The sequence below is a fragment of the Lolium rigidum genome, chromosome 3, assembly GCF_022539505.1.
Source record: "Lolium rigidum isolate FL_2022 chromosome 3, APGP_CSIRO_Lrig_0.1, whole genome shotgun sequence".
Classification (NCBI taxonomy): Eukaryota; Viridiplantae; Streptophyta; class Magnoliopsida; order Poales; family Poaceae; genus Lolium; species Lolium rigidum.
Genome location: NC_061510.1, coordinates 383,839,140 through 383,911,228, shown reverse-complemented (window position 1 = coordinate 383,911,228; position 72,089 = coordinate 383,839,140). Strand labels below are relative to the sequence as shown.

The 72,089-nt window shown below is 45.3% G+C and overlaps 3 protein-coding genes, 1 long non-coding RNA gene and 3 pseudogenes across 5 annotated transcripts in view; 5 read left to right on the top strand and 2 right to left on the bottom strand.

The window, feature by feature from the left end:
• The window catches only part of LOC124697549 (polygalacturonase-like), an 8,875-nt gene extending 6,037 nt beyond the window's left edge, over window positions 1–2,838 (top strand). The window contains exon 2 of the mRNA XM_047230123.1: window positions 2,729–2,838. Within this exon, the coding sequence (XP_047086079.1) occupies window positions 2,729–2,838 (110 nt within the window). The remainder of the gene's footprint in view (window positions 1–2,728) is intronic.
• A 14,481-nt stretch (window positions 2,839–17,319) lies between these two features.
• LOC124700710 lies at window positions 17,320–18,566 on the top strand (annotated as a pseudogene).
• A 3,476-nt stretch (window positions 18,567–22,042) lies between these two features.
• On the top strand, window positions 22,043–23,257 carry LOC124697548 (annotated as a pseudogene).
• A 10,711-nt stretch (window positions 23,258–33,968) lies between these two features.
• LOC124704433 lies at window positions 33,969–39,978 on the top strand (annotated as a pseudogene).
• Window positions 34,743–38,409, bottom strand: LOC124704434. Of its 2 annotated transcripts, none has more exons than XR_007003562.1 (4): window positions 38,251–38,409; window positions 37,822–37,877; window positions 36,393–36,609; window positions 34,743–35,014 (listed from the first exon to the last, which is right to left on the bottom strand). It is a non-coding gene; the product is annotated as an uncharacterized LOC124704434 (long non-coding RNA). The 2 variants fall into 2 exon arrangements; XR_007003561.1 differs by having other exon boundaries at window positions 36,411–36,609.
• Window positions 39,979–41,483: 1,505 nt separating the features above from the next.
• LOC124700709 (polygalacturonase-like) lies at window positions 41,484–42,725 on the top strand. The gene has a single exon (XM_047232799.1). The coding sequence runs from the start codon at window positions 41,484–41,486 to the stop codon at window positions 42,723–42,725; it is 1,242 nt and encodes a 413-aa protein (XP_047088755.1).
• Window positions 42,726–43,766: 1,041 nt separating this feature from the next.
• Window positions 43,767–49,275, bottom strand: LOC124704432 (probable cellulose synthase A catalytic subunit 2 [UDP-forming]). The gene is made up of 14 exons (XM_047236688.1): window positions 49,237–49,275; window positions 48,921–49,119; window positions 48,481–48,719; window positions 48,259–48,358; window positions 47,980–48,157; window positions 47,406–47,672; window positions 46,913–47,258; window positions 46,695–46,832; window positions 46,468–46,593; window positions 46,173–46,385; window positions 45,586–45,835; window positions 45,246–45,448; window positions 44,595–44,945; window positions 43,767–44,512 (listed from the first exon to the last, which is right to left on the bottom strand). Exons 1-14 carry the CDS (start codon window positions 49,258–49,260, stop codon window positions 43,928–43,930), a joined length of 3,219 nt encoding a protein of 1,072 aa, XP_047092644.1. The 5' UTR covers window positions 49,261–49,275; the 3' UTR covers window positions 43,767–43,927.
• Window positions 49,276–72,089: the final 22,814 nt, after the last annotated feature.

The following is a 72,089-nucleotide window of genomic DNA, read 5'->3' as shown; positions in this document are numbered from 1 at the left end:
TTCCCCGTCTGGTGTCGGAACGAGGGTGAGCTTTCGGACCAGACCGCCATCATGGGACATGTGTATGACTACTACCGCCAGCTGATGGGCTCAGCGGGCGAGGCTAGGGCCTTCACCCTGGCTCATGACCTTTGGCCATCCTCTAAACGTGTATCCGACGCAGAAAACTTGGAGCTGGAAAGATCCTTCACCTTAGAGGAGCTAGATGCCGTTCTACATGATATGAAAGTGGATTCGGCCCCCGGCCCGGATGGCATGCCGGTGGCCTTTTTCTTGAGGTTACGGGGAACTTTGAGACCCCTTGTCTTCCAGATTACGAATGATTTTGCCCTAGGGAGGGTGGATATCTCCCGGCTGAACTTTGGGATCCTTTCCTTGATTCCTAAAGTAAAAGGGGCAGATTCTATTAGCAGTTCCGCCCTATAGCGCTTATCAATGTTATTTTTAAGTTTGTGTCTAAGGCTTATGCGTCTCGCCTCGCTCCGTTAGCTCATAGGACGATAGACCGCTCACGGATTGCTTTTATTAAGGGCAGGGCCCTTCACGAGGGAGTGTTGGCCTTGCACGAGATCGCTCATGAGTTGCGGGTTAAAAGGCTAGGGGGCCTTTTCCTCAAGTTAGACTTTGAGAAGGCCTATGACCGGGTTGATTGGGATTTCTGCGCGAAGTTCTTCGCCGGAAGGGTTTCTACGCCACGATGGTTCATCGCCTAATGCAATTGGTCTCGGGCGGCCAAACGGCGGTGAATGTGAATGGGGAAATCGGCCCCTTCTTCCGCAATGCCGGAGGGGTCGGGCGGGGTGACCCGCTGTCCCCTATTCTCTTTGACTTCATGGTTGACGCTTTGGCAGCCATGCTTGTCGAAAGCCGGGGAGGCTGGACACATTTTGGGTCTGGTTCGGCACTTGATTCCGGGGGGAATCACCCACCCGCAATATGCGGATGACACGATGGTGATGATTGAGCCGACGGACGAGGGTATTGCCAATCTCAAGCTTGTCTCGATTAGTTTCGAGCCGATGTCCGGCCTAAAGATCAACCTTGCCAAAAGTGAGGTGGTTGTGGTAGGGACCACGCCTTTGGAGCGAGGAGCGGGTAGCTCGGCTCCTCAATTGTCGCTTGGGGACATTCCCCATTAAATACACGGGATTGCCCCTTAGCAACAAGTCGCTACGCGCCTCGGACCAGGAGTTCCTTACGGCCAAGGTAGCAAAACGGGTCGACCCGTGGCGGGGAAGTTTTTGGCTTCGCTGGCCGCTCGGAGGCTGACGAACTCCACACTGTCGAGCCTTCCTCTGTTTGCGATGAGTCTGTTCATGCTATTTGACTCAACGCACGCGGCCTTTGACAAGGTCCGCTCCCGCTTCTTTTGGGAAGGAGTGGGGGATAAGCGCAAATACCACATGGTTGATTGGGCAACGGTGTGCCGGCCTAAGGAGGCGGGGGGTTTGGGTATCCTCAACACTAGGCATATGAACATCGCGCTTATGCTTAAGTGGGTTTGGAAGCTCTACCACAATGCTGATGGGCTTTGGGCTGAGCTGATTAGAGCTAAGTACCTTGGGGAGAATGACCTTTTCTCTCCCCTGGTGCCTACCAAGGGTTCGCAATTTTGGAATTCTATCCAGAAGGTCAAGTGGTATTTCAAACTTGGCGCGAAACATAGCGTCCGCAATGGGAAGCGGACGTTTTTCTGGCTTGATTGGTGGCTAGGTACCTCTCCGCTCGGGGACGGGTATCCGGTGCTTTTTAGCTGCTGCACTTCACCTTTCATTACGGTGTTGGGGGCTAGGGATGGCCCGGGTTGGCGTCTGCAGTTTAGACGTCCTTTCTCCCCGGCTGAGACGGTTGAATGGGACAACCTTACCGGGGAGCTTGACTTCACTCGGGCTAGCGCCGAGGATGACTTGGTTTCTTGGCGCTTGGAGGCTTCGGTGACTTCACCGCTAAGTCTCTCTACTGCCGGCTATCGCGGGGGCGGCGGTCACACACTTTAGGGAGGTTTGGCGGACTCGGGTGCCACCTAGGATAAGGGTTTTCTTGTGGCAACTCCTTTGGGGCAAACTGCCTTGCTCCTTGCAGGTGGCCAAACGGAAAGGTCCGTCTAATGGGTTGTGCGCACTCTGTGGGGAACCGGAAGACTGCGATCATATCTTCTTCAAGTGCGCTTTGGCCCGCTTCTTATGGGCGGGAGTTAGGGAGCTCCTACATTGTTCTTGGAACCCTGCGGGGCAGGTGATTTCCTGGCTATCTCACACGGCTTGGCTGGGGCGTATAGACGAGTAGTTTGGTACTCCTTCGCGGCGTTAGCTTGGGCCTTATGGAATATTCGCAATAAGCTAACTATGGAAGGGGTTCTTATTGGCAAACCGGCTGACGCCTTATTCAAAATGATCGTTTACATGCAGCAATGGAGGATGCTGGTGAAGTGGAAGGATTGAGGCCTCGTGGACGCGGCGATGGACTCTCTACGGCGGATGCATACGGACCTGGCGGTGTCGATGGGCTCCTGATGTCGCCATGTCTTCATCTCCGCCATGTACACGGGGGATGGTGTCTGATGCTATGTTTGAACCTGTTATCAGTCTGCTATTTGCATCTTGAGCTTTAGACTTTGTTAGGTCTGGGGACCTTGTACGCTGATTATGTGCTATGTGGGAGCGATGGCTCGTTATGTATCCCAACTATGTATGATTATGTTGCTTTATTAATTTAAAGCAGGGCTAAGGCCTTCAGTTTAAAAAAAAGGGTGACACTGAAAGCACATGTCAAAATGCAAAATGGAGAAAATCAGGAAACGTTGTTCCACTACCCTGTAAAAGTAACGAATCCGAGTAGAAGTGGAAAATTAATATTTTAATTGGCATCTATGGAACTTGTATAAAAATTCAGAAAGATTTAGTCCTACTTGTTCATACAACTAAGCTACCAATAATGGGCAATGTGCAGCCACTATCGTAATAATATATCAAATTGTTTCAAGTCATATTCTTGTAAGGTTCTTCAGAAATGTACAATATTTAGCACTTTAAGTTTTGGGGTGTGATTAATTCTCACTTGAATGATAATTAACTTAGTTCTCAATCAGGTGATGGCATTTAATCTCAATTACAACTCACGATTAGCAAGAATTGCAAGCAAATCCAAAAGTTCGAGCTATTTTTTCTAGTTGCGACCTCATTTGCAATTAAAATAATTTCAGTTGCAACTGACTTGCAACTCATAAATAGATAAATCACAATGGCAATCTAGTGGTGCAGGACTCGACTGAGAGCTGAGAATTAGCAAAGCTGTTAAGTTTATGATGTCTATTAATTAATCTTCTGGCCAGGGAATACAAATATCTTCTTATAAATTTGTATTTTTTTATATTTACATCTTGGGAGAGTGAAGATTTTTGTATGGCATCAATTAGACAGTTAACTGAGTTTGAAGGCCTTGATGTTTTGCTCGTTTTCTTTTAGAGTTCTTAGTCCGATGGCAAAGCAACCCTAAACAAGACAATTCATATTTTTTACGTTTTGTGAACCGCTGAAGAGAGCTCATGTAAGATATGATTTACTATCTGGGTTAAGAAATATCGCTGAGACAACTCATATAAAGGTCAAAGATATATTCATGCCTTGTTCTGTCTTGTTTTACCTTCAGTCTAAGAAATGATGCAATAGCTTTGAAACACAAGATTTTGCTTGTACAAGAAGTGGTAGTTAAGTGAAAAAGGGTCAAACGTATAGTGGTGTCTATAACCTTTGTCTAGGTTCTGTTGTTCATTGATTAATTTTACTCATGTGAATAAAAACATGTCGTTAATGATTTTACATGGTATTTGAAAAAAACATACCAATGCAATTTCGAAACCTTTGGAGTAACATCTAAGAGCATCTCTAGCCGTGCCCCCAAAGGTTTTTGGGGCGCGTCGGATATTTTTTCGTCCTCAGTCGCGCACCCCAAAGGCTCTTTCCGTCCGGCACGGTCCAATACGTTATCCGGCGTCCCGAGGTTGTCCATGCTCCACAGAGTATGCTCCGGGGATACCGGACAAAGCGATAAACAAGACGGGGAGTGGCGGACCTGACGCGTCATTGACACACGAACAAGTTTGGGGGCGCGTTTGGGAAACGCGGCTGGGGAGTGACGTCCCCCAAACGCTGCATGAAGAAAATGCGTCCCCAAACGCTAAATCCTGAGCGCTTTGGGGTGACGCGGCTGGAGATCTCTAACTATCTTTGTGTCCAAAACTGAAAATCACTTCGTTTGCAATTTAGAAACTGATAATCTTTACAATTAAATGGGAGTTGGTCGTTTGAAACTCAACGCACTTTGGTGGTAGTCACTGAAAAGATCCTGGCCATCAAATCTATTCTCCCTACTCCGCTTCGTCCGATCACACGTACATGAAAATTATGGTATATAAAGATCACACGATATCACACGTACATGAAAATATGGTAACATCTCAATCACACGTATCACATGTACATCAAATTAGGCAATCACATATCACGTACATCAAATTAGGCAATCACATGTTGTCGCGAATCAAATCAATCACAGTAGGAAAGTCGCCATGTTGACGCGAATCAAATCAATCACGATACACTCCAGGAAGACACTTTCCTTCATTGCACGATCCTCATCCTTGTACCAAACGTCTAATCAATCACCGAAGCAAAAAAAAACATGAACTATGTCTCAGCTTTTTCTCGCCGGCGTGCGACGAGATCCTACAGATAGCAGAGACTGATGTACACTACATGGATCTACGCTTTTGTGTAAGTTACTACAATCTGGTATTTTCATTGTTATCACTATGTTTCTAAACAGTTTTTTTTCTCAGACGGTGATGGTGGATTCCACACGAGGTAAAAAATACCGAGTAAAGCCAAATATACAGTCCCTAGCAACATTGTTCAATAGTTGGCCTGGGATAGACTACAAAATCGCATCACACAACTTGGTAAAGATATTCACTTATCCAACAGTGTCACATTACATGTGTTTCTAATGGTTGTCCTTTTGAAGGTTTTTCTCCCTTATGCATCCACGGGTCAATTTAATTTGTTCTCCATCGATAAGCATGAATGTACTGTGTCTGTTATTGATCCTTGGTCCATGCCGCCATCGTCGGAGGGTAAAATGGTTCAGTCGCATAAGATAAAATTGATCTTACAAAGAATTGCAATCTACCTAACCGACGCACTTGCATTAGCACAACCTGGTTGGGATACCGATATATTTTTCTGGCCACGCACGTCGCCAACTAATATTCCGCAAAGTTCAAGCATGTGAGTATCTCTAAAATAAGGGTTAATTATTGGTTTGCCACTACACCCCGCGCAACACTCAGTTTTGCCACTAGAGCAGAATGGTGCTCAGTTTTGCCACTAGTCTGTGTGCAACGACTCGTTCCGTGAGTCTGCCGTTTCATTCAGGTCAACGTCCTTGACTCGGCTATTTCAGGTGGGACCAGGCGGAGACGCATTTGAAAAGAGGACCGGCTGGTTCGGGTGGGACCAGGCGGAGACGCATTTGAAAAGAGGACCGTTGCTGGCCGTTTCACGTGGGACCCACAAGGCAACCGTTGGAGCTCAACCCCATTTAAAATCCCTGATCGCGCGGCGGAGCTTGCAGCGGTGAGAAGAAATCGACGGGGTTGGAGACGGCCCCTCGCAGAGGTGCGGCGCGGGCGGCCGAGAGGGCCTTGTTGACGGGGAGCGCCGCCGACGGCGGGAGCTGCGGAGGGCGCAGCCGTACGCGAAGCACCTCACGGTTCAGATCCCGCGCCACCTCTATCCATGTCTTCTTCTAGCTCCCGTGCCACCTCTCGGTTCGAGCTTCCGGTGCGCATGGAGATGCCGATCCTCCTCTCGTCCGCGGTGCCGGGCGCCCGTTGATCGGAGGATTTCGCGCACACCGAAGAACACCAATCGTCCGTTCTACGTGTGCGGCAGCGAGAAAGGGGTAAGAATAGTGGAAATTTCAGTATTTTGTGCATAGTTTGTGCTCAATGTGGTTGATCTCTTTCGTGTGCTTGCGGATAAAATGCTTCTTCGTTTGGGTCGATGTTTTGCTCCGGACGCCGATGAATCAGCTTGCTAGATGAGCACGAAGAATGGTTGCCCATCCTGCCACAGACGACACGGGTCGCCGCGATAGCTAGTGCAGAAGAGACGCAGGGCGGATCACGCATTGACAGAGAGGTAGCTTTTGAGCTAAGGTGGATGAACCAGAAGATTAGAGAGCTCGAAGATCAATCAAAAATTTGGAATTACATTTGTGCATTTGTAGGTGGTATTGTTATCGCACTAGGTTTAATGTTGACATTGTATGGAAAGGCATGAATTTGTGATGAATTTGTAAGCTTCAAATTGTATGAACTTTTAAGCTTGAATTTGCAAGCTTGAAATAAATAAATCTGATCAAAATTCGATAGTGGCAAAGATTTGGCTTTGGGCAGATGAGAAGGGTGTTTAAAAAACGGTGAAAAATGAAATAACAAAAAAGGGTGCGGCTAGGACTCGAACCCAAGACCGCTTTGTTTGGTAGCGTGAAGGATTGCTCTGGTAACCAGTGGGGTGGATGGACAGATATTGAAAAGCAAAAGGAAGAAATCTAGCTATAGTTAGTTCTAGTTCGTGACTTGGTTTTTTTTGACAGAATTCGTGACTTGGTTTATGGTGTAAGGACGCATATGTTTGTTCTTTGTGTTTATGCACGCTGCTTAACCAAAAAAAGGGTGCGTCTTTGTTATTTCAAGCATTACTGTTTGTGGTTTAATTAGGTTGGAAAAATAATCAAATAAAAAAAGGTGCATCTATCTGATTTCAAGCATTGCGTGTTTGTGATTTTTTGTGAGTCTGCCGTTTCATTCAGGTCAACGTCCTTCTTTTTTTGCGAGGGAAAAAGGGTGCATTTATCTCATTTCAAGCATTGCGTGTTTGTGATTTTTTGTTTCATACTTATATGGGTACCCTACTTATATTACATCAAAGTTCATACTTGGATCCATGTTTGTGATTTCATAATTCATACACCCTTGATATATTACATCGAAATCATAGAAAACTAAGATATATGAGATGTAAATATTGGTAGCCAGATCATCACGTAAAATAACTTAGATAAATTCGATACATAAGATGCTTAGTTCCACCATTACACGGAAATAACTTAGATAGATAGATGGGTACCCTAGATATATAGATAGATGGGTACCCTAGATAGATAAGTTCAGTGACACACGACTTGACACGACTCGACACGGAACCACATAGAAAATGAAAACGTAAAGCTAAAAAAACATGACGAGCTTGACGAGAACACATCTTGGCCGCACCACCTGCGCCGCACCACCGTCTTCACCAGCGTCTTCACTTGTAGTACGGGAGGCAGTGCATAGGTTTCCCGGAGAAGAAGATGGCGTCGCAATCGGTGAAGACGTTGTAGGTGGTGAAGAAGATTGACTCGCAGCCGCACCAGAAGACCTCACCGAGGAGGGCGTACGCGTCAAATCGGTTGGCGAAGGTGACCGTGAGAAGCTTGAGGGCGACGCCTTCACGAGACTCATTGACGTAGTACATGACGGGCGAGCCCGGTGGGAGGTGGGAGAAGCCCTCGTCGAGGAACTGTCGAGTGAGCTCGATCTCGCTCCTCCACCTCGACTTTGCCCACACACGGAGCGTGTTGTCGACGAGGACGTCCGCCGGATAGAGTAGCTCCGGCCTGGTGCGCGGACGGCGGAAGGTCGGTCCCGTGTACTGCATCTTCGGAGAGGCGAGAGAGGCTCGCTTGAGTGCGTGGTGCTTTGGAGATGGAGAGGAAGAGAGGCTCGCTCGGTTGGTGTGTGGGAGAGGAAGAGAGGCCCCTTATAAAGAGGTTGGCTCATAATTCGGGTTCCTAATGATGAATTAACGCGTGTCTAGCCGTCTTCCAAAAATAATTATTGGTTTTGACGCGAGACGATGGCAAAACTGATGCGGCTGCATCGCTGCGAGAGCTGAGACGATGGCAACGCTGAGACGCTGCGTCGATGCATTAAAAGGCGTCGGCGAGTGCGTGGAAAGGGTTGTTGGCGTGGCGCCTGCATGGTGCATGCATGGCGCATGCATCGCAGGCCTAGACACGCGGGACGGCCCAACGGACCAACGGAGATTTCAGTGTTCTTATAGCCCACCGCAGAAAAGAGAAAGGAACCAATCATGTTGAAGAACGATGGTGTCCACGGATCGGCCCCGAAACGTTCTAGAAGGCTAGATCGGACGGCTGGCGTTACCGCAGTGAACGGTCCACAATGCAAAACAGAGCAACCCACGGATCGGTCCGGTTTCCTTCTAGAAGAACAGGGGTAGCTGGTCAAAGTTAGGCTTTGACTAAATTTGAAATGAGCATAAAAAATTCAAAAAAATCAAAAAAATGGAAAACCTTCTCACATAGACTTCTTATGTCATATACTACCCATTCTAGTTGATAAACATGGTCTACATGCTGTTCAACAAAAAAACCATGTGTCTAATGTGATATCTCGAACATCTGGGTACAAGTTCGAGGGTGAAGACAAGAGGTTTAGGGTTTGGAACATGAAAAGTTTCAAAAACCACACCAAAGCTTCATTTTGGAGTGAATAACAAGGATCCATGCTTAGTTTTACAATTCCATGTTTCAAACTTGATAAAATGATGGTCAAAGTTAGGTTTGACTAAATTTGAAATGACCATAAAAAATTCAAAAAAAATCAAAAAAATGGAAAACCTTCTCACATAGACTTCTTATGTCATATACTACCCATTCTAGTTGATAAACATGGTCTACATGCTGTTCAACAAAAAAACCATGTGTCTAATGTGATATCTCAAACACTCGGGGTACAAGTTCGAGGGTGAAGACAAGAGGTTTAGGGTTTGGAACATGAAAAGTTTCAAAAACCTCACCAAAGCTTCATTTTGGAGTGAATAACAAGGATCCATGCTTAGTTTTACAATTCCATGTTTCAAACTTGATAAAATGATGGTCAAAGTTAGGTTTGACTAAATTTGAAATGACCATAAAAAATTCAAAAAAAATCAAAAAAATGGAAAACCTTCTCACATAGACTTCTTATGTCATATACTACCCATTCTAGTTGATAAACATGGTCTACATGCTGTTCAACAAAAAAACCATGTGTCTAATGTGATATCTCAAACACTCGGGTACAAGTTCGAGGGTGAAGACAAGAGGTTTAGGGTTTGGAACATGAAAAGTTTCAAAAACCTCACCAAAGCTTCATTTTGGAGTGAATAACAAGGATCCATGCTTAGTTTTACAATTCCATGTTTCAAACTTGATAAAATGATGGTCAAAGTTAGGTTTGACTAAATTTGAAATGACCATAAAAATTCAAAAAAAATCAAAAAAATGGAAAAACCTTCTCACATACTCTTCTTACATGGAATAGATGTGTAGTGAACTTATTTGGCCAATTTAGACAAGATCAAAAAAAACTTGCTTAGAAATGAGGCCATTTACCCTACCTTTGGAGCTCTTTTGTAGCACAGTTTGACATGAGTTCCTCAAAACATGTAATCTCATCACTCCAACATCATTCAAACATAGTTCAAACATGTACTCTAATCATTCCAACAGCATCCAAACACAAATACAACATTATTCATGAACTTTAGTTGGTTCCCACTCAATCATCTACAAAGCGTTGCGGCTTCTTCTTGGTCCTTGCGCTTCTTGCCACTACTTTGCTCCTTGTGATCCTTGTGCTCATTGCTTCTTTTCTTCTCCTCTTGGTTGTCGGCACCTTAACTACCTCGGAGCTCACTGCCACAACTTTGTTCGAACCTACAACGAGAGCTGTACAAAACAAAGGGCGGTAAGATTGTGTCAAGTGATAAATGTACACTAGTATTGGAAAGATTTACATACCAAGTAGAACTCACAACCACGAAGGTTGGACACCAACATTTGGAGCCTCAATTTTCTCCTCAATTGGATCATCAATTGGATCATCATTTCCATTATCAATTGGATCATCATTTTGATAATTTTGTGGCTCATCAATCGGATCATCAATTGGATCATCAATTGGATCATCAATTTGATCATTTTGTGGCTCATCAATTGGATCATCAATTTGATCATTTTGTGGCTCATCAATTGGATCATCAATTTGAACATTTTGTGGCTCATCAATTGGATCATCACTTGGATCATCACTTGTAGCCTCCACTGCATCCTCATTTTGATCATCATTTTGCTCATCATTTGAAACATCAAAACACTCTCCGAACGCTGGATCTACTGCGTTATCACAGTACTTAGCGAAATGACCAGACCCACCACACCTTGTGCACTTACGTCTCCTCGGTCCAAGTCCAGCTCCTTCGCTGCGAGGTCTTATTCTACTTTTCCTCGGTCTACCTGCTGCTCTCTTCAGAACTGGAGGGCAAAGCTTAAAACCAGGGTCCACTGGATCCCATTGTTGTTTTCCCTCCAAAGCGGGTAAGGCATGTGCATATGTGGCTTTGAACTTTGCAACAGAGTAGTAATCATGCACATACTTGTTGTATGTTACCTGCTTGACTCGACAGAGTAGTGATGAAAAACAAGGCATGAATGCATGGCAACCCGAGTTATCTGCCATTGCCTACAACTGCAAGTTCTAGCTTCTAAATCCACTGGATATCTCCATTCCCTCTTCTCTTTATCCAAAAATGATACCTCTGCCGTCGTAGCTGAGCAACGAGTCATGTCCATTTCCAAGCCTCTTGTTTTCTGCTTCAATTCATTCATCACGGAAGGGATTATAATGTGTCCCATGAATTTTGCCTCGGCTATTCCTGCTCGAACAAGAAATTTCTGCACGTATTCTACCCTTATCTTGTCAAGCAAATCCGCCAAATAAAGACCCTTTAGTTTTCGGATCGTTGAGTTGAAAGACTCTGCAAGATTATTATGCACATAGTCAACTTTGCTCACTTCACTGAATTGGCTTCTGGCCCATAACTTGGAGTGGTGTGTTTCCAAGTATTCCTTCACTTTGTCATTTTTGTATAAGCTGCCTCATGTGATAGTTGTGCTTCTTCACACTTGCAAGTCAAAGATGCTGGCCATAAATTGTCGGCATACACCTTTCCTTTGAATTTCTTCCCAAAATTTGCAGCAAGGTGACGCATGCATTCCCTATGCTCTACTCCGGGGAACACATTGTTCACGGCTACTTCTAAACCCTTGCAAGCATCTCGTATGAATTACCAACCCATTGGGATGTGCAATAGCCCGGCGCAGATTCTCGCAAAAACCAAGTCCAGCTCTCCTCAGACTCTGCCTCTATCACGCCATAAGCAACTGGAAATACAAAATTGTGTCCATCAACTGCACAAGCTGCTACTAACTGTCCTTTAAACCTCCCTGTGAGAAAAGTAGCATCAATAGCCAAATAGGGCCTGCAGCCTTCCAAAAAACCCCGGCGACAAGCCTCAAAGCAAGACAAAAACCCTTCTAAAGCACTCTTTGGTCATTGTCATTCCCCTCAACGTGTACTCCACGGTGTGGTGATCAATATCTACAATACTACCTGGGCTGGTCTTCTCCACTTCACCCTTAAATGAATACAACGAGTTTAAAACTTTCCCTGCCAATTACCATAAATAGAATCCATAGCATGTTGTTTTCCATTGAAAACCCTCATGTATGGTACCTCTATCTTGAACTTTTCTTTGAGCTTCTTACTGCAACTCCTTTGTACCCACTTGATGGTCTTCTCGTCACCCACCGTTTTACTTCTTCAGCCACCCATCTTGACTTGGCTCTACTGATTGTTTCCTTCCTCAGGGTTGATTCCAGGCATGTGTGCCTAAAAGGGTTCACTTTGACTTGAACATTCGTGCTATTTCGCATTTTAGACGCGTGCATCCTCCATGGACAATCTTCAGTCGGACAGTGCACTCTGTAACGTACTCTGTCGCTCTTGTCAACTTCAAATGTACGCTCTGCCCTGATGCAGTATGTCACAAGTGCATTTCTACACTCACTCATGGATGCAAAGATGGTACCTTCTTCCATCTGAGAGTTTGCAGGGTCCCATTCAATAGCTGGAAGGTCTTCGTCCTCAACCTCCTCATTATCAATCACAAAAGCCTCATTGTCACACTCATCTCGGTTTTCAGCCCGACATGGCCGTCGTAAATTCTGCACAACATCAGAATATAGCCTCTCTTCATCATCGATGTATTCGAGGCTCCACTTCTCTTGGGACCCTACTGCCGGTGCCCATGTTTGACGAGCCACCACGTCGCCGTGCACTAACCGAAGCTCCCCTAACCGAACTGTTCGGCTAGAGCTGCCATTACGACGACATGAATCTGTCCGAGAAGTTCCAACTGCCGGCACAACCACATCATTTTGCAGCCTCACATGAAATTGCTCTTTCTCCTTATGCTTAGCAAACATGGTAGCGAGCTCTTCATCATTACTAACTTTCACCCAATCAATTCCCCCATCGTAGTATTTGAATTCCACTTCATCATGCATACCCCAAGGATATGGGCCGCAAATTACCTCGCCAAATTGTCTAAAATTCCAATTACAATCCATTGGCAACCGATAATCAAACCCTCCTTGGAATTTCTTTTGATCCTTTGCATCCACAATGAATCGCTCCCTTCTAATGTTCACCAAGAAAGCAAACCGCAATTCCATCCTAATCAACCAAAAACAGAGAGGCAATGAGCACACCAAAAGCAAAATCAAACGCAATGAGCACTCCATGTCAAATCGACTATTGCACTACACAAGAAAGCTCAATAGGAACAAGGCTTACCCCTCGGGAACCCAGTCGTGGACGCGGCGGGTCTCCAGCCCCACGCCTGCCTCGCCAAGGTCGTCGCCGCCACTAGCCATTGCGTCGAGCAGGTGGAGGGCGCAGTGGCGGAACGAGCGACTACGTCGCAAGGGGGTGGGGGCAGAGCAGGTGCTCCCTGGAGGCGGTGGAGAAGGTGTCCACGCGGGACGGCCGCGCGGCGGCGCAGGTGGTGGTGTCGCAGGTCGTGGCGGCGCAGGTGGTGGCGTCGCAGGTCGTGGCGGCGCAGGTGGTGCCGGCAGGGGCGCGAATCGGTGTGTTGCTGTGTGGCGGGAGCAGGGGGTAGTTCGGTCTTCACCTATTTGTCATTGCGCGGTCCTACCTGTAAGATCTGGCCCCACTTTCAGTAACGGCAAGAGACGGAAACGTTTGAAGCCTGACCGTTTGGCCTCGACAGAGCAGCTGCGCCAGAAGCGGTGGCAAAACTGAGCACCATTCTGCTCTAGTGGCAAAACTGAGTGTTGCGCGGGCTGTAGTGGCAAACCAATAATTAACCCAAAATAAAACCTATATGTTTTAATTTCTTCGGTAATTAAGATAATAACGAGTCATTTATCTACAGGAAAGCGTCTGGTTATTCCATTTTTTATATTATGTTCTCATGGAATGGTAAAAAGTTGGTTCATTCAATATGCACGGTGGGTACTTTATGCTGCACTTTCTATTTTTTCACTAAAACTATACATGCTAATGACAAGTATTGTTGTGCAGAATGTTATCGACCTGAGGAAGAATTTTTTGGTAGGCTTGCTCAAGTACCATCAAAATGAAGTACTCGAAAATATTCCATACATTGTACAACATACTCTAAGGAGTATTGAGGAGGACATTTTTTTAATATAAAATAGTTAATTAGTGGAGTACTTATTGCATATTGAAACGATGTCAAATATATGGTTGTTAAATATATTTTAGACTGGTTAGAATCTTATAAGTTTTTCTAACTATCTTGTGGTTTTGATACACGTGATTTTTTACAACTATTGTATTGACACAATGTGAGAAAAAAAGAAGCCGTAGCAACGCACGGGCATTCAACTAGTTGATCTAATGTGTGCTCACCTTCAGATAATGGGCTTCTAGGCTTATACAGTAATATGGAATTTAAGTTCACGAGACACTTAAGAAATGACCGACGACTGAGATTTAGAAAAACTGTACGAAGATATCCAACAGAAAAATGTCCAATTTAATTATTTGTACTTGTAGGTTGCAACTATGATAACATCTTTGATTTAAAGGATTAAAAAGATGCGGCAATAGGAAAGTGCAGGATTGCAATGTTCATGCCGGCCTCATTCCTAAATGAAATAGTTAGAACGAAAGTTTATTTGATTGAACCATGAGAGATTAAAACAATGAATACCTTTGAGCATTGTTGAGTGGATGCAATAAAAAATCTATGAAATGTATTGCAAAGTAATCCTTGGAAAATATCTTCTTTAAAATCTATGTCCTACAAATTAATCCAGCCACGTAGGAAAAAACATAAATATTAATCTAAACTTGCAAATTCTCCGTTTAGATGACATGCTTGCATGCTCAATCTGTACCGTTCTACACTATTTAGCCAAACTCAGAGCATCTCCACCGGATCCACCGGAGGAGACCCATATCGTAGCCGGCGGGGATTTGGGGGTCCTAGTGAGAGAAAGTGCTCACACCGATGGTCCCTATACAAAATTCACGTCATCGCGAGCTCAATAAAAGCGCCGGCGAGCCCCAACCGAACCCTATACGAAGGGAGGCTATCGAGAGCGCCGGTGACACAAGCAGCAAAACTCCACGTAGGAAGATTTCCGACAGCTCATGCGACAGCCTCTCTCTTTTCCCCACCCTACCCCTCTCTCCTTTTTAATTCATATGAATATATGATCTCACGTGGAATACATGCAAAGCGTATATACATGGCGACGCGGTATATATAGCCTGTTTCAGTAGTTTTGCATCACAAGTACATGTGTTGACGTCACGCGAGTAGATCAGCTAACCAGATCAGGTGATGATCCAGAGTTCTTTTTAGGAGAAACTGCGCACTATATATCATTGGTCAACAAATACGGTTACAAACTAAGGTTTTGGTTACTAGACAAGTTACCGGCAGGTAACCAGTTTACTATATAACCACCCCATATATATGTATAATATGGGTTTTTCGAGCGAAACATTTTGGACCATGTAATTGGGTCCATATTTTTACAATTTTTAGTATATAAGTAGTTACCGCTCGGTGATCATATGGTAACTGCTTGGTTCTAGATATTTTGAAAATTTCCCTTTTTGAATTTAAATTTTATTAAAAAAATTGTTAGATAATTTCCGGTAACTATCCAGGGTAACCTAAAATACCATCACCCCTAGTTAATATCAGGCCGGTAGCACTATCTTCTCCCTATTGCAGTTGTTGCATGTTTTTGTAACAAGGTTTTGGCTATTGCATGCACAAAGACCCCAATTAAAATTAAAGTACAGTAAATCTCCAGTAAATCCCTGCTCACACGAGCAGCCATTTCCATCCTCTAGAGCCGTCAAGACACCCTTAGGAAGAGGAGACCAAACACATCCTTTGATTCCAGGTCCAGGGAAGCACTATTGCTATGAAGGCTTTGAGAGTCGAAGAGCAGCATGTTCCGAGCAACAAGGCACTTTTGGATGTGGCATGTTAGCCAGTGAACATCCCGGTGCTGTCCTCGGCCATGATCCGCTGCGTCCCATCAATGGAGCAGCGGAACAAGGCCGGATCTACCGTCGCCGAACCATCATCCCTGATCTAGAGCCACCATCTCCTCCTAGATGTTCACATCATCCAAAAGGACAATATCCGACTGCCACAAGCATCAAAACAAACCTCGCCGTCGCGAGCGGACAGAGAGCACACAAGGCTCCCGGACTTTCGACGTTGCCGTGGGGAGCATCTCCATGGTGATGAAGAGGCTGAGGTAGATTATCAAACGTGGCACCAGCCTCACCACCATGGCGCGGCCCACACCAAGATATTATCATATACCAGTTTGTACAAACCGAAAGTGAAACGAAGTTCCAACCCCTCCTTCCACCACCGGAGCGGCGAATAAAGGGGGGAGAACCCACGGTATTGCTGGAGTTTCCCGGGAAACTGCCGCCTCCCTGTCTCTTTCTCTCCGAGAGAGATTTAATTAACTAAGGGCATGTTCAATAGTATAGACAACCATCGACTGTAGCATTTCTCCACGTCACCTATAGACGGTTGTGTAGATAGCTTGTGCAATGGGGTTGAATTTTTTAGGCGTCTGTAGAAGCAACTGCCGGTTGAGTTCGTGGAGTACGCTAGAGAAGTTCTAATCCACCAGTATCGACACCCTTGATCGTACAACAGGGAAACAACCGTCGATAGCAAGCGACTTTTACGCCTATCGAGCGTCTGCCGAGTTGCAGACGATCCACTTCTCTCTCCTAGTTTTCTCATCTCCACATCAGCTAAAATCTTACGTGTAAGTCCTTGCAGACAGCTGATGGTGGATCATTGTACATGCTCTAACAAAGTATAAGTAGGTGTGCTAATTTCAGTGACGTGTCACCCCCACGTTAACTTCTGGTGTTATTTCGTTGGCTCTTGACCCATGTGCCAGATTGCGCCCATGCTTGTTGAAGAAGAAAATCATATCGGCGCTTTCTGAGAGAGGCAATTCTCCCAAGAACGGGAGATCATGTGGATGAATTTTATCTGTCGATCAGGTGCTTCAAGATTTGTGTCACAGTGCATCATCAAGTTTCATTAGTTTTTTGAACTGCAGTCTGTTTGGACTTTGGACCAAATGAAACGCAACGAAACATGATGAAACCGTTAAGGAGAGAGATGCTCGTGGTTGATTAATCCTGCGCTTCTCATTTGTCTTGTGGAAGAAAGCGAACATTGGTTGACTAGTTGCGTGTAAAAACTAAATTAACACTACCGATTAGCGTAGAAGCATGCATGTCCAGGATATCCATTAATTGCGTACAGTGTGTAGCAGGGGATTCACTAGTACAAGGTCATGCACATACAAGGCCAACGGAACAAAGGAGCGAGAGAAGAAGAGACACGTACGTACGCACGGAATTTCGGATACATGTTCCTGGGATTTGGCCGGGGTGATTGACATTTCTGGCGTGCAAGCCTGCACGAACGTCCGAGGAATCTGGCACGCTTATCTCCTTGCCAATATTTTCAATGCTCACGTCGTAGAAAATTTTGCATGCGGCAGCATGGGCATGACTCCAGCGCAAATTTAATGTGGCATCACGAGCGTTTGCAGCTTTGGACACTCCACAACACATGCACGTACGCCTAATTCTCGCCCGATCCAGCTTCTCTGTCACACAAGCAACCCACCACATGAACTTATAAATACCCCTCGCCGGCCACCCTTCTTCTCCACCTCCTCTACGACCAAACTCCAGGCAACAAATCATCGAGCTAGCAGCTGCTTCGCGTTAATTAAGACCTCCTGCAAATGGCGTCGAGTGTGAGAGTGACTAAGCTCGTTTTGTCCATGGCGGCTCTCGTGATGCTCTTGCTGTGCAGCACTACAGCCGCCACGAGCAATGCCAAGGAGACTCAGCAGAACGTGTTCATCCTCGACAACTACGGCGCCCGCGGCGACGGGCAGCACGAAGACACGCAGGCACTGGCCAAGGCGTGGAACATGGCGTGCTCCTCATCACGGCCGGCCGTGCTGCTCGTCCCCAAGGGGAAGAGCTACCTGCTCAAGCCGATCGCCCTCTCCGGCCCGTGCAAGTCCACCGTCACCTTGACGGTGGAGGGCACGCTGGTGGCTCCAGCTAGCAGGTCCGCATGGAGCGAGGACAACATTAGTCGCTGGATCGTGATCCAAGGCGTCACCAGCCTCACTGTCACCGGTGGCGGCACGATCAATGGCAACGGCGACATATGGTGGAAGAACTCGTGCAAGACCAACAAAGCTCTTCCATGCACAACGGCTCCCACAGCTCTAACATTTCACCGGTGCAACAATTTGATGGTCGACAACCTGAAAATTGTGAACAGCCAACAGATGCATGTGTCCGTTGAGGATTGCACCAATGTGCAGCTGGCTCGCTTGTCCATCACGGCGCCTGGCACCAGCCCAAACACCGACGGCATCCACATCACCCGGAGCACAGTTGTCCAAGTTAGAGATTGTGTCATCAAGACGGGGATGATTGCATGTCGATCGAGGATGGCACTCACAATCTTCTCGTCACCAAGGTTGTTTGTGGTCCGGGGCATGGAATCAGCATCGGAAGCTTGGGTGACGACAACTCCCGAGCTGAGGTTTCTGGCATTACAGTTGACTCCGTACAGTTATATGGCACAACCAATGGCGTCCGGATCAAGACGTGGCAGGGAGGAAGCGGGTACGCCAAGGGTATCACGTTCCAGAACATTATCATGGACAACGTGCAAAACCCGATCATCATTGACCAGAACTACTGCGACTCAGCTAAGCCATGCATGAAACAAGAATCTGCGGTGGAGATCAGCAATGTTGTTTTCAAGAACATTAGAGGGACAACCATATCCAAGGATGCTATCAACCTTAGCTGCAGTAACCAGGCGTCATGCACTAACATTGTCTTGGAGAATATTGACCTGAAAATGGAGCGCAACCAGCAGGGAGAAACCGAAAGCACCTGCCAAAACGCCCAATGGCGAAAATCTGGAATTGTTGTTCCACAACCGTGTGAAGCAAAAAACTAAGAAGGGTCATTGCAATTACTAGGCTTACTGTAACATGTATACCGATGTACAGAAAATCCAAAATAGCTAGTCATACTTGTGCATACATAGTGTAAGCTCTATTGGATATATACTAGTAAACTGCAATATAATGTGAGTAATAGTGTATTTTTTTGAAAATTTTCAAGTTACATTCTTCTAATCTTTTCATAGATGTATGTAAATCTGCTGAACTACGCTCCAACCTGGCAGAGTATCTTGGTTGTATGTCACGAGCTATCTTTAAGAAAAATATGTAACAAAATAATATATGAGGATTAACAACTTCAGCTTACTTTGTGTTACAACAGTCAACAAAACAATATAGGTTTAGAATGAAGGACTTGATCAAGGATGTGGGATAGTGTTATTTTATGCACATTCTGTATAGCAAGTGATGTCTAGGGCCACACGGTTTGTAAGTCATCAACTACATAGTTTTTGGCCTCATTATTAGAAGACAGTGGACTTAGCGGCATGTGATGTCCATTGGTATTGCCGGCTCCCTTTGCCGTGTGGGAGGCGAGGCAACAGAGGGCAGCGATCTTGGTTCAGAGGCTGCTTGGAGACCTCCTACACCTATTACAAAGGTTAGTATCCCCTACAAAATGGGATTTCTCCTTCCACTAGATCTAGTCATAGGCGTCCCCTTGTTGTATATCGAGATCGATATGATGCTAGTAGTGTCATATTGGGACCGAGAAAAATCCTTGTTCGACTGGTCTGACCACAGTGATAGCAATGCCTTTGGATGTTGCTCCCCTACGCCAAACCCCGTCCTTCATTTCTTGGTGAATATCTGAAATCTGGCTCTGATTTGGTGGAGATGACGTCGCCGGTGTCATTCCACCCTAACCTCACCGTTTCTGCAATGATGACGGCAGCGGTAGTTGTTGCAATGATGGCCCCCAATGCAACGACCAGGAGCAACCCTATGGTTGTTTGGCCAATCGCGCTCGCCCTGATGATTGTGGCGGCCGCCGACACAATGGTGGTGGTGGAAAGGGTAATCAAGGCGGATGTGGACAAGGCCGACATCATTGTCCATATCATGACCGCAATGACACTCTCTCTTACCGGCAAGATGGCACGTTGCAAATTTGCAAGATCTATGGGAACCCGGAAAGTGAATGTTGGTGGCGCTATGAGGTCAACAATGACTATGGTGATGATGTCCAACAGAGGGTGCACAAGCGCACCATATGGTGCCAATACAAATTAGTACGATGTTATAGATCACATCACCTGAGAGTGAGCAATTTTTCTACTCGCGAGAAGTACAAGGGACATAATCGAGTCCACACAGCTGATGGTAATGCTATGATAGTTAGTCATGCTGGTCATTAAATCTGAGTAACCCACCCCCCACCCATAGTTCTTTCCATCCATAAATCTCTTGTCTGCACATACATATGGCCTAGATAACAATGCATTCCTTAAATTTGAACCTTTTTTGGTTTTTGATTAAGGATGAGGTAACAAAGAAAAGAATTTTTAAAGGTTCATGTTATGGTGGCCTATATCCTCTTGTGATTGCCTCATTAAAATTTAACAATCATGATTTCATCACCACACAAGGCCATCATCATCTGAATGGCATCATCACGTACCATTCAGCAAGTTCTTAGCAAAACTAAACTATCATATTCCCCACATTTATGAGACTTGATCAAGTGCCCGAATGACATGATGTATGATACTGCACCTATTCTCGCGACAACTACCGGTAGATTTCGGTGCATGTGTGTACTTGCCTTTGCTTGTTGTTTTGTAGATATTCACTTATGGGTGTGTATAAGAGATCAAATAGGTACTTCTGCTTTCAAGATTGCTTTGACGAGATTATAGGTTCCAAAGGAGCATCATTTGACTATGCATGTTTTTTTGCGGGTTGGTTGTGCACGATTTTTGTTGTTGTTGAGAAACACTGTATAAACGTAGACGCTAACATACACGCGCATACACTCACCCCTATGAACGCACACACGCACACCCTACCCCTATGAGAACCTCCGAAATACTGAGCCGGCAGATTGGATCTTAAAATTAACAAAGTCACCACAGGCGTCTCGCTGTCGACGGGAACGTCGCCTCCCACTGAATGAATTTTCCGCCTTTATGAGACACACAGATGTCAAACTTGGGATTTGAACTCTGGTGAGCTGGGGTACAACCACCCTCCTAACCATCCAACCTCAGGTTGGTTCTCTGTTGTGCACGAAATTTATTATTGAACATTTCTCAGTTGATATTCTTATTTAGCTTTTAGAATTTATTTTTGGCCAGAGCAAAGAAATACTATTGTAAAGCAAGTTAGCAGGCATTTGTTCTTGGTCACTTCCAAGTTGATGACGAGCCTAAAGCTTGCACATAAGTTTTATTCTACAATAAATTCTCCAGTATGCATATTTAGGAAAAGCAACATAGGTGATACCTAGGCGACCCAAATACCACCACAACTGCACAGATAAGTAGTGTTAATATTGTTACCTGAATAATATTTTAGAGGACCCACATATAAATTCAGCTAGAGTATTGTTTTAAATTTGTAATCATGTTTCATGTGAATTGGTTGACGAAATTATATTTTCACTTTATTTGTAACACATCATATCAAAGAATCAAACCGTAGCAACGCACGGGCAAATTTGCTAGTAAAATGTAAAGTAGTTTGTATTGAGATTTTACACCATAGTATACAGCATTGGTTATCTCTAGAATTTTGTTTCAAATTTTTTAAAAATTTAAATACAAAGTTTGATTGTTTGCAAAAAGGGTTGCGTGTAGCTCGGCCTCCATTTTAAGTGTTCCATCGTGATATTTTTTTAGTTAATATGTTGGTTGTGGGACCAGTGCGTTAGACTGCATATGCCCAATGAATTCTGCATCACTTTCCCTGATCAGCATGAAGTCTTCGATTGAAATTAAAGAAGCGGCCATTGAAGTCCACTGAGCTACAAACATGGAAGCATGCATGTCCAGGATATCCATTGATGACATATCGCGAGCCAGTAGAATGTGGCCATATAGCCATACTCATATTACGCGCCAACGCAACAAAGGAGTGAGCGAAGGAGAAACACGCACGCACGGAATTCCTGACTAAGATTGAGATTTTCTGAGAAATCTGGCATTCTTATCTTCCTGCCAATTGGCAAATTGACACGCAGCGCAGGTGATCAATTGTGCGCGCACCTCTTAGAAATTGTTGGCCACCCAGTATGGGTGACGGGAATCACGAGCATTTGCAGCTTGCCACACTCCATGACACATGCACACACGCCCTAACTCTCGCCAAGCTTCTCTCATGCCTCACCTATAAATATCCTCGTCCGGTGACCCGTCTTCTCCATCGCATCTACGTACACTTCTTCCACGGTGAAACTCCACGCTACAAACTTATTCATGACTTGCGGATAAATAATTGCATATCCTGCGTTACATATACTCCCTGCAAAATGGCATGGAGCGTGCTCGTCTTGTACATGGAGGCTCTCGTGATGCTCTTGCTGTGCAGCGCTACAGCCGCCACGAGCAATGACAGCTCAACCAACGAGGCTGAACAGAATACCTTCAGCATGGACAACTACGGCGCCCGCCGGCGACATGACGGTTAGCGGGATGACACGCATGCGCTGGCCAAGGCATGGAACACAGCGTGCTCCTCATCACGGCCGGCCGTGCTACTCGTTCTCAAGGGCAAGAGCTACCTACTCAACTCCATCGCCCTATCTGTCTTGTGCAAGTCCAACATCGTTTTCATGGTGCAAGGCCCGCTGGTGGCTCCTTCGAGCAGGTCGGCATGGAGCCAAGATAGCAGAAGTCATTGGATCTTGATCCAAGGCGTTTCCGGTCTCATTGTCACCGGCAGTGGCACGATCAATGGAAATGGGGATGACTGGTGAGACCAACAAGGCTTTTCCATGCACAATGGCTCCCACGACATTTACATTTCAGCTCTGCAACAATTTGAAGGTGGAGAACCTTAAAATTGTGGACAGCCAACAAATTCACGTGTCAATTGAAGATTGCAGCGGTGTCCAATTGGCTCGCCTATCCATCACGATGCCTGGAACAAACCCAAATACCGACGGCATCCACATTAGCCGGAGCAAAGATGTCCAAGTTAGGGATTGTGTCATCAAGACTGGGGATGATTGCATGTCGATTGAGGATGGAACTCATAATATTCATGTCACCAAAGTTGTGTGTGGTCCGGGTCATGGGATCAGCATCATAAGTTTAGGAGATGACAACTCCAGGGACGAGGTTTCTGGTATTATAATTGACTCCATACAGTCATATGGAACTACCAATGGTGCTCAGATCAAGACATGGCAATGAGGAAGCGGATACGCCAAGGATATCACCTTCCAAAATATTATCATGGACAATGTGCACAACCCAATCATCATTGACCAGAACTACTGCGACACAACTACGCCATGCAAGAAGCAAGAATCAGCGGTGGAGATTAGCAATGTGGTGTTCAAGAACATTAGAGGGACAACCATTTCTATGGATTCTATCAATCTTAGCTACAGCAATGACGACTACATTGTCTTGGACAACATCGAGCTAAAAAAGGCATCAAGGATGACACCCAAAGCACCTGGCAGAATGCAAAATGGCGAAAAGCAGTTATTCCACAACCTTGTGAAGCCGAAAACTAGGAAGGGTTATGCGAATTGACAAGGTTCTTGTGACATGTATAAATGATGTACATGATTTCAAAACAGCTAGTCGAGATACTTGTGCATACATAATACAAGAAAATGTGCTAGAAAACTGTAATACAATGCAACTACTAGTTTATTTGTCAAAACAAAAAAGGCCACATTATTTAGGGTGCATTTGGCATCAAAGTTTCTTAAAATATTCTTGGAAATACTGGTTTCTGGAAATACCATGTTTTAAATAACTTTGAGGTGATTGGCTTTGCAGAAACTACATTACCTACCATCACTATAGGAAAATCATTTTTTTTTCAAGGTATGCCTATGTTTTCCTAGTGTTCTTTTACCGGAACTTGACAAATATGCTATTTTCTGAGTGTTAAAACAAAAACAAAAACACTCAACAAATACAAAAACTCGACAAAGATCTAATAAACACTCTCGGCAAACAAACATACTCAGCGAACACCTTATACTCGGGAAACACCTTATAATAGACAAACAGGAGGGACCACTCGTGGCAACCGCGTTCTCACATAACGGCGCCATGACAGAGCTAGGGCTATGCCAAGTTTCGAATATCCCCTAATAGATACTCGCCAAATGTTTTTATATTTCCCAGCCAATACGTACCGCCACATTTTCGGTCATCCTTTTGAAGCCCTTTCTACTCTTTCTTTTTCTCCATTTTCAATTTATAATTTGTTAGAATGTGCCCAAAATTATGACAGATGTGCATATTGTATATATATAATCATTTTCCATTTTCTAAGTACAAAAAAGTGTATCTTTTTGTATCAAGTCCAAAAAAATACGGTGAAAAATGGCACCACTCCTGTTTCCAAAATACTAGAACAATTTGATGGGTAATTCACATACATGATGTAAACCTTTCTAGGAATTTCTCATCATTTGTATGGCTTTGGGAGATTTATCATGAGACTGGCAAAATTTGAAATACACGGCATGCATAGTTTGTTCATGATTAAAAATATTTTAAGGTACACAAGTTATTCTGTGGGAGATACGATGCTATTTTGCAAGATTGAACCCCTAGCTAAGAATGGTTGATACGTCTCCGACGTATCGATAATTTCTTATGGTCTATGCCATATTATTGATGATACCTACATGTTTTATGCACACTTTATGTCATATTCGTGCATTTTCTGGAACTAACCTATTAACAAGATGCCGAAGTGCCGCTTGCTGTTTTATCGCTGTTTTTGGTTTCAGAAATCCTAGTAACGAAATATTCTCGGAATTGGACGAAACAAAGACCCGGGGCCTCTTTCGCCACGAACCTTCCGGAAGACCGAAGAGCATACGAAGTGGGGCCACGAGGTGGCCAAACCACATGGCGGCGCGGCCAAGGGGGGCCCGCGCCGCCCGTGGTGTGGGCCCCTCGTTAGCCCCCGACTCCGCCCCTTCCGCCTACTTAAAGCCTCCGTCGCGAAACCCCTGAGGCGAAAAACCACGATACGGAAAACCTTACTGAGACGCCGCCGCCGCCGCCGATCCCATCTCGGGGGATTCTGGAGATCTCCTCCGGCACCCTGCCGGAGAGGGGATTAATCTCCCGGAGGACTCTACACCGCCATGGTCGCCTCCGGAGTGATGAGTGAGTAGTTCACCCCTGGACTATGGGTCCATGGCAGTAGCTAGATGGTTGTCTTCTCCTCATTGTGCTTCATTGTTGGATCTTGTGAGCTGCCTAACATGATCAAGATCATCTATCTGTAATACTTTATGTTGTGTTTGTCGGGATCCGATGGATAGAGAATACCATGTTATGTTAATTATCAAGTTATTACATATGTGTTGTTTATGATCTTGCATGCTCTCCGTTACTAGTAGAGGCTCTGGCCAAGTTTTTGCTTTTAACTCCAAGAGGGAGTATTTATGCTCGATAGTGGGTTCATGCTCGCATTGACACCGGGACGAGTGACAGAAAGTTCTAAGGTTGTGCTGTGCTCGTTGCCACTAGGGATAAAACATTGGCGCTATGTCCGAGGATGTAGTTGTTGATTACATTACGCACCATACTTAATGCAATTGTCTCGTTGCTTTGCAACTTAATACCGGAAGGGGTTCGGACGATAACCTGAAGGTGGACTTTTTAGGCATAGATGCGATTGGATGGCGGTCTATGTACTTTATCGTAATGCCCAATTAAATCTCACTATACTTATCATGCCATGTATGTGCATTGTTATGCCCTCTCTATTTGTCAATTGCCCGACTGTAATTTGTTCACCCAACATGCTTTTATCTTATGGGAGAGACACCTCTAGTGAACTGTGGACCCCGGTCCATTCTTTTATACTCAAATACAAATCTGCTGCAATACTTGTTTTACTGTTTTCTCTGCAAACAATCATCTTCCACACAATTCGGTTAATCCTTTGTTACAGCAAGCCGGTGAGATTGACAACCTCACCGTTTCGTTGGGGCAAAGTACTTTGGTTGTGTTGTGCAGGTTCCACGTTGGCGCCGGAATCTCCGGTGTTGCGCCGCACTACATCCCGCCGCCATCAACCTTCAACGTGCTTCTTGACTCCTACTGGTTCGATTAAACCTTGGTTTCTAACCGAGGGAAACTTGCCGCTGTGCGCATCACACCTTCCTCTTGGGGTTCCCAACGGACGTGTCAACTACACGCATCAAGCAAATTTCTGGCGCCGTTGCCGGGGAGATCAAGACACGCTGCAAGGGGAGTCTCCACTTCTCAATCTCTTTACTTTGTTTTTGTCTTGCTTTATTTTATTTACTACTTTGTTTGCTGCATTATATCAAAACACAAAAAAAATAGTTGCTAGCTTTACTTTATTTACTGTCTTGTTTGCTATATCGAAAACACAAAAAAATTAGTTTACTTGCATTTACTTTATCTAGTTTGCTTTATTTACTACTGCTAAAATGGCTACCCCTGAAAATACTAAGTTGTGTGACTTCACAAGCACAAATAATAATGATTTCTTATGCACACCTATTGCTCCACCTGCTACTACAGCAGAATTCTTTGAAATTAAACATGCTTTACTAAATCTTGTTATGCGAGAGCAATTTTCTGGTGTTAGTTCTGATGATGCTGCTGCCCATCTCAATAATTTTGTTGAAGTATGTGAAATGCAAAAGTATAAAGATGTAGATGGTGACATTATAAAATTAAAATTGTTTCCTTTCTCATTAAGAGGAAGAGCTAAAGATTGGTTGCTATCTCTGCCTAAGAATAGTATTGATTCCTGGACTAAATGTAAGGATGCTTTTATTGGTAGATATTATCCCCCTGCTAAAATTATATCTTTGAGGAGTAGCATAATGAATTTTAAACAATTGGATAATGAACATGTTGCTCAAGCTTGGGAAAGAATGAAATCTCTGGTTAAAAATTGGCCAACCCATGGATCGACTACTTGGATGATCATCCAAACCTTCTATGCGGGACTAAATTTTTCTTCGCGGAATTTATTGGATTCAGCTGCTGGAGGTACCTTTATGTCCATCACTCTTGGTGAAGCAACAAAGCTTCTTGATAATATGATGATTAATTACTCTGAATGGCACACGGAAAGAGCTCCACAAGGTAAGAAGGTAAATTCCGTTGAAGAAACCTCTTCCTTGAGTGATAAGATTGATGCTATTATGTCTATGCTTGTTAATGGTAGGACTAATGTTGATCCTAATAATGTTCCGTTAGCTTCATTGGTTGCTCAAAATTCTAGACCACATCCTGCTAATGGTGATTCTTATGGTAGATATGTTTCACCTAATGAGGAAAAGATGTTAGAAATTGAAAGGTCTACCAAGAGCTTTATGCAATCACAGTATGAGCAAAATAAATTGTTTACTAAAACTATGAATGAGCAATCTACCTTGTTGAAGAAAATAGGAAATCAACTTGAAAATTTGAATATGGAGATTTACTGGGTTGCAAACTAAACTTGCAAATGCTGAAGACAGAATCTCATACATGTCCAGCGTCACAATCTTCTTTAATTAATAAAATGGCTGCTAAACCTGATGATATTGAAAATAAAATTGTTACTACAGCAAATGCCATCCAAGTTAGAATTAATGAGAATATAAGATTAATGGCTGAACTGCGTGCTAGGTGGGATAGAGAAGAAAATGAAAAACTAGCTAAAGAGAAAAATGTAGCTAAAGTTTGGACTATTACCACCACTAGCAATGCTAATAATTCACATGTTGCTGCACCTCCTACTATCAATGGTAAAATAATTGGTGTTGGCAATGCTTCTACTCCTAGTGCAAAGCGCGCAAAATTACCTGAAACTGCTAAAGCTGCTGAAACTGCACTGTGATAAAACTGCTGAAATTTTTTCCAACCTTGGGGATGATAATCCCATTGCTTTAGATTGTAATGATATAGATTTTGATGATTGCCACATCTCTGAAGTTATAAAGTTCTTGCAAAAACTTGCTAAGAGTCCCAATGCTAGCGCTGTAAACTTGGCTTTCACAAAACATATTACAAATGCTCTCATAAAAGCTAGAGAAGAGAAACTAAAACTTGAAGCTTCTATTCCTAGAAAGCTAGAGGATGGTTGGGAGCCCATCATTAAAATGAGAGTCAAAAATTTTGATTGTAATGCTTTATGTGATCTTGGTGCAAGTATTTCGTTATGCCTAAGAAAGTCTATGATATGCTTGACTTGCCACCATTGAAGAATTGTTATTTGGATGTTAATCTCGGCTGATAATGCTAAAAAGAAACCTTTGGGGAGAGTTGATAATGTTCATATTATGGTTAACAATAACCTTGTCCCCGTTGATTTTGTTGTCTTGGATATTGAATGCAATGCATCTTGCCCCATTATATTGGGAAGACCTTTTCTTCGAACCGTTGGTGCCACTATTGATATGAAGGAAGGTAATATTAAATATCAATTTCCTCTCAAGAAAGGTATGGAACACTTCCCTAGAAAGAGAATGAAGTTACCTTATGATTCTATTATTAGAACAAATTATGATGTTGATGCTTCGTCTCTCGATGTTACTTGAGTTACACTTTCGCGCCTAGCGAAAGGCGTTAAAGAAAGCGCTTATGGGAGACAACCCATGTTTTTACTCCAGTATTTTTGTTTTATATTTGAGTCTTGGAAGTTGTTTACTACTGTAGAAACCTCTCCTTATCTTAGTTTTGTGTTTTGTTGTGCCAAGTAAAGTCTTTGATAGTAAAGTAAGTACTAGATTTGGATTACTGCGCAGTTCCAGATTTCTTTGCTGTCACGAATCTGGGTCTACCTCCCTGTAGGAAGCTCAGAAAATTAAGCCAATTTACTTGCATGATCCTCAGATATGTACGCAACTTTCATTCAATTTGAGCATTTTCATTTGAGCAAGTCTGGTGGCCTAATAAAATCCATCTTTACGGACTGTTCTGTTTTGACAGATTCTGTCTTTTATTTCGCATTGCCTCTTTTGCTATGTTGGATGAATTTCTTTGATCCATTAATGTCCAGTAGCTTTATGCAATGTCCAGAAGTGTTAAGAATGATTGTGTCACCTCTGAACATGTGAATTTTTATTATGCACTAACCCTCTAATGAGTTGTTTCGAGTTTGGTGTGGAGGAAGTTTTCAAGGATCAAGAGAGGAGTATGATGCAATATGATCAAGGAGAGTGAAAGCTCTAAGCTTGGGGATGCCCCGGTGGTTCACCCCTGCATATTATAAGAAGACTCAAGCATCTAAGCTTGGGGATGCCCAAGGCATCCCCTTCTTCATCGACAACATTATCAGGTTCCTCCCCTGAAACTATATTTTTATTCCGTCACATCTTATGTACTTTGCTTGGAGCGTCTGTTTGTTTTTGTTTTTTGTTTTGTTTGAATAAAATGGATCCTAGCATTCACTTTATGGGAGAGAGGCACGCTCCGCTGTAGCATATGGACAAATATGTCCTTAGGCTCTACTCATAGTATTCATGACGAAGTTTCATCTTCGTTAAATTGTTATATGGTTGGAATTGGAAAATGCTACATGTAGTAACTCTAAAATGTCTTGGATAATTTGATACTTGGCAATTGTTGTGCTCATGTTTAAGCTCTTGCATCATATACTTTGCACCCATTAATGAAGAAATACTTAGAGCTTGCTAATTTGGTTTGCATATTTGGTTTCTCTAGAGTCTAGATAACATCTAGTATTGAGTTTTGAACAACAAGGAAGACGGTATGGAGTCTTATAATGTTTACAATATGTCTTTTATGTGAGTTTTGCTGTACCATTCATCCTTGTGTTTGTTTCAAATAACCTTGCTAGCCTAAACCTTGTATCGAGAGGGAATACTTCTCATGCATCCAAAATACTTGAGCCAACCACTATGCCATTTGTGTCCACCATACCTACCTACTACATGGTATTTATCCGCCATTTCAAAGTAAATTGCTTGAGTGCTACCTTTAAAATTCCATCATTCACCTTTGCAATATATAGCTCATGGGACAAATAGCTTAAAAACTATTGTGGTATTGAATATGTACTTATGCACTTTATCTCTTATTAAGTTGCTTGTTGTGCGATAACCATGCTTCGGGGACGCCATCAACTATTCTTTGCTGAATATCATGTGAGTTGCTATGCATGTCCGTCTTGTCTGAAGTAAGAGAGATCTACCACCTTTATGGTTGGAGCATGCATATTGTTAGAGAAGAGCATTGGGCCGCTAACTAAAGCCATGATTCATGGTGGAAGTTTCAGTCTTGGACATATATCCTCAATCTCATATGAGAATAATAATTGTTGCCACATGCTTATGCATTAAAGAGGAGTCCATTATCCGTTGTCCATGTTGTCCCGGTATGGATGTCTAAGTTGAGAATAATCAAAAGCGAGAAATCCAAAATGCGAGCTTTCTCCTTAGACCTTTGTACTGGCGGCATGGAGGTACCCCATTGCGACACTTGGTTAAAACATGTGCATTGCAAAGATCCGGTAGTCCAAGTTAATTAGGACAAGGTGCGGGCACTATTAGTATACTATGCATGAGGCTTGCAACTTGTAAGATATAATGTACATAACTCATATGCTTTATTACTACCGTTGACAAAATTGTTTCATGTTTTCAAAATAAAAGCTCTAGCACAAATATAGCAATCGATGCTTTCCTCTTTGAAGGACCATTCTTTTTTACTTTTATGTTGAGTCGAGTTCACCTATTTCTCTCCACCTCAAGAAGCAAACACTTGTGTGAAGCTGTGCATTGATTCCTACATACTTGCATATTGTACTTGTTATATTACTCTATATTGACAATTATCCATGAGATATACATGTTATAAGTTGAAAGCAACCGCTGAAACTTAATCTTCCTCTCGTGTTGCTTCAATACCTTTACTTTGATTTATTGCTTTATGAGTTAACTCTTATGCAAGACTTATTAATACTTGTCTTGAAGTACTATTCATGAAAAGTCTTTGCTTTATGATTCACTTGTTTACTCATGTCATTACCATTGTTTTGATCGCTGCATTCACTACATATGTTTACAAATAGTATGATCAAGGTTATGATGGCATATCACTTCGAGAAATTATCTTTGTTATCGTTTTACCTGCTCGGGACGAGCGAAACTAAGCTTGGGGATGCTTGATACGTCTCCGACGTATCGATAATTTCTTATGTTCTATGCCATATTATTGATGATACCTACATGTTTTATGCACACTTTATGTCATATTCGTGCATTTTACGGAACTAACCTATTAACAAGATGCTGAAGTGCCAGTTGCTGTTTTCTGCTGTTTTTGGTTTCAGAAATCCTAGTAACGAAATATTATCGGAATTGGACGAAACAAAGACCCAGGGGCCTATTTCGCCACGAACCTTCCAGAAGACCGAAGAGCATACGAAGTGGGGCCACGAGGTGGCCAAACCACATGGCGGCGCGGCCAAGGGGGGGGGGCCGCGCCGCCCTGTGGTGTGGGCCCCTCGTTAGCCCCCCGACTCTGCCCTTCCGCCTACTTAAAGCCTCCGTCGCGAAACCCCAGAGGCGAAAAACCACGATACGAAAAACCTTACTGAGACGCCGCCGATCCCATCTCGGGGGATTCGGAGATCTCCTCCGGCACCCTGCCGGAGAGGGGATTCATCTCCCGGAGGACTCTACACCGCCATGGTCGCCTCCGGAGTGATGAGTGAGTAGTTCACCCCTGGACTATGGGTCCATGGCGGTAGCTAGATGGTTGTCTTCTCCTCATTGTGCTTCATTGTTGGATCTTGTGAGCTGCCTAACATGATCAAGATCATCTATCTGTAATACTTTATGTTGTGTTTGTCGGGATCCGATGGATAGAGAATACCATGTTATATTAATTATCAAGTTATTACATATGTGTTGTTTATGATCTTGCATGCTCTCCGTTACTAGTAGAGGCTCTGGCCAAGTTTTTGCTTTTAACTCCAAGAGGGAGTATTTATGCTCGATAGTGGGTTCATGCCTGCATTGACACCGGGACGAGTGATGAGAAAGTTCTAAGGTTGTGTTGTCGTTGTTGCCACTAGGGATAAAACATTGGCGCTATGTACGAGGATGTAGTTGTTGATTACATTACGCACCATACTTAATGCAATTGTCTCGTTGCTTTGCAACTTAATACTTGGAAGGGGTTCGGACGATAACTCGAAGGTGGACTTTTTAGGCATAGATGCAGTTGGATGGCGGTCTATGTACTTTGTCGTAATGCCCAATTAAATCTCACTATACTTATCATGCCATGTATGTGCATTGTTATGCCCTCTCTATTTGTCAATTGCCTGACTGTAATTTGTTCACCCAACATGCTTTTATCTTATGGGAGAGACACCTCTAGTGAACTGTGGACCCCGGTCCATTCTTTTATACTGAAATACAAATCTGCTGCAATACTTGTTTTACTGTTTTCTCTCGCAAACAATCATCTTCCACACAATTCGGTTAATCCTTTGTTACAGACAAGCCGGTGAGATTGACAACCTCACTCGTTTCGTTGGGGCAAAGTACTTTGGTTGTGTTGTGCGGGTTCCACGTTGGCGCCGGAATCTCCGGTGTTGCGCCGCACTACATCCCGCCGCCATCAACCTTCAACGTGCTTCTTGACTCCTACTGGTTCGATTAAACCTTGGTTTCTAACTGAGGGAAACTTGCCGCTGTGCGCATCACACCTTCCTCTTGGGGTTCCCAACGGACGTGTCAACCACACGCATCAATGGTCATGCCCTCCATTTTGACCAGATTTTGAAATCACCATAGGAGATTAAAAAAATACAAAAGCTTCGCATGTGTCATTTTATGTGTTCTAGTACGAGAAACAATTACAAACTACAATTATGGCAATTATTCTAAAAAATAGCCCTTCTCATAAATGAGATACCATGAACAAAGATCCATGGCTTTCAAGTCAAATAATCTAAGTCATACCCATAACCATGGTATAGTTTGTTGAAGTGTGTCCACATTGGGCACATGTGTGTATCTTAGAATTGAGATATTATTGACATTGGGAGTTTCATTTTCTTTCCACAAAATATCCATTTTTTATTTTATAAGTGCAGAAAGTGGGTTTTGTTTGTGAAGTAGCCCCGAAAAGTCTATTTGAAAACTGGACCGCCCTAAGTTTCAAAAATAGTAGACCTTATTTTATGAACAATTCACCAATTTGTTACATCTATAATCTTTATAGAAAAATCTGCATAATTTATACGAATTTCGGCCGATTTAGTAGTAAACGGGTCAAATTTGAACTACAAGTGCTTCAAAGTTTGCTCATGATTTTTCGCAAAAATCATTTGTAGGTAGACAAGTTGTTATTTCAAGAGAGATCTACAAATTATGCAGAATTCAACCCCTAGCTAAGAACGGTCGTGCCCGCCATTTTCACCACATTTTTGAAACAACATAAGAAATTTTTTTAAAAAAAAAATATATATATATATATATAAAGGAGAATGTTCGCATTGTTTCATTTTGACCTAATTGCGAGGAAAAATAACAAACTTGAAAAACCTTGAAACGATATATATATATGCGTCAGAATGCATCAGAATGCATATGCCTTACGCCCGTTAATCAGGGACGAGTTCTTCGTTGTTGATTAATTCACCACTTGCCCTGTTGTTCAGGCAGTAGTCGCCGATAGAAATTGAAGAAGCGACCACTCAAGTCTTCCATTTGTGCTATATTGCCGATTAATCGCGCGCCAAACTAAGGAAACGTAGAAGCATGCATGCTACGTAACGGGAGCCAGTACGTAGAATGTAGCCATTCAGCCAAACTCGTAAGTGCGCGCCAACGCAACAAAGGAGTGAGACAAAGAGAAATATAGACACGTATCTGCAGACATGGAGATTTCTGTCGTTCAAGACCTGCAAGTCTGAGAAATCTAGCATGCCTATCTTCTTGCCAATTGGCAATTTGACACGCAGCACAGGTGATCGATTGCATGGGTGGCTCTCTGCGTAATCACGAGAGTTTGCAGCTTCGCGCACTCCACAACACATGCACACACGCCTAACTCTTGCCAAAGTTTCTCACACGCATAGGCATGCCGGGCGTCTTCCTCTCATATAAATACCCCTCGCAGGTGACCCTTCTTCTCCATCTCCATCATCTACAATTCTTCTACGACCAAACCCCACGCTACAAACCTATTTCCGTTCTGGCTAGCGGATATATATATACCTCGCGTTACATATACTCTCTGCAAATGGCGTCGAGTGCCAGCTTGTTGATCATGGCAGTTCTCGTGAGGCTCTTGCTCTGCTGCAGTGCTATGGCCACCGCGAGCGAGACTCAGCAGAATCGGTTCGTCCTCGACAACTACGGCGGCCGTGGCGACGGGCAGCATGACGACACGCACGCGCTGGCCAAGGCGTGGAACGCAGCGTGCACCTCGTCAAGGCCGGCAGTGCTACTTGTTCCCAAGGGCAAGAGCTACCTACTCAAGGCCGTCACCCTCTCTCACTACGTCAGGTACCTAGATTGCTGGCACAAAAAAGTGCCGGCAAAGGCACCAAAAGTGCCTGCAAAGTTTTTTCAAGGCATAAAAAAAAGTGCTGCATTTATTCCAGTCGAGGTAGGTCTTTACCGGCACTTTTCGAGAAATGCCGCTGTATGTATGTCAAGGCACAAAGACGTATGCCAGTAATAGCTATTTCAGGCAATTTAGTTTGTGCCTGTTAAGAGTTTTGCCGGCACTTTTGGTATATGCCGTGGAATCTTTTTACCGGCACTTTTTGAAGATGCCGCGGAATCTTTTTGCTGGCACTTTTCCGAAGATGCCGTGAAATCTCTTTGCCAGCACTTTTCCAGAAATGCCATCCAAACTTTTTGATGGCACTTTTAGAGGATGCCTCCGATTACTATTTCAGGTTTCTAATTATGGTGCCGCTGAATATTTTCTTAGGCATTTTTTAAGTTGCTATACTGTCTGCAAACATTCAAGCAATCTAGCAGTCAAGCATACATCAAACTCAAGAAGTCAAACAATGTTTAAAACCGATATTTCCAAGCAGTCTAGGTCTCAAACCAACATTCTGAAACATTCAAGGGTTCACAATCGAGGCATCTAATTTACATGACCAATAGGGTCCATCTCCACATCATGAACAACATGGTTTGAAACCATTAGATAAAATACACAACAAGGTTCATCTAACTGGCTTCCATCTTACTCCAACAGGGTTCTCAATTTTCCTCATCTGTTCCCGATTCGCTGCTTGTTCCTCCAATGTCAGCACAGTACCATCATATCTAGAATAAACAGACACAGACCAAACATGACAAAAGTAGCAATGTTTCTTACCCATTGCGAAAATAAAATCAAATTGCAGCAACTAGTTAGTAACACATTAAATTTATCAAGTACATAGGTACCTTGGTATACAGAATAGAAAGTATAGATATTTATAGTAAAAACCAGTGGTTGGTACTCGATGACCCTGTTTATTGGGCCTCATGTTTTAGCTTGTGGTGCTTCTAGTCCTCCGGAAGCACCAACTCAACAAACATCAAGTGATTTTGAGGCATAAGCATTTCATTACAGGAAAGATATTACAGCAAATTCTATTACAGTACAAAAAAAATCATTTGCAGCAACTAAATATCAGCTGGTTCTACACAGGTAATAGTCCAAAACTGAACATAATGGCTTAAAGAATTAACGGAAAATCGGTTGTTCCTGAGCACCCAGCCACCGGCCACCACTCCTTTAATTAACTGCTCACCTTTCTTCTTAATTAATCAATAGGCAAAGCTTTTGCCTCGTTTTTTTTAAAAAAAGCACGTATATCATCCAGTAAGCATGACTGCGGCGCACAAATCACTTTCATGACTCATGCTTATATCTCCCACGGCGACCATATATGTCTCATCAGTGATTAATTTCGCTGGTTGTCCTATGAACCATCTCTTCTCTCTACACGAAGTCTGTTAGGATTAAGCACGATCTCACACGGCAAGGCGCCAGGTGCTCCGTCGTATACTGTATACGTGTGTTGGAGTAGGAACAGGCAAATTCATATAGTTCCGTGTAAGCTAAATGGGTAAAAGAGTTTTGTGTTGTCTATCAGTGGGTTGATGGTTGCGACAACATAGAGATTATGCGACTCGACAAAATGGCAACCATGTCAGTCAGATGCCTGGGTCGAACACTAGAACCGCCTGCCTAAAAGTACAAACCACCACACACCAGAAGAAGTTTGTGCTAAAAGTTCCAGCACACAAACCATGAACGTAATTTAGAGTTTCTTCTACATGTTTGTACTACTTTGTGCAAATGTAATGAATGTGTTGAAGGCTGTGTTTTGTTTCACTCGTTACTAGAACTTCTAATCGCTGTAATCAGTCCATGTGATAAAGAGTTATGATGTTTATATACTTTGTTCTTAGTTTTTGATTCTTCAGTTTTACTTTATTCCCATAGCCACAAAGAGCGAAACAGAATCTGCTAAGCAGTCAGACAGTAAAACCAAAGCGATGAAATGGTTATGTCAGCTACCTGGATGAAAATCGGACAGGCTTAATGCATATATAATAATAAAAATGCTTATTTCAGCTACCTTGATGAAAAGTGGACAGGCCTAATGCATATGTAATAAGTCCAGTTTTGCTGGTTTAGGAAATAACATACTAGTTGGTGCCACATCACCTTAGTTCACGCTTCCATGGACCTGAGTCAGCTTCTGTAGCTTTTTATCCTCTCCGTCCGCTTACCACTGAGCATCTTCTTCTTATCCAGATACTTGCTAACAAAATAAGCGCTCCGAAGGAGCTTGGTCTTGATCAAGAGCTCCTCGGTGAACCAATCCTCCCAGTTCATGCTCCTAGATAGATGAGTTTTGAATCATCTGCACAAACCGTGACCATAATTTAGATATTTATGTTTGTGTACTACACAAACATGACAATCTCCGAGGCAAACAACCTACATCAACTGACACTGATTATTGCCTGCGTTGCAACTGGCAATATTAATGCAGGGATAAACATTACAGATCTTGGATGCCACCTTAGTACACGGCTGGGTAAAAAACAACGTTCACGCGGGCTTTATGCCTTTATCAGTCAAGAAAGCAAGGCTATATAGGATGCATTTCTAGAGATCATGCTGGAAAGGTCCTTTGAGCAAGCTGAGAAACCGGGAGATGTGTGCACACAGTGGCTGAGCTAGAGCAAACTCAACCAGGGTGTACTAGCTTGTAATATGTGCTGATTATAGGGGTGCGCACACTGATTTTGCAGCTAATTGCAGGGTAAAAACTAAAGCTACCCGGCTGCATGTGCACCCCCTTGGCTCAATGGAGTTCCGCCACTGTGTGCACATGAAAGAAGCTGAAGGTGTTGTATGTCTTACCACACAAAGGATAATTCCCAACCCTAACAGTTTATGAGTGGTGTTGGAATCTGACAATGCAACTGTTGTTCAGGCGATCAAGGGAAGGAATCAAAAGTTGTCATGCATGTGGCGCACCTACTATAAGATTGAGATCTTTGAAACTAGGTTTTGGTAATTTCAAAGTTGGAAAAACTAAAAAAAAGAGCAACCACGCAGCCCAGGAGCTAGCCAAACTAGCTAGGTTGTCTACTATCAATACCTTCTGGATGGAGCATGTCCCAACCGAGGTCAATCTTTTTGTTTCGGCTAACACCGTAAGCTGTGATATTCCGATGCAATGAAATTCTGTCTTCCCTAAAAAATTGACTGGTAATTTATATTCCTGCTAATTAATTGAAGTATACAGTTTAGGTGGTACTTCTTAGGCAATCAGACTTCACATTTGCTAGTGCTAGCATCGGACAGAAAAAATAGACCTAACACTTCTCATGTCCCGCAGTTTAGTTCCAAGCACCGTACACGTTTGATAGCTTACTAATTACAGAATTAAAACTGGAGCATGTGGACTAACTTAACGAAACTTTAGATCGCAACTAACTGTACATTATTGTCTCTGGTAATGCAAGTAGTTTATATAGAGGAAAAGGGTACTAAGTTGAGACAACTCAACATTTATATTATAGGCAAGAATAAGTAAGTCAAGTGACTGAATTATGGGATGTACCTCACAGCAACAACATTGAAATCCAGCTCATATAAGTTTTGCGCATTTCCCAATACCTGTATTCCAAGAGAGACAGCAACGCATCACCAGAAAGCCTTAAAAAACATGAATGGTAAGAACTAAAGCATAAACCAGACAAACCATTACCACCAGCCAGCACAATAAAAGAAAGGACTGTGGTAGAATTAGCAGGAGCATTCAGCACACCACCCGGCAAAACTGAATCAAGACCCAGATACATTGCATTTTGGGCAGCTGAGTACATTACTCTAGCCCACACAGACTAAAAAAGAAATCTGAAAATAACTGATTAGGTTATTGTAGACATAACAGCAAACACTTATTAGGCACTTATCACGGACGCTAGAACACGCAGAAACGCACGCGAACGGGGAGGAGAATGTGAGGAACGGCAGCGAGAGCGCTTACCAGCCTGCAGCTCTTGGCGGCGGGGCCAGAGAGGGAGAAGTCGAAGAGGCCGTCGACCACCTGCTCCAGCTCCTTCCTCTTCCCCATGAAGCCCCCTGCCATCATCCTGGCCCGCTAACCCCGGGGGAAATCCGCCTCGAATCCCTCGGGGTGGCTCGAATCGTGACGAACCCCACGGCTAGGGTTAGCCGCGCCGTCGTGCTCAGGGGCGGAAAGGAGGGGCGTGGGTAGGGATCCGGTGGAGGGGACCAAGATGAAGCTCGCTCAGTGCGTGGAGGCGGTGAATTCGGCCGGCGTTGGACTGCACGTCGGCGAGCGGCGGCGGCGGCGTCGCATTGGGGAACCGAGGACGCGAGAGAGAGAGAGAGAGCGGTAGGTGCGGGAGGGTGGGAATGATACAGTTGGTTGGTTCGAATTTTACAGTTAGGCCCTTCAGTTTTTTTGGGAGGGTGGGAATGATACATCAACATTGATGGCTCTTTTGAAAAGCTGCCACGAAAAATAGCAGCAGTTTAGTAAAATGCCAGTAATAAGTAACATTACAGGCATATTTTGAAGAACTGCCGCGAAAAAAAAATACAGGCACTTTGATAAACTACCGATAATAATCTAATATTAATGGCACTGTCCAAAAATGCCACAAATTAGATGCTAATTTAAGGCACTGATTAGAAAGTGCCGCTAATCACTATCATTAGCGGCATATTGTAAAGTGCCGCCAAGAAAAGTGCCGGTAATACCTGTACGTGAGGTAGTGTCTGGCCCATGCAAGTCCAGTGTCATCTTCACGGTGCAAGGCACGCTCGTGGCTCCTCCGAGCAGATTGGCATGGAGCGATGACAACCTAAGTCACTGGATCATGATCCAAGGCGTCACCGGTCTCACTATAACCGGTGGCGGCACCATTAATGGCAACGGAGCGATATGGTGGAAACACTCATGCAAGACCGACAAGTCTCTCCCATGCACAACGACTCCCACGGCATTGACATTTCACCTCTGCAAAAATCTGAAGGTGGAGAACCTTAAAATTGTGGACAGCCAACAGATCCAAGTGTCAGTTGAGGATTGCAGTGATGTGCAATTGGCTCGCATGTCCATCACCGCGCCTGGCACGAGCCCTAACACCGCATCCACATTACCCGAAGCAAAGATGTCCAAGTTACGGATTGTGTCATCAAGACCGGGGATGATTGCATGTCGATCGAGGACGGAACCCAAAACCTTCATGTCACAAAAGTTGTGTGTGGTCCTGGGCATGGGATTAGCATCGGAAGCTTAGGAGATGACAACTCCAAAGCCGAGGTTTCTGGTATTATAATTGACTCGGTACAATTATATGGAACTACCAACGGTGCTCGGATCAAGACATGGCAGGGAGGAAGCGGATACGCCAAGGATATCATGTTCCAAAACATCATCATGGACAATGTTCAAAACCCAATCATCATCGACCAGAACTACTGTGACTCGACTACGCCATGCAAGAAGCAACAATCGGCAGTGGAGGTTAGCAATGTGGTGTTCAAGAACATTAGAGGGACAACCATTTCCAAAGATGCTATCAAGCTTAGCTGCAGCAATGATGACTCCTGCTCTGACATTGTCTTGGAGAACATCGACCTGAAAATGGAGGGCGGCAAAGGGGAAACCCAAAGCACCTGCCAGTACGCAAAATGGAGAAAGGCAGGAACTGTTATTCCACAACCCTGTGAAGCCAAAAACTGAGGAGGGTAATCAGAATTGAAAAGTTTTCCTGTAACATGTACAAATGATATATAGAAAGTCCAAGACAACTAGTCATACTTGTACATACATATTGCAAACCATCTTGTGGTGTACTAGAAAACTGCAATATAATGTGAATAGTAGTGTATTTTTCAAAATGTTTCTAATCACATCTTTCTAAAATAATTATGTATGCACTAGCCTGGCTGAGTGTCTTGGCTGCCCAACAGACATTGTCTGCGATATAAAAAAATTATGTCACAAAACTATAAATATTAGCTCCTCTCACTTGAGGATAAATATAGTTGGATATCTCACGATAAATTTACTCTCTTCAGATGGCGTTGAGTGTCAGCGTGTTGACCGTATATATAGAAAAGTGAGGGAGTATTGTTAAAAAAAAATCGATAAAGGAGCATAGCTCCAGCCTCTGCATCAATAGATACACACAACTTGCTTTATTAAAAACAAAATATCAAGTCACAATAGATCCATTATCACTTATTACAATCACGGAAAAGCTAGGGTTGATACATGAATCAACCAACTGAAAATATGGTAAATAGAGAAGCTATGCATTTGCTATTCTATTAAGATGCCGCCACCCAGTAGCCTGGAAAAAAAGTCCTGAGCAACCGCTAGCATCCGGTTGCATCTAATAACCATAGCCTCCCGCAGTTTCACTGGGAGGAGTAAAACCCATTGCTGAGTTGAATGAGCAGCTCGTCGGATAACCTGCAAAAAATTAGTTCCATTTTATGTGTTAAAGATAATATCATTTCGAGTTCTCCAAATAACCCAACAAAGAGCAAAAACACCAATTCGAATTTTCTGTTAATGGGTGATTATTTAGGGATCATTGCATTCATTGAGTTATTCTCGACTAATCATAAATCTAAGCTTCGTCATTGATTAATTCAGGACGAAATCGTTCGATAGAAACTGAAGAAGCGACCATTGAAGTTGTCCACTGAGCTATTGCAGATTAATCGCGCGCCAAACAGATAAATTAAGTACTGCAAACGTACGCATCTTTATCACAACCATTAGCGGGTGACTAGTTATTCATGCGTACGCGCAAACGCAACAAAGGAGTGAGAGAAGGAGAAACAGGCACGCACGCATGGAATTCTGGATACGTGACTCGGGAGATCGACATTTTCTGACAAAACTGGCATGCATGCTTATCTCCTTGCCAATTAGCAATTTGACACGCAGCAAAGGAGAAACACGCACGCACCACTACGTAGTTTTTTTGGGCGCCTAGCATGGACGACTCTGCCGAATCACGAGCGTTGGCAGCTCTCAACACTCCACACCACAAGCACACACACGCGCCTAACTCTTGCCAAAGCTTCTCACACGCATATGTGTGCCGGCCGTTTTCCTCTCCTATAAATACCCCTCGCCCGTGACCCTCCTTCTCCATCTCATCTACGATTCCTATACTTCAAAACACCACGCTACAAACCTGTTCCGGCTCTGATTTGCGTATACTCTCTCAAATGGCGTCGAGCGTGCTCGTCTTGTCCATGGCGGCTCTCGTGATGATCTTGCTGTGCAACGCTACGGCCACCGTGAGCAATGCCAGCCCGCCAAACGAAACTCAACACAACACCTTCAGCCTCGACAACTTCGGCGCCCATGGTGACGGGAAGCATGACGACACGCAAGCACTGGCCAAGGCGTGGAACGCGGCGTGCTCCTCGTCCCGCCCCGCCGTGCTGCTCGTTCCCAAGGGAAAGAGCTACCTGCTTAACTCCATCACCCTATCTGGCCCGTGCAAGTCCAGCATCGTCTTCATGGTGAAGGGCACGCTCGTGGCTCCACCTAGCAGGTCGGCATGGAGCGAGGACAACAGAGGTCACTGGATCATGATCCAAGGCGTCTCCAGGCTCACCGTCACAGGTGGCGGCACGATCAATGGCAACGGGGATGACTGGTGGAAGAACTCCTGCAAGACCAACAGGGCTTTGCCATGCACAATGGCTCCAACGGCTTTCACGTTTCACCGTTGCGATAGTTTGAAGGTGGAGAACCTGAAAATTGTCAACAGCCAACAAATCCATATATCTGTTGAGGATTGCAATGATGTGCAATTGGCTCGCCTGTCCATCACGGCTCCTGGCACGAGCCCGAACACTGATGGCATCCACATAGCCCGTAGCAAGGATGTGCAAGTTACGGATTGCATCATCAAGACCGGGGATGATTGCATGTCGATTGAGGACGGAACTCATAACCTTCATGTCACCAAAGTTGTGTGCGGTCCGGGGCATGGGATCAGCATCGGAAGCTTAGGAGATGACAACTCAAGAGCTGAGGTTTCTGGTATTCTAATTGACTCCGTACAATTATATGGAACTACCAATGGTGCTCGGATCAAGACATGGCAGGGAGGAAGCGGATACGCCAAGGATATCACCTTCCAAAACATTATCATGGACAATGTGCAAAACCCCATCATTATTGACCAGAACTACTGTGACTCGACTACGCCATGCAAGAAGCAACAATCGGCAGTGGAGGTTAGCAATGTGGTGTTCAAGAACATAAGAGGGACAACCATTTCCAAAGATGCTATCAAGCTTAGCTGCAGCAATGATGACTCCTGCTCTGACATTGTCTTGGAGAACATCGACCTGAAAATGCAGGGTGACAAAGGGGAAACCCAAAGCACCTGCCAGAACGCAAAATGGCGAAAGGCGGGAACTGTTATTCCACAACCCTGTGAAACCAAAAACTAAGGAGGGTATTCAGAATTGACAAGTTTTTCTCTACACATGTACAAATGATGTATAGAAAGTCCAAGACAGCTAGTCATACTTGTGCATACATATTGCAAACCATCTTGGATGGTGTACTAGAAAATAGCAATATAATGTGAATAATAGTGTATTTGTCAAAATGTTTCCAATCACATTCTTCTAAAATAATTATGTATGCACTTGCCCGGCTGAGTGTCATGGCTGCCCAAAATACATAATCTGTGATATAAAAAATTATATCACAAAACTATAAATATTAGCTACTCTGATTTGCGAATAAATATAGCTGCATATCTCACGATACATATACTCTTAATTCGCAAATGGCGTATCTGAAAATGGAGGGCCCCAAGGGTGACACCCAGAGCACCTGCCAATACGCAAAATGAAGTAAAGCAGGAACTGTTAAATCCAAAACCATGTGAAGCCATAAACTATGAAGGGTTATGAGGATTGACAAGGTTTCTGTGACACGTATAAATAATGTACAGATATTTCAAAACAGCTAGTCATACTTGTGCATACATGATGAAAACCCTCCTGTATGTTTTACTTGGAAACTGCAATATAATGTGAATAATAGTGTATTTGTCAAAATGTTTCCAGCACATTCTTCTAAAAAATATATGTTTTGGAACAGATGGCCTCTACACACTCGACTCGGCTGAGTATCTTGGCTGCCCAAGAGACATTATTACCTATATAATAAAATTCTGTCACAAAACCATGTAGGACGGCTGTCAACTTCAGCTTACTCAATATAACAACAAAAAGTATGGGTTTAGCAGGTAGGAAGGTAGGACTTGATGACCCTGGCTAATGGCTGTACGGTGTTATAAACGTTGTGCTAATATCAGAACGTGAAAGGCCAAAAGCAAGAGTTGATTCCCAGAAAGAAAATTTAAGCAAGCGCTAAGTTAGCAGGCTGTTAATTTTATAACACGTAGCTACATACTTCAGCATTAGTGTTTTCAATCAAGGCTCCAAATATACATATTGATAGTACTAAACACAGATGCATGATACGCAACCCGATGATCAAATTCCAAGCATATGAGCGTTTAACTTGGTACACAAGTACTACATATCGAGCAACACTCTAACCATCTGAATAACTAGTCACCCGCTAATATCTTACAGCAGAATGGGTGGCAATTCTGTTCCTAACATCATCCACTATCCTAGCAGTTGATGCCACACGTCTGGATATCTGGGCCAGTGACTCGGGTGGTGAACGGATCGATACGAACCCACAGCAACGAGAAGATGGATGCGAGGAGGATGGCCCAGACGACAACAATGGTTGGTGTGCGGTTCTGACGGCCCATGAGCCCTTTGAGGAATGGGTACAAGTGGATAATCACCCAGAAGGCGAAGAAGAGCTTCCCAAAGAGCGGCCCCCATGACTGGTAACCGCTGTTGATCGCGTAGGAGGTGCCGGCCACAACACCAACTAGGTTGATGATCAAAATAGTAGTTGGTGGGATCAGCAGAGTTGTCCACTTGAACATGTAGAGCTCGGCGAAATCATTATCTTCATCGGATGCCTTCGAAGTCACAGTGAAGCTGGTGTCGATGCCAGCAAGTACCTTCAAGAGGCCCTGGAAGACAGCAAACAGATGTGCAGAAATGCCTCCGATGACCCAGAACTGCTCATTCCTCCACCACTCGTCGATGCCAACACCGCTCCACCTCATCTCAAGGATACCAGTGGCAAAGATGGAAATGAAGAGGGACATAAACCAAATACTTGCAATGTTGCTAATCTGCACTCCAATATAATATAGTCACTGTAAGTATTTTTCACGGTTCTGTCCACACAAGAACACGACTGAGGAGAGCTTTTACCTGTGGGATGATGAACTTCCCAGTGAGAAGACAAACAGCCGGCAGTATGCAGTATATGAGGAGTGGGATTGATGTGAGCGGATAGATAGTGGTGTTGATATAGGCAAATCTCTCCAAGAACTTGAGCCTTCCACCATAGCCATACCATATGGGACAATGCCTACTGAAAAGAATTTCCACAGACCCAAGAGCCCACCGAAGCACTTGGTTCAGACGATCTGAAAGGTTAATAGGAGCAGACCCCTTAAAAGCAGGTGGATTAGGCATGCAGTAAATAGATCGCCAGCCTCGTGCATGCATCTTGAACCCAGTGAGAATATCCTCTGTAACAGAGCCATAGATCCAACCAATCTGCAAAACACAACAATGCCTTTAAAGATTGTTTCAATAAAGGGTAAAATATTAATATCAAGTACACGGAGCCATTTAAGATACGAGGCAAAAAACTTGGTTTCAGGTTAATACATCATGTGGAAGGTACAGCAGTAGAAACAAAGAACGTATGTGATATTATGAATTAAAGATTAAGTTTCTTCTCAAGGTTCACAAGTGGTCTTTGTTTATTTAAATCAAGACAGAAAACTTCACTGTTTTTAGAAGACCATTTGATATATGAAAAATGCTGGTCTGTTGAGGTCATAACTTAGTTACCTCACTTCCCCAATCACTTTTGTCCTCATAACCACAGCTGATCACATGGATTGCTTCTTTCAGAAGAGTCTCTTGAGTTGCGGACTGTGGAACACCACCATATTCCATCAGAGTGGAGGCTACAAAAACACTGGACTGGCCAAATCTCTTCTCCAGGCTCATTTGAGACATAAGAAGTGATTTCTCATCGTCTAATCCAGAGCCTATCATAAGAGTAGCAGTCAGGTAAGAAACAAATGTAGTCCAGCCTACCCCCAGTCTGCAAAAGTTTGCTATGCATACTACAGAAGTACAGAGAAAGCAAAAAAAGAGCAATGTTTGTTATATATCTTAAAGGTACCTTCGAACCCCTCCTCTATATCTTCGAGATTAAACACTGGCACAGCACTGTCCACATGCTTGTGTGACTTCTTATTTTTTGAGCTCGCCGATTTTGATGTCTTCTTTCTTCCTCCACAAAGTGAAGAGAAGAAACCTGGCTTCTTATCCTTAACTGGTGGGTCATAACCATATAAAGCTGTTCTGTTGAACACACAGCCAGTTCCCACATAAACTGGTCCTTGAATGCCATCAAGACCTCTCAAGTTAATCTGCAGCAAACAGATGCAGATACGTTACTGATCATAGTCAACCAGATTTTTGGGAAAAGTCGATCCAATAGCAATATTAGCGATGGTGAGTTATCAAAACTACTGAATGTAACTGAAGATAAAGAAATGTTGTGCACAAGAATCATTTCTCAGGATTAAGAAGAAAATGCAGAGAAGCCCCAAAGTACAAAATTCGGACTCCAGAAAACAAAACATAACAGAAACTACAGCTAAATCAAAAGAAGAACAAAACAAATGAAAACCAACTATAGTAAGTTAGGTTCAAAAGTGAGACAAGTAATCTGCACAAAAATGTTAAATGGCATTGCTAACTTACATCGAAAAATACAGTGTTCCTGTTTGCATATCTATCATTTGTATCAATGCCATCGAACCTCTGAGGAAATTGTACATAACAGACATGCCTTCCTAGATTAGGGTCCATAAGAAAGCACATAGCCTCCCTTATAGCCTTGCTATTGTTGATGTAGTGATCACAGTCAAGATTCAACATGTACTGCCCATTAGTAAGGACAGCTGATACACGAACCTGCAGAAATCACTCAGCTTCCATTACATCCAGGTAATCAAAGTATATAAGGTATGTTCGGTTTCAGTGACAAACTACTCACAAGTGCATTCATGGCACCAGCTTTCTTGTGGTGCTGGAATCCATTACGTTTCTCACGAGACACATAAACCAAACGAGGAAGCTCATTGCCGGTACTATCAAGGCCTCCACCATGACCAAGGAAAACCTGACCATAAATTTGAGTTAGAAAGTGGTTAGTCTAATAACCAGTGCGTGCTAGCATATCTAGCTCTAATAAACTAATGTTTGCTAAAAGACGAGCTTCACCTGAATCATTCCAGGATGGTCCCTAGTATTGTTCCCAGGCCAAGGCGTGCCATCTTGCATGATCCATCCTTCCTCGGGAACTTTCTCAGCCTTGGCTACAAGGCTATTAATGCGAACCTTGAACTCTTCATATTCTCTCTGTGAAGTTAACAGAAATAAATTTCCTAGAACTGCAACTGGAACAACCAACAAATATGCGATTATAAACCAAAATCTACCTTCATGGCCCGACGGTCTTTAACGAAGGAAGTCTGAACTTTGTTTTTTAGAAAATCAATTTTCTGAAAGAAGTACCACTCTGGGGCTCTGGGTTCTATGTTATACTTTTTACAAAATGGAACCCATTTTCTAGCAAACTCTGAAGTCTCAGCAAGTGCATCAAAGGTCAGCATCGCAGCACCATCATCAGATACATAGCAAGACACCTTGTCAACAGGGTAGTCCACAGCAAGGATAGAAAGCACAGTATTTGCAGTGACAAGAGGAGGCTCCTTCATAGGATCCACGGTACTGACAAAAATGTCAACAGCAGCCAGCTGAGACAGTTCGCCATCCCGGTCATACCTGATAGTGAAAGTAACATGGCGACGTACCTTGTTAATATAAATAGAAAATTTTACAGTAATGTTGTCAGAAAAAAAAGTAACATGGTGACACTGTCAGTACTATCGTAGCATAAACATTTTGTTAGCACTAAATAGTGTACATCACCTTAAAGCCAGCCTATCAAGGTAAGTTTCACGATTGATTGGTGACCACTTGGGGAACTGATCCAGAATCCAGGAAAAGGCAAACCAAATCTCACAAATAACAGACAGCAGCCACAGTGGATATGCGTTACGCACAGGATTTGTGATACGGTAGTGCAAGAAGATGCACAGCACAATCAAACGTAGCACAATAACCATTCTGTAGGGATTTATTTTGGATGATGAAATTGGCACTTTTCTAGATAAAGGCTGGCGAGCTTCATCGTTCCTGCAATTGATATGGCACAAAACAAAAGTTAGCGCTGCAAATCGTATACAAAGCTAGTGCTTACAGTTTTGATGGGACATGCACACCAATTCAGGATACGATCTAGCAGATGGGTTAAATATCTCAATTGGAATCAAGGGCTACACTAGGAACACATAGCAGTCAGGTATACAAATACAACACAAACCTTCCCAAGCCCAAGCATATCTCACCAAAGTGTAAATTAGTACCAACATAGCAGGAAATAACTAAATATTGTTGTAATTTAAAGATGACTGATGGTGTTCAATAGCATATTATAACTCACAGTAAGGGGTCCTCCATATCATAGTCAGTACATGCATCAATATCAACATTTCCACGGCCTTCAGAAGGAGCAATACTTGTTCCATTAGTCATACCCTTGTCTTTCATTTTCCAGCCATCAACTCTCTCTTTCCACGGAACACTCCCAAGGCTACCAGAGAACTCCCTTGATGGATTTGCTGGCAAGAACAAGAAGCAAGAAACAAGGATGACATATTCAAAGCTGACGCAAGAATAGCATGCTAGACACGAGATGGTAAATAATGGCAGAGAAAAATACAAGAATGATTCACATAGGCAAACGGATGTCCACGCTTGCCAATATTTCCAGCAGGGGACATGATGTGATCGGGGGAGGCTCCGGGAATTTCTCCGGAGACCTGTACAACGAATCCGCATGAAGAAAACAAGTGTCAGTTTCAAGTTCTAAATACTGTTAGCACAATCCACAGAAATGTTAGTTCAAGTTCTAAATACCGTCCACACAAGTCTCAATTCCAACCTGGCTATGAGTGAAGGACGGGATGTATCCGTGAGGGATTTCTCCGCTGTCGTACTTGGAGAGCCCAATCTCACCACTGTCATACTTAGTAGCGTGGCGAACATCGTCGCTACGCCAGGTGAGCATCTTCTCAGGAATCTTGTGCTTGTGATCCTGGTTGCCAGATGGTGGGTAGTTCGAGCCGCTAGCATCATCTGCATAGACATCCTCGCTTGCATCCCCACGTGCTGGTGGGCTGCCTAAACGACATGGCACAGTTGGGGATAGTTAAACCTCTTAGTGACAAGACAATACACCATGTCCACTCAAATAAAATTAAGCAGTTCAAGTTTGTGAAGACAGATGATCAGTTCGGTTGAATTCCCAGGTGCTCCAGCCAGCCTATTGATGTTGTTCTAATACAGGGAGGAGGGGCAGGGGCAGCAAGATAGAGTACATACCCTTGCGGCGCTTGTACTTGGTCTTGCACTGCGGGCAGGCCTGTGTGCCTTCCTTGCGCTCGTACTCGTAGCAGGGCCGGCACACCGGGTAGCCGCAGACGTCGCAGGCGGCGAAGAGCTCGCCGTCCGCCGCCGCGCCCACGCCGTCGCCGCAGATCTGGCACACCTGCCCCTGCCCGCCTCCATGCCTTCCCGATTTCTTCGCGCACGCACCCCAAAAGAAAAAGAAACGGACAGTAAAATTCAGACCAATCGCCGGATAATCTAAGCACAAAAGAGCACCGAGTTTCCAAAAAACAAAAAAAAAGTCACTCACCGCCGCGTCGCCGCCGCCGACCATGGCGCCCGCCCCACGAACTCAATCACTCGCTCGCCAATCCGTGCAATACTCCACGACGTCGAACGGGCTGACTGACGGCGACTCACCGCACCCCCGCGGCGCTCCTCCGAGGAGCCCCCGATCGACAGACCGGCCGAACCACAACCACCTCCCTCAGCCCAGCCCCTCCTCCCCCAAATCGCCACTCGCACCAGCGCCACAAGAGCGGCAATAGTGCAATACAGCAGCGCCCAGCTCACGCGGATTGGGACGGCGGCGCGGCGACGGGCGATGGAGATGGCGAAGCGCGTGAAGCAGCACGCGTACTGCTGTTGTCGCTTCTTGCGACGCGGGATTATAGCTAGCTCCCCTAAATCGCGGGTTAATTACTTTCGAATTTCGTGCCGGCGTTCGATCTTTCCAGTTTTAGGATCGTCTGGGGTTTGCGGTTCCTAGCGGTAGCGGGAGACGGTGGTCTGGTGGTCAGCCGGGCGGGCCCACGGGGCAGTGGCGGCGGACGGACCCCGCGTGGACCGCCGCGTAACGGGAGGAAAGCGTGACGGGGGCTGTGGGTGCGGGGTGGGACCGAGTGTCAGCGAGCGAGGTGGGGCGGACAGCTGGTGATCACTAGGACTGGCCGTGTCACACTCGCAGGAGGGCTTTGGTTTTTGCTAGCTGCACCTCAGCTGGTGAGCAGAAGGAGAAGCAAGCTGACGACCATGGGCCGTCTCGAAGGCTCGTTGGACGCGGTACAGCAAACCAGACCAGCACCAATGCGGTGGCAAACAGGCAATTCCTCGTTTTTCTTTGTGGGAGAACTAGCCCGTTCAACTTGGTGAAAAGCAGCCCATAAGTAATAGCAAACAGCTTACCAGCCCATTTATCCACATCGGGCACAACAACACATCAGATGATCGATCCATTCCTGCTCCCCTATTTCATCGCTCCACAGACTATACCAAATCTAGCAAATACAATGAAGTAAGTGGGTCAATCGAAAATTTAAAACCCAGCTCTTTAAGTTTTTGGGCTTAAAACCGAGCCAGACGAAATATGATAAAATGTCCATACCATAAAATAAATTAGGGTATACGCAAAAAACCGTACGCTGTTGTCTAAATTTGCAATCCAAGCAGCTCCTTTTTCCATATGCAGAAAAGTCAAAAGAGCTTCTCCCATTTGCCCAGCCTCCCGCCCTCACCACTACCACCACCGTCACCAGTGGCTAACTCTGGTCTTCTAGGATGCTGATGTTCCCAATGAATAGTCATCCGCCGTCGCAACCCCCTAACTTTGGGAGCACACCGCATAGTAATTCAAGCTTCTGGTGCTCTTGTGGGATCTACCATGAATGATGGTGCGAGTTTGGCTCGGGGCCACACCAGCGTTACCATGGACATGTGTTGTCGCCTCGCTGCCCCACCTCGCCCACTTCCGCCAGTCTGTCACGCCCGCTCCTCCCTATAAACCTTCTCCATCTTCACGAGCCACCCACACCACCAATCTAAACCCTAATCCCGTCGGCCACCGGAGACGCGGAAAAAGCTCATCACTCACACATACCCGACCGCACCCTAAGTGTATGCCTCCTCAACCACGTCTTCGGCAAGGTCCATGTGATGCTTATAGTTGTCCAAGAAATTTTTTAGTACTGCCTTCCGGTGCGCCCAGGCTTCAACAAATTCATGGGTCCGCCACTGCGTTGGATCATCCATGCTTTTCATATGATTTTTGAAAAATATTAATCCTTAAGAAATTTTAATACAACCGAACTTTATTGTCGTGTGGTAACACAGACACCGGGAGTATCGCTAATATCGTGTGTGGCCAGAAGTATGGCTACCCTTTTTAGTTGTTTGGCAGTGGGCGGCAAGTATGATCTAGATCAGCGACGATCTGCAAAAACACAAGGAAATTTACACTGATTCAGGCCATTCAGATGGTAACAGCTCTACGTCCTGATGGTCTGATTGAATTGATCTACGGAAGATGAACCGGTGTTTTTTGTCACAAGGGTGGGATCTCCTTGTTGAGTGCTCTATGCAAGGAGAGAAGAACTTCCTAGATCTAGCTCTCCCTCTATGGCATGGGTCCTCGTGAAGGGGTACCACATGGCCGACAAGATGACATCCTACTGCTTACAACTGGAGTGAGTGATTGAGTTAAAGTCTTGATGCTATCTATTCCCGTGGCTCGTCCTTTCCTGCCATGGCAGAGCACTTCGGGACCTCTGCACCGACTTAGACATAGGTCTCTTCTACGAACGGCTAAAATACAACCATGCCTTCCCCTAGCCCTAGATTGCTTTAACCACATCAATGGACATGCTTACGTCGGTGCGGTATTGGTCATAAGGGCATGAGCAATGGAGGCAACTGTCCAACTAGGCTTGGATAAAACTTTTGACATATGCATGCCATGTTATGGTCCCATTAATATGTCTTTCTCTCAAAAGCTGATTTGGTTTTTCTCTTTCTCTCTCACATTTTCCACTTTATGGCTGAAGAGGTTGCCTCCTGATGAAGAGGCTGCCTCCTCATCCGAACCTACTTTGGACCACCCGAACCTAGTTAAAGGTGTGAGGCAACACCCCTAGGGCTATGCATTGGGCATGCCCTAACCATGCCTGATGGCACATACTTGGTGCCGCTCCGCCCCTCTCCGAGCACAGACGGTCCATGTATAAACCATCCAAAGCCGAGTCATCGTTGATGTCTTCCTTCCTGGGGCTAGAAGGAACGCGTCATGGTTGATGTCTTCCTTCCTAGGGCTCGAAGGAATGCGTCATTGTTGACAGTTCCTTCCCGGGAAAAGATGCTCATGAGGGGATGAGTCGGGTACTCCTCCAGCTTCCTTCCCGGGGAGCCTTTGATACGTTGCAAATGTATCTATAATTTTTTATGCTCCATGCTTGTTTTACACCAATTTATATATGTTTTGTTTATGCTTCGTTGTAATTTTGTATATTTTTCGGCACTAACCTATTGACAAGATGCTACAGTGCCAGTTTCATGTTTTCTGTTGTTTTGTATTTCAGAAAAGTTGTACAGAAAATATTCTCGAAATTGGACGAAACAAAAGCCAAAGTTCTTGTTTTACCGTAATGAAGACGGAGTCCAGAGGAGAGATGAAGGGGCGCCATAGGGCGGCCACACCAGGCCACGGCGCGGCCTAGGCCCTGGCCGCGCCATGGGGTGGTGTGGGCCCCCCAGGCGTCCACCGACCTCGCCCTTCGGCCTATTTATTCACGATCTCGGGAAAACCCTAAATACCTGAGCCTCCATCCACGAAAAATTCCGTCGCGGCCGCCATCGCCGACCCTAGCTCGGGAGGGTTCTGAAACTCTTCCCGTCACCCTACCGGAGAGGGAGATTGATGGCGTGTAACTCACACGTTCGTTGGGAACCCCAAGAGGAAGGTATGATGCGCACAGCAGCAAGTTTTCCCTCAGAAAGAAACCAAGGTTTATCGAACCAGGAGGAGCCAAGAAGCACGTTGAAGGTTGATGGCGGCGAAATGTAATGCGGCGCAACACCGGGGATTCGGCGCCAACGTGGAACCTGCACAACACAACCAAAGTACTTTGCCCCAACGAAACGAGTGAGGTTGTCAATCTCACCGGCTTGCTGTAACAAAGGATTAACCGTATTGTGTGGAAGATGATTGTTTGCGAAGAAAACAGTAAAGAACAATTGCGATAGATTGTATGCGATGTAAAGAATAGGACCGGGGTCCACGAGTTCACTAGAGGTGTCTCTCCCATAAGATTAAAGCATGTTGGGTGAACAAATTACAGGTCGGGAAATTGACAAATAGAGAGGGCATAACAATGCACATACATGATATGATAAATATAGTGAGATTTAATCAGGGCATTACGACAAAGTACGAGAGACCGCTATCCAAGCATGCATCTATGCCTAAAAAGTCCACCTTCGAGGTTATCATCCGAACCCCTTCCGAGTATTAAGTTGCAAGCAACGGACAATTGCATTAAGTATGGTGCGTAATGTAATCAACAACTACATCCTTAGACATAGCATCAATGTTTTATCCCTAGTGGCAACAAGCACATCCACAACCTTAGAACTTTCTATCACTCGTCCCAGATTTAATGGAGGCATGAACCCACTATCGAGCATAAATACTCCCTCTTGGAGTTAAGAGCAAAAACTTGGCCGAGCCTCTACTAATAACGGAGAGCATGCAAGATCATAAACAACACATAGGTAATAGATTGATAATCACCATAACATAGTATTCTCTATCCATCGGATCCCGACAAACACAACATATAGTATTACAGATAGATGATCTTGATCATGTTAGGCAGCTCACAAGATCCAACAATGAAGCACAATTAGGAGAAGACGACCATCTAGCTACTGCTATGGACCCATCACTACTAGGAAAAAGCTCTTTAGTGGCGCACCACTCTTCCCCTTCAGTGGCGCACTGCTGGTGCGCCACTACTATCACGCCACTGCTAAGTTTTAGTAGTGGCGCACTAGTGGTGCGCCACAACTACCCTAATGCAACGGTGGCGCACTACGTGGTGCGCCATTGACAAGTCCAGGTGATGCGCCACTATTACCCCAAAGGGGTGCGCCACTGTTGTTCTCGCAGTAGTGCGCCACAACTCTATGGTGTCGGTGCGCTACCGCTACCTCCTCGGGGTGCGCCACTGTTATGGCGTTCTGGTGCGCCATTGCTGCCTGTACGAGTGCGCCACTGCAGTCTCTCAGACGTGCGCCATTGCTGGCAGCAGCGGTGCGCCACTGCTACTTTCGAGAGGGGATCAGAGAGTAGTGCGCCACAAGTTCCAAACTAGTGCGCCACTGATGGTCCTCTAGTGCGCCACTGCTAGTATTTCGTTTTTATTTTTTGTATTCCTGGCAGGTATTTGTACAGGTTGTATATCACACTATAACAACACAAATACAATATATATAACACATATAAGCAGCTAGCACAGTATACCAATACATAGTCCTTCACATTAGCCTCCATGATTCACAAGATTTCAAATATTAGATAAGTGTTACGGTGTTACAAGTCACAAATGAGCTAGTGGCGGTTACACAAGGTCGATCATCTAAACTAGCATCACATAGAAGAGAGCTAGAGTCACTACTAGCACCGTCCCGATGAAAGTGGTCTTCATCCGGTTCCTCCTCCGCTCCGTCCTCTCTCCCGCCAGATAGCGTGCGTATCTGTCTTCGACCTCCGCTCTAGTGGTGTACCCTTTGTAGCTGTTACCGCTAAAACGGTGAACTCTGTCTCCGACACTCCTCCCGGTCGTTGTAGACTCCGGGAACCTTGCCCTTGTACACGACATACCACGTCATATCTGCACATATATGAACAAGCCAAAGAAACATTAGTGCACGCTCATAGATGTTTGCAACGAATAAGAGCAAACTCAAAAATGATCCAAGTAGTATGAACTAAAAGACATGCCTCATACATTGTTGGTCGGAACAAATATCAACATTTAGGGAAGGGGTCAGTGAAACCAAGTAGGATGCACAAGAGATTGATACTTGTGTCATTGCACCAGGTTCACCGACCCCTCCCCAAGTGTATAGGTGACCAAACATTCTAATCATCGGCATTTTGAGATACCAAAGCAAATGGAAGAATGACAAGGGCCTCATACTTTGTCGGTCGAAACAAATATGAACATCCCGGGATGGCGTTAGTGAGGCCAGGTAGGATGCACAAGAGATTGATATTTGTGCCATCACACCGAGGCTCACTAGCGACACCCCGGAGTGTACGATTGACCGAACATTCTAATCATCGGCACTAAAATGGAAGAAAGAGCCAAGTGGTATCAACTAAATAGCATATGCCTCATACATTGTTGGTCGGAACAAATATTAACATTCCGCGAAGGGGTAAGTGAAACCAAGTAGGATGCACAAGAGATTGATACTTGTGTCATCGCACCAGGTTCACTTGCCCCTCCCCAGAGAGTTGACCAACCATTATAATCATCGGCCAATGCAATTAAGAAGTACCAATTCAAATAAGAGACAAGTAGCTAGTATGAACTAAATGGAATGCCTCATATTTTGCTGGTCGGAACAAATATTAACATTCCAGTGATGGCGTAAGCGAGGCCAGGTAGGATGGACAAGAGATTGTTATTTGTGCCATCACACCAGGCTCGCTTACGTCACCACGGAGTGTACAGTTGACCGAACATTCTAATCATCGGCATTTTGAGATACCAAAGCAAATGGAAGAATGACAAGGGCCTCATACTTTGTCGGTCGAAACAAATGGAAGAAGCAAAGTGAGACCAACAAGTCCGATGCACAAGAGAAATGGAATAAATGCCTCATACATTGTTGGTCAATACAAATATTAACATTTAGGGATGGCGTAAGTGAGACCAAGTCCGATGCACAAGAGATTGATATTTGTGCTATCTTACCGAGGCTCACTTACGCCACCCCCAAGTGTACGGGGACCAAACATTTTAATCATCGGCATTTTGAAAATCTCAAAGCAAATGGAATGACAAAATGGAATAAGTGCCTCATACATTATTGGTCAACACAAATACTATGGTCAGAAACCATAGTTGCAGTATACACCGCAAGTATACTTTGCGAAGGGCCCCTTTCCCCGGCCGCCGTTCGGTGAACGGGTCCTTAACGACACAACAACGCCGATCCGCCTCTCCGGCGCAGAACCACGGCGGACCCGGCCGCGTCCCTTGTGGCCGCGTCTCCTGCGCTCTTCCGCATGGCCGGACCACGATTGGACTCACCGGGAGATAATGATAATCGCCATCAACACTATCGCCGGACTCCACGGGAGCATAGCGGTTTGCGGCGAGATGCCACTTTTCTTCCCTCGCCGTGCAGTGAACGAGTCTTTGATGCAAAGACCGTGCCGGCCTGCCCAGAGGCCGGCACGGTCTTTGCATCAAGGACTCGTTCACTGGACGGCGAGAGAAGAAAAGCGGCATCTGCTGCAAAGTACTCTACACCTGTGGACTCTGACGATAGTGGTGATGGCGATTATCAGTATTTCCCCGGTGAGTCCAATCGTGGTCCGGCCATGGAGAAAAGCGCAGAGCCCATTAGACACGGCCACAAGGGAGACGGCTGGACTGGCGTGGTTCTGCGCCGAAGAGACATGTCGGCGTTGTTGTCTCGTCAAGGACTCGTTCAACGAACGGCGGCCGGGGAAAGGGGGGCCCGTCTACAAAGTATATTGCGGCGTATAGGTGACCAAACATTCTAATCATCGGCATATGCAAACAAAATTAACGACCAAATCAAGTGCGGAAAACGACAGAGCCATATATATAAGTTCACAAACATAGCCGAACTAGTAATTAATAGCAAGTAAAGTGCTGGATAAAGTTTATTACAACACAATCACGTCTTTAGTTCACACAACTACATAACTAGGCTCGCACATCAAGACTTTCCACTCGGAGCGTGGATAAAACCGCCGCCTTTCTTCAAGCACATCCATGAGCGGTAGTCGTCACCCTGCATTTGGAGCATCGTGTCTATATCACCGTTTGACGGCCGATAGCCGGCGTAGAACTCCCGCGCTTCTAATGACATCTTGATGGATGATTTCACAAAACTCTATTTGGATGCGGAAGAAGTCTTGCTTGATGCCGTCCTCAGGGACCCGCGCCAATTTGTTGGCCCAGTCTCTGAGATGCTCAGGTAGCATAAGCTGCTGCTGGTCCCGTATGAACTTATTCATGTGATAGAGGGCGTAGTAGGCATCCTTCGTACTAGAAGGCGGCTTCTTGACGCAGGGGAACTTTGTTTGGTGCTTGAACACATGCTTCCCGTACCTAACATTTGGCCTCTCCATGTGGCCTTTCGCTTTGACGTAGCCATTGAGAGCATCATCAAGTACGGCCTTGACATTCGTGTAGTCCGTGCTTGACTTACCGTCCGCATCTAAGTATGTGGCCATGGAATGTCTCGGGGTTACGGAGATGAGTGTGCAGGTATTGTCTCGCGTAGAACACATAATGTTTAAGAACAGGACGATTGAAATCTAGAATAATCACGAGTTAAGACCGGTACGGTGAGGGGGTGACTTACTCGGGAAATACGAGCAGGAGGAGGTTATACTTCTTCCGGTTCGCTAGAAAGAAGCCCTTGAGGTATTCACTCGCGACTGCTCGGTCTCCGGCGGTGGCCAAGTGGACGGCACGCATGTAGAAGGGGTCGGCTATCGCGATGCCCGGGGTGTTGTCTCTAATGATCCGCATCGCCTTGCCGAGCGAGTATAGGCGAATGAAGGTGTAGTGCAGCGGATAAGCTGTTCAACATGGCGAAGATGTCATCATACCGCGAGGAAGATCTTCGCCGCGAAGTCACTATCGACAAAGCCATGTCCCGAGGGCACCTTGGCAATATACACCGGGTATCCATGATCTTTCTCCCCGATACGCCGCTCCTCCATAAACTGAATACCGTCAACCGGAGATCGCATAGGACCGGGTGCAGCATCGTACAATCTTTTAATTAGCATCCGCTCACCCGACACATGCACCCTCGCCTCGATATTCTTGGGCACCGGTGGCCCGTCCCGAGCACGGATAGGTGCCGGGCTGGCTGGCGGACTTGTCGTCCTTCTTCTTTCTTTTCCGTCCCTTCGGCTTCGTATTTATCGGGACTGCATTCTCCTCTGCGCAAGCCTTCTTCAGTGTGTTAGGACTGATAACACTTCTCACCCCGGCTTTCGGCTGAGTCTCGGTGAAGTCGGCAGCTGGAGGCGTCTCCTGAGAACTGAATAGGCGCCGCTTGTTGCAATAGGTTTTCCCCTCGGCGGCAGCTTGAGAGGGTTGGCTACTGAGATCGTAGTCCACCCCAAAATCGAAGTTGCAGTCAAGGTTGGCAAACGTACTGTCCTCGTACGGACCATCGTTCGGATCCTGTGCCATCTGCATGTCCTCATCCTGTGCCATCTGCATGTCCTCATCAGCTGATGGCGGCACCGTTGGGGTGGTCTTGCCATGGCTTGGCGCCGCGCGGCTGGGGGTGTTGTCCGTGGGGTGGTGCCCCTCGCCCCCAAACGAATCCGGCTCTTTGGCCAAACCATGGACCAATTGAAGCAATGTCTGGAGGGTAAGGACCTCATCTTCGTCGGCACCATGGGGTTGAAAGGGAGGTACCACGTCGTCGTAGCCGCTAAGCACCCGAACCGGCTTGAATCCTATACACGTCGGGTTGCATGGGTCTACCGTGTAAGCGGCGGTTGCTCGGTTGAACGATTTTGGCCTTGGCAACATCGATCAACTCGCCGTTCACAAAGTGCAGGAGAGTGCATGGGACGTCGACGGCGGAGCTCTGCGGAAAACATGTAGGGCGTTAGGGATGGCTAGCTAGTCAAAGGAAAGGATATGGAAGTCATTGGCCGAGGGTTGGTTACCGTGATGGCGTCCAGCTCGGCTAAGGTCGAGGCACCGCCGGCGGCGGGCGTGCAACTGATGAAGTGGCCGCTTGTTGGCGCGGTGCCGGGCGGCGTATTATCCGCAGCGACGGGTGCATTGAGCTGAAGTAATGGCGCCGCGGGAGACACCAACGTTGGCGCCGCGGGAGACACCAAGGTTGGCGCCGCCGGAGCCACCAAGGTTGGCGCCGCCGGAGCCACCAATGTTGGCGCCGCCGGAGACACCATTGTTGCCGCCCGCGGACTCACCGATGGCTCCACGTTGTGGGAGTTGCTGCCCGTGAACCGGGAACCGGGGGAGGCCCCTTTTTTCCTCCCCTATACCACTCGTCAAGACCGGCAACCAAGGTAGGGATGATGGAGCTAAGCGTCGTGCCCACTTGGTCCTCCACTTGCTGTCGTTGCGTCCTCTGTTGGGTCTCCACGATTTGTTGCACTTGTTGCCGCACTTGCTCCTCGACCAATGTCGGGATCTGCGCAACTTGTGCCTTGAGCTGTGCGACCTCCTTCTCATCGATGGGGGCCTTTCTCTCCTTTTTCCCCGACTTATAGTAGTCTGACCATTTCATAGAGCATCCTTCGCCGGCCACCACGACCAGCCGACGTCGGCTTACTCAATGGATCCCTCTTCTTGTGGGCATTCAACGCCCTATTTAAAGGGTTGTCCCAAGGGGCACACTGCGAGGAGCTCGTGGACCCCGCGCCGCTACTAGCTTCCTTTTCACTTTCCGCAGCGATCTCCTTAGCCTACGGGAGGAACATGCATGAACCATTTAGAAATTTGCATTCATCAATAAGAATGCAACCATAAAGGCGCTAATTAAGCGGGTGCATTCCTTACCAGAAGAGTCTCAAACTCCTTCACCTCCGGAGTGGTGGTGAGCTCCTTTGTTTTCGGGTCAATACGGTACCGGGCCAGGAGAAAGTTCCTGGTTTGCTTGTTTTTGTATTGCGAGAAGAGGGGCTCGAGGCCGTTCTTCACACGCTCCTCATCCGCGGCGTCCCATTTCGGTTGCGCCACCCTAAAACCGCCAGGACCTAGTTTGTGGGTGCCTAAGTTCAGTTTTCGCATGTCCTTCCCCCACTGACTAGAATCCGACGTTGACTCGCTCTCGCACTTGATCTTGAAATCAGCGTAGTCTTGCTCGGTGATCGAGGGATTTGACTCCTTGATCTTGTCGTAACTCGCACCACTATTAATCATTTTCTTCACTCGGTTCCTCCAACTAGCGAGGGCGGTGCTCATCTTCGTGAGGGCGGCATTGTGCACTTTGTTCCGCATGAGACGCTTTTCGAGCAGTCCACCGGGAACTCGTATCGTTCGTGCGGCTTCTTGAAGAGGAGGGTGCGCAAATTCGCTCGGTCGGGATGCCCGAGGTTCTCGGTGTTGATCGAGACCGTGCTCCGGAGGATGCACCCGAGTTGGGCGAGTACCCTTTGACTAAATTAGGGGCGCCGTTGGATGCCCACCGGCGTTCACTTCGGTGAATGCCTCGCTTCACGGTGCTGAGCACATTCGGGCGACGCTCCCTCCGTAGCTTCTTCGGTGCGCCGGTGTCATCCTCGGCGGCACCATCCGTGGTGTCATCCTCGGCGGCACCATCAGTGGTGTCATCCTCGGCGGCATCATCCGCTCGGTACTCTGGATCGGTGCCATCATCCTCGCCGTCGTCGCGGTGAGGTTGTGATTCCATCACCTCCATTTCATCGGTTAGCATCCAGAATGGCTTGCTACCGCTGCCGCCGGCCTCTTCGTTGTTGGCCATGTTCGAACTAAGTAGGAAAAAATGCATAAAGTTAGCGCAAGATTTCACGGAAAAATTGGGCATGACTTATGCTAATTTATGGACATATGAGTGCCCCATTTTCGCCGAAACGGAAATGAATCAACATTTCGGCGATAATGGGCAACTCTGTCGATCCCTGCACAAGAAAATGACACCATAGGTGCACGACAACAGCTAGCAGCACATCTCAGTAGCAGCAGCTAGAAGCACCAGCTAGCAGCAGCAACATCAGCCAACAGCACCATCAACCAGCAGCAGGCCAACAGCTAGCAGCACCAACACCAGCAACAACATGTAGTAGCTAGGAGCAACTAACACCATCAGCCAGCAGCAGCTAGCAGCCAACACCAGCTGCAGCTACCAGCACCAGCAGCAGCTCACACCAGCACCAGCAAGCAGGAGACGGAAGGTGTTGCTCACCGTGAGTCGCGGGGAGTCGAGGGCGACGGCGGCGTGCTTGTCCTGCTCCTGCTCCAAGCCTTGCAAATTTTCAAAATAAAAATTCAGTAAGCTTTGAACTCTAAAAATAAAAGAGTTACCTAGCACATGCACCTAGCAGCACCTCACCTCTAAAAAAAGAAGCTATGCAGATTGTTTGAAAACCCATGATTTCCCATGATTTCCAAAATATAGAATGCAAAAATTCATGCAACAACATATTCCAAAATATAGAATGCAAAAATTCATGCAAAAGTCCATGTATGATATCCCAAACTTGTTCATGCTACTGTGGAGTTCAAACAGAGAAGCTTTCTTTTTTTCACCTTTAGGGAATCAGAGATATGATATCATAATTTTGACACCACATGTACTTCTAATTTGACACTTGAGCCATCAGATCACATAGTTACTAGGCAAACCTGAAACACTGGCATGTCTTCACAGTTGAGACTGAACTCATGACAAATAATAGCACATGTAAGTTGTTTAACTTAAATATCAATTGGTTTTACTAAAAATAGGCCGAAACAGAACATGGTGGTTTTACTGAAAAAATTTACACTTGTTACAATAACTCTCTCTCACTCTCTACATACATCATACCCAATGTGACATCTAAACCATACTGTACATGATACATTCATCATGATCACAAACCACTTGGCATTTTGAAGGTTTGCCAATGGGCTCTATAACAAAATGAATGATTTTACAATGCATTTGTTCTAAAAAATAGAGGATATGTAACCTAACAGCAGCAGCACCTAACAGCAGCAGCAACCTATCTAGCAGCAGCAACAACACCAAGCAGCAGCAACCTATCTAGCAGCAGCAACAACACCAAGTAACAGATGAAAACTCAGAAATCTCAGTAAGATTCAGTAACCTAGCAATGTCTTGAAAACGTAGGCCACGGTTAAAAAAAGGGATCCATGCTATTTGTATGCTCTAGCACTTTCATATGTGCAATTTCTGAGGGTCAAAACAAAACTAACAATGGAAATGCATGTCATTATTCTCATTTTTTCCAGAGCTATAATACTGCACTCCTGATCAACTGGAATTACTGACGACTAGGCATGAAAACTACAACTACCTATCAACACTCTGCATTGGCAAGTGAAAGCAACAGTCAACCAACACAGACACATTACATTACATCTAAATTTCTAGTGTTTATTTGTGAGTTACTAAATCAATTTTAAGCAACAACACTTGCAGTTCAAGGTGTTCAAATTTCACTAGATATTTTACTACTGCTCCAAGGATGATGAATTTAAAACTACTGGAACCTTATGCTGGTAAATCATACTAGTTGAATCATAAAGGAACAACAGGTTTATCTGAAACAACAGGTTTTTTGGCTAAGCCATATTCATTTTGGCTAAGTCCCAGACACTGCCTTTGAGCGGTTTGAGCGGGATTCACCTGCGAGATTGGGGTTGGAGCAGGCCGTCGAGCGGTGTCGGCGTGGTTCGGTGCGTGGCGGGGGCGGCCGGTGGTCTTGGAGCAGACGAGGAAGGCGGCGAGGAGGAACCTGCTCCGCGGCGACGAGGTCGCAGAAGAGGAGGTCGCAGACGAGGAAGGCGGCGAGGAGGTCGCAGACGAGGACGCCGACCAGGTCGCAGACGAGGTCGCCGACGTGCTGCTCCTGCTCCGCGGCGAGCTTGAGAGGATCTGCGTGGGGGAGAGAACGTGAGGCGTGGGGGAGAGAACGTGAATCGAGGGGGAGGCGGCCGCCGGCGGGGAGGTGAATCGAGGGGTACCTGCGCGACACCGCCGGGGTCTGGTCGCTCGCGTCGCTCGGGGGAGGGGCGGCCGCCGGCGTCGGAGAGGGGGCGCCGCTGGATCGAGAAGAATGGGGAATGGAGGATGTGGTCGGGACGGCCGGGGTCTGGGCTCCGGTGTCTGTGGCCGCTCGCGTGAGAGGAGGGGTGGTGTCGCTCAGGGGGAGGGATGGCGGCCGCCGGTGGGAGGTGGCGTCGCTCAGGGGAGGGGTGGCGTCGCGAGGAAGATCGGCGTCGCGAGGCAGAAGGGGAGGTTGCTGTAGGTGGGATCTGGTCGGGACGAGGAAGAAGAGGGGAAATTTGGCTAAGTCCCCCGACGCCTTAGCAATAGCGCACCTCTCGTGGTGCGCCACTATGAGGCTTAGCAATAGCGCACCTCTAGGGGTGCGCCACTACCAGTTTTGGTTTGGGTCAAAACGAAGACAAACCAATGTTTGACATATCCCGATTAGTACCGCACTGGCTCTGTCCCTTGGTTGGTTTGCCAAACCTGGCCGGCCAGGTTCGAACCCTGGCGGCCCCATTTTTTTCACTTTTTAATTAAATTGATTTAACACTATAATACATAGCATAATACACCAAAATAAAAGGCATAAATAATTATAATTATGTAGAATATTTAAAATACTATAGAATCTAGATACAATGTGTAGATTAACAATATGACAACCATTATTCATACAAGAAAATGATACATAATTATCTTTTCACAATCTTCTTGCCCTTCTTTCTCGCGGTTGAATAATTTAGCCCCGGAACTCCTAGACTTCTTCTCTTGAATGGACGGCCTTTAGGTAGGGTGGTCCTCGCTTCTTCTTGTTGTGTATGGTTCTTCATCATCGTCGTCATCATCTTCCATCTTCGGATCGCCGTACCGGTCAAAGTCTAGCTCGTTGGCTGCTCCATCCATTCCGATGATGCTCCTTTTGCCTCTCCTCACGACAACACGGCCGGGCTTTTGCGGGTCGGTAATGAAGAAGCATTGGTCCACTTGGGAAGCTAGTACCCATGGCTCATATTTCGCGGTGACCTTTGCGCCCGCTCGTCTTGGATTTGGCTTCGGGTATAACCATGGTGGTGAAATGCCGGTCTTCTTTTATGACGTTCTTGGCCCACCCGACACGGAACATTGGCACATTCTCTCCGGCGTAGCTCAGCTCCCGGATCTCCTCGATCTTTCCGTAGTATCTCCGCTTGACGTCACCGGTGTAGGACTCCATCGTTACCCCGGAGTTCCGATAATCGATCTTCATGTCCTTTTCCTCGGTGTAGAATGTGTAGCCGTTGATATCGTACGCCCGAAATGTCATCAGGTTGTGTTCGGCGCCCGTGACAAGGCGAATATGAGTTTTTCTTCCGCGGAAGAATCCTCGTCTATAGGGTACGTCGGCATCTTGTCCTTGAACCACCGCGTGAAGGTTGAGTTGTGCTCTTTGATTATATCTCCGTCCGTCCTCTCGTTGGCCCCGATCACTCGTACGTCTTTGCGATGAAGGTTTTGTGCTCTACCACCCAAGGATCGACCACGTCTATGTGTTGTAGCGCGACTAGGTTTGCTCTTTCAAAGTCGGCGATTCGACCCTTGAAGTCGACATGCATTTCGCGGCTACCGTCGCGGTGACCCCATCCAGCGAGCTTCCCGAGATGCCTGTTTACGGGCAGGCCAACGGGGTTCTCGATTTCTAGATAACTCGTGCGGAAGGAGATGCACTCTTCGGTCGAAAGCCCTTGGCTATGCTTCCGTCCGGACGTGCCCTGTTGCGAACGTACCCTTTGATGACACCATTCATCCTTTCGAACGGCATCATGCTCGTGCAGAACGTCGGCCCCGGCTTGGATGATATCCTCCACGATATGTACCAGCAGATGCACCATAACGTCGAAGAAAGCGGGCGGGAAGTACATCTCAAGCTCGCACGAGTATCACCACGATCTATTCCTCGTAGCCTTCTAAGTTGCCTCACGCCAACGGACTTCCGAGAGATGACGTCGAAAAAGTTGCATAGGCCAAAAGCGTTTCACGGACGTGTGCGTCCATGATCCCACGGATTGCAACCGGAAGTATTTGCGTCATCAGCACGTGACGATCGTGAGACTTCATCCCGCTGAACCTCTCGCTTCGCTTTGTCTAGGTACCTGCTTATCTTCCCCGCGTGCACCGTAGGGAAGTTTTACTCCTAGGAGACAAGTCGAAAACTGCTCGATCTCCTTCTGACTTAGAGTGAAGCACGCGGGGGGGCAGTAATATTCGATCTTCTTGGCCTTTTTGCCCTTGCGACGACTTTGCGTGTCCTCCGCCTCATCATCGTCATTATCATCATCATCATCATCATCATCATTAGGGCGTCCCGCGTGAAGCTCCTCCCTGATCCCAATTGATAGCAAGTCGTACCTTGCTTTCGGCCCATCTTTGGTCCTCTCTGGCATGTTGAGGAGGGTACCAAGCAGACTCTCGCACACGTTCTTCGTGATGTGCATGACATCAAGGCCGTGAGGCACACGTAAGATCTTCCGATGACGGCAAGTCCCGGAAAACGGACCTCGTCTTCCATACCTTGAGCAGCGGCTCGGGCGCCTTTCGCTTCTTCCCCGGCGGTGGGCACTCATTCCAATTTTTCAATAGCTCGTCTATTTGCTCGCCGCTTCTCGTACGTGGCCGTCTTCGGGGTTCGTCTTGACCATCGAACAGATCCTTGCGTTTCCTCCATGGGTCTTCGTCGCGAAGCCACCTTCGATGTCCCATGAACACCGTTTTCGAGGACCCCGGATCTCTATCTAGCCGGCGGTACGTTGTGTCATCCATGCACCCGACGCATGCATTGAATCCGTGGACCACCTGCCCCGCGACATATCCGTAACCGAGAAAGTCGTGCACCGTCGTGAGCAGCACGGCTCTCATAGGGAAATATTCTTCTGCGGCGGCGTCCCACGTATTGGCAGGCGCGTCCCATAGCGTGGCTAGCTCCTCTTTCAGAAGCCCCATATACAGATTGATGTCGTTCCCTGGTAGTTTCGGCCCTTCAATTAGCATACTCATTTGAATATACTTCCTCTTCATGCACAACCAGGGGGGAGGTTGTACATCCACACAAACACGGGCCATGTGCTATGCGTGCTGCTCTGGCTGCCAAACGGATTGACTCCATCGGTGCTCGCGCCCAGCCTTATGTTCCTAGGATCGTCCCCAAATTCCGGGTACTCGAGGTTCAACGCATTCCACTGGCTAGCATCCGAAGGGTGTCTCAACATCCTGTCCTTTTTCTTTTTCTTCGGATCATCAACGTCATCTTCTCCCTTCCTCATCTCCGCGTGCCAGCGCATTAGCTTTGCTTGCTTAGGATCCGCGAAATACCGCTGCAGACGAGGAGTGATCGGAAAGTACCACACCACCTTCCGAGGAGCTTTCTTCCCCTTCTTGTACCGACTGACGCCGCACTCCGGACATATGGTACACTCCGCGTGCTCGTTCCGATAAATGATGCAATCGTTCAAGCACACATGATATTTCACATGCGGTAAATCCGGAGGACACACGATTTTCTTGGCCTCCTCGATACTAGTCGGACACGTGTTACCTTTGGGAAGACGTTCGTGCCAGAATGACATGTTGTCGTTGAAGGATGTGTCGGTCATTTTGTGCTTTACCTTCATCTGCAGAGCCATGAGCGTTACTTTCAGGCGGGTATCCTCCGGCCTGCATCCTTCATACAATGGAGTAACCGCGTCTACCTCCAGTTGATCCATCTTGGCTTTCTCTCGGGCGGCATCCCTTGCGTTACTCGTCTGCTTGAGAAGCAGCTCTTGAAGATAAGGGTCCTGCACCCAGTCCATCGACGATGGTCCATCGTCTTCATCTTCATGATCTTCATCATCGGGTCCTCCATCTTGATCTTCCATATCATCGGGTCCATGATCTCCTACATTGTGATCATGATCATGGCCGGGATCTTCTACATCCCGATCATGTCGGGAACTTCTACATGGTGCTCACCACCTTCCTTATTTCTTGTTGAAATCCCATGGACAAATTCATAATCATCTTCGTCGCCTTCCCACCGATATCCATCCATGAAACCACGCACGAGAAGGTGGTCCCGTACCATATCGGCTTTAGGGTCCATAAGGCTCGTCAGCTTGCATCTTCGACACGGACATCTTATCTCCTTTTGGTTATTTCTAATCATCTCGGCCGTCGCAGCTTTCAAAAACCTAGCCACAACGCCTTCGCTCATCATGCGGACCATGGTCGCTCGCGGGTATAGAGAAAATGGATATCTTAGCATACCAAAAGAAAATTTTGGCATGACCTTCCCTAAAAATAGGACATATGTATATGCGTAGTATGCCCACTATTCGCCGAAACGGAAATGAATCAACATTTCGGCAAAATATTGGCAACTCCATCGCATTTCAAATCCCCGCAAACAAAAACATGCATGCAACACATGTGTGGAGGCTTCGCATATACAACACATGTGTGGAGAGGCTTCGCATACAACACACATGCACGTGATAGAGACGCTTTCGCGCATGCGCACAACACATGAGCTTCACATAACATATGTGCACACACACGTGTGTGTGCAAGACGATCGGAACCGGTCACACACAAAGCATAAAACCAACAAAGTTACCGATACGACGAGACCTAGAGTGTTGGATGAGGTGAAAAGTTGAGATTGAGTAGGGTATTGAGCTAAGAGAGCTTCACCATTACTTACCTATGAAGAAAATTTAAGTTTACCAACTTAATTTTGGTGAATGAAGAGGTGAAAATGAGGTGGGAAGGAGGGGCAACACGACCAGATCCAGATTTGGTGAGAGGTGGTGGTGGAAGAGTGTTTGGGGAAAGTGGGTGGCACATGTGAGTGGAGGGTGAAAAGCAGGAAATGGTCCCAGGTTAGCAGTGGCGCACCACCTAGTCGTGCGCCACTACTAGGGTGACATAGCAATGGCGCACTGCCAGGTGGTGCGCCACTGCTAAGCCTCTCATCTCTAAAGGGGCTCTGGCCACCCCCTAGCAGTGGCGCACCTAAAGACATGCGCCATAGGTAACCTATGTAGCAGTGGCGCACCACTGATGTGCGCCATTGCTAAGCCTATCATGTCTAAACGGGCTCTGGACACCTCCTAGCAGTGGCGCACCACTTTGACGTGCGCCATAGGTAAGTAATGTAGCAGTGGCGCACCCCGGAGACGTGCGCCACTACTAGGTTGGGGGAGGAGCTGGCCTCCTGTCACCACTTACTTATGGCGCACCACATTCGAGGTGCGCCACTACTACTTTTGTAACAGTGGCCCACCGTTTTGTGGTGCGCCACTGCTAAGTAGTAGTGGCGCACGGCAGTCATGGTGCGCCACTGCTGGCTGTCTTACGGCTAGGCCTTTTCCTAGTAGTGCATAGTCCAGGGGTGAACTACTCACTCATCACTCCGGAGGCGATCATGGCGATGAAGAGTCCTCCGGGAGATGATTCCCCTCTCCGGCAGGGTGCCGGAGGCGATCTCCTGAATCCCCCGAGATGGAATTCGCGGCGGCGTCTCTGGAAGGTTTTCCGTATCGTGGCTCTCGGTACAGAGGGTTTCGCGACGAAGATTTTAAGTAGGCGGAAGGGCAACGCGGGGGGCCACACGAGGGCCCCACACGCTAGGGCCGCGCGGCTAGGGCCTGGGCCGCGCCGCCCTAGTGTGGCGGCGCCTCGTGGCCCCACTTCCTTTCCCCCTCGGTCTTCTGGAAGCTTCGTGCAAAAATAGGACCCTGGGCGTTGATTTCGTCCAATTCCGAGAATATTTCCTTACTAGGATTTCGAAACCAAAAACAGCTAGAACAACGAAGCGGCTCTTCGGCATCTTGTTAATAGGTTAGTGCCGGAAAATGCGTAAATACGACATATAATGTGTATAAAACATGTAGATATCATCAATAATGTAGCATGGAACATAAGAAATTATCGATACGTCGGAGACGTATCAGCATCCCCAAGCTTAGTTCTGCTCGTCCCGAGCAGGTAAACGATAACAAGAATAATTTCTGGAGTGACATGCCATCATAACCTTGATCATACTATTGTAAACATGTGTAATGAATGCAGCGATCAAAACAATGGTAATGACATGAGTAAACAAATGAATCATAAAGCAAAGACTTTTCATGAATAGTACTTCAAGACAAGCATCAATAAGTCTTGCATAAGAGTTAACTCATAAAGCAATAAATCAAAGTAAAGGTGTTGAAGCAACACAAAGGAAGATTAAGTTTCAGCGGTTGCTTTCAAATTATAACATGTATATCTCATGGATAGTGTCAATATAAAGTAATATAACAAGTGCAATATGCAAGTATGTAGGAATCAATGCACAGTTCACACAAGTGTTTGTTTCTTGAGATGGAGAGAAATAGGTAAACTGACTCAACAATAAAAAGGTAAAAGAAAGGTCCTTCAAAGAGGAAAGCATCGATTGCTATATTTGTGCTAGAGCTTTTATTTTGAAAACATGAAACAATTTTGTCAACGGTAGTAATAAAGCATATGAGTTATGTAAATTATATCTTACAAGTTGCAAGCCTCATGCATAGTATACTAATAGTGCCCGCACCTTGTCCTAATCAGCTTGGACTACCGGATCATCGCAATACACATGTTTCAACCAAGTGTCACAAAGGGGTACCTCCATGCCGCACTGTACAAAGGTCTAAGGAGAAAGCTCGCATTTTGGATTTCTCGCTTTTGATTATTCTCAACTTAGACATCCATACCGGGACAACATGGACAACAGATAATGGACTCCTCTTTAATGCATAAGCATGTGGCAACAATTAATATTCTCATATGAGATTGAGGATATATGTCCAAAACTGAAACTTCCACCATGATTCATGGCTTTAGTTAGCGGCCCAATGTTCTTCTCTAACAATATGCATGCTCCAACCATTAAGGTGGTAGATCTCTCTTACTTCGGACAAGACGGACATGCATAGCAACTCACATGATATTCAACAAAGAATAGTTGATGGCGTCCCCGAAGCATGGTTATCGCACAACAAGCAACTTAATAAGAGATAAAGTGCATAAGTACATATTCAATACCACAATAGTTTTTAAGGCTATTTTGTCCCATGAGCTATATATTGCAAAGGCGAATGATGGAATTTTAAAGGTAGCACTCAAGCAATTTACTTTGGAATGGCGGAGAAATACCATGTAGTAGGTAGGTATGGTGGACACAAATGGCATAGTGGTTGGCTCAAGGATTTTGGATGCATGAGAAGTATTCCCTCTCGATACAAGGTTTAGGCTAGCAAGGTTATTTGAAGCAAACTCAAGGATGAACCGGTGCAGCAAAACTCACATAAAAGACATATTGTAAACATTATAAGACTCTACACCGTCTTCCTTGTTGTTCAAAACTCAATACTAGAAATTATCTAAACCTTAGAGAGACCACATATGCAAACCAAGTTTTAGCAAGCTCTATGTATTTCTTCATTAATGGGTGCAAAGTCTATGATGCAAGAGCTTAAACATGAGCACAACAATTGCCAATTATCACATTATCCAAGACATTTTAGAATTACTACATGTAACATTTCCCGATTCCAACCATATAACAATTTAACGAAGAAGTTTCAACCTTCGCCTTGAACATTATGAGTAAAGCCTAAGGACATATTTGTCCATATGCAACAGCGGAGCGTGTCTCTCTCCCATACGAGTGAATGCTAGGATCCATTTTATTCAAACAAAAACAAAAACAAAACAAAACCGACGCTCCAAGTAAAGAACATAAGATGTGATCGAATAAAAATATAGTTCCGGGGAGGAACTCGATGATGTTGTTGATGAAGAAGGGGATGCCTTGGGCATCCCCAAGCTTAGACGCTTGAGTCTTCTTAAAATATGCAGGGATGAACCACGGGGGCATCCCCAAGCTTAGAGCTTTCACTCCTCTTGATCATAGTATATCATACTCCTCTCTTGACCCTTGAAAACTTCCTTCACACCAAACTTCAAGCAAACTCATTAGAGGGTTAGTGCACAATTAAAAATTCACATATTCAGAGGTGACACAATCATTCTTAACACTTCCGGACATTGCACAAAGCTACTGGACATTAATGGATCAAAGGAATTCATCCAACATAGCAAATACGGCAATGCGAAATAAAAGGCAGAATCTGTCAAAAACAGAACAGTCCGTAAAGACGAACCTGAAAGGGGCACTAGACTTGCTCAAATGGAAAAACTCAAAACTAACTAAAGTTGCGTACATATCTGAGGATCACGCTAGTAAATTTGCAGATTTTTTCGAATTTTTTACAGAGACTTATGCCAGAATTCGTGACAGACAGCAATGCTGTTTCTGCGCAGCGATCCCAAATATAACATCAACTTTAGCATAAAAACTTTACTTGGCACAAAAACATGATAAGGAGAGGTTGCTACAGTAGTAAACAACTTCCAAGACTCAAATATAAAACAAAAGTGCTGTAGTAAAATAAACAGATGGGTTATCTCCCAAGAAGTTCTTTCTTTATAGCCATTAAGATGGGCTCAGTAATTTCAATGATGACGCTCTCATAAGGATGAGAGTCGCAGCAAAGAGAATATCAAAAGGCAAATTCAAAACACATTTAAGTCTAACCCGCTTCCTATGAAAAGGAATCTTGTAAATAAACAAGTCATATAAGCATAATGCAATAAGCATAGAAAGACAACACAAGCGCAACTTCAAGATTCTCAACATAAAGAGGGGAAACTTAATATTATTAAGATGCATATAACCATGTTTCCCTTTCTCATAATAACTTTCAGTAGCATCATGAACAAACTCAACAATATAACTATCACATAAAGCATTCTTGTCATGAGCTACATGCATAAAATCATTACTCTCCACATAAGCATAATCATTTCTATTAATTGTAGTGGGAGCAAATTCAATAAAGTAGCTATCATTATTATTCTCATCACCATAATCATCATATATAGGAGGCATATTGTAATCATAATTAGTTTTCTCCTCAATAGTAGGTGGACTAAAAATATCATGCTCCTCAAAACCAGCTTCCCCAAGCTTAAATTCTTTCATAGCTTTAGCAATAATGGTGTTCAAAGAGTTCATGCTAATAACATTGCTACAAATATTTTGCAAACAAAGTTCCATGGGTTTTTTAATTTTCTCTTCAAACACATCATGTCCTAACTCAAGATAAATACTATAAAGATCTCTAATTTTGTTGTTGTTTTCCATTAAGCCTAACTAGTGAAAATAAAAACAAGTACAGGACTAGACATGATATCAAAATAAATTAAATGCAAGTAACTAATTTTTTGTGTTTTTGATATAGAACTAGTAAATAAGACAGAAAGTAAAGTAACTAATTTTTTTGT

What these genes read in the sequence shown, in the direction of transcription:
- LOC124704432 (XM_047236688.1), bottom strand. Translation starts at nt 49,260, where the DNA reads ATGGTCGGCGGCGGCGACGCGGCG. An exon ending in TATAGAGGAGGGGTTCGAAG is followed by an intron (nt 45,449 to 45,585) that starts GTACCTTTAAGA and finishes CTCTTATGATAG; the next exon opens with GCTCTGGATTAGACGATGAG. An exon ending in AAAGTGATTGGGGAAGTGAG is followed by an intron (nt 44,946 to 45,245) that starts GTAACTAAGTTA and finishes TGTGTTTTGCAG; the next exon opens with ATTGGTTGGATCTATGGCTC.
- LOC124700709 (XM_047232799.1), top strand. Translation starts at nt 41,484, where the DNA reads ATGGCGTCGAGCGTGCTCGTCTTGTCCATGGCGGCTCTCGTGATGATC.